Here is a 72,089-nt window from a genome sequence, read left to right as displayed (position 1 = left end):
AGTAGAAGAAATCTTATTACTCTGCATATGGCCGCTGATTCTCATATTTTACTTGTAGGTCATGGATATCTTTTCAGTATGTTTTCAACCTCACCATGCATCTTGAGACTGTAAACCCAAATAGAGATGAGCGAACACTATTTGAAACTCCCATTTCGAATAGCACGCACCCATAGGAAATAAATGGATGCAGCCGTCACGCAGGGGGTTAAGCGGCCAGCCGTTGGCAAAGTCTGTGTGCTGGCTGCTTCCATTCATTCCTATGGGTGCGTGCTATTCTAAACGGCCGTTTAGAATAGTGTTTGCTCATCTCTAAACCCTAACATATGAGATATTTCCTATACTGTATTTGGCATGTGGGGTTCATTATAATGTAACTTTTATTGATAACTACCGGTATATTAAAATCGTGAACTCTGATAGAAATAAAGACATTATAATAAGCCTGGTAGTTGTTCAGAAGTAGCCAGGTAGCCTATAAATAATGTCCGATTTATTGATTCTATGCCTCTGCAGATTTAGGACTAGTTTTGGTTGGAGCCAGGGAAAAAGGTTGCGTCTCTGGATTTGAAATAAAATAATTAATTATATTAATCAGTTATTAAAATAATTTATATGTATTGCTAGTTACATTTTTTTTTTCATAGGAATTCAATTGGTAGTGTTTTAAGGAATTAGAAGAGCTTTACTGCTAACATGGTAGTCAGAAATTGATGGAGTTGGAATAGGAGTCTGAATCAGGCTGTGGGAAAATAGAGTAGTTGGAGTAGATGGTTTGGCCTACCAACCCCACAGCCCTGGAAGCAATACTGTTCTCTGTTACAAATTAGCAACACAGGCCTTTTGGTTGTCTATGGGTGGTAGCTGAACCCTGACCTTACCCACATGCAGTGGTCAATAGCAGCATGATATTACCTTCAAAATCATCAGCTATTGTCCACCCTGTGTGAAATTACTGCTATATCCTACTGCTGTGCAATGGTCTCTAAGTGCACGGAACTGTATGGAAGATAGACCTGGGGCCCTTCATTAGGCCCATGGTCATCATGTTCCAGAGCATACAAACTTTATACAGACATTGCCCTTTGTTGGATTCGAACGGAACACCTCAGTACCTCAAAGCAACAGTGAACACCAATGAGCCACTGTGCTTTGGGGAAAAGGGGCAATTATTTTTGATTGGGCCCCAGGCTATCACCTATTTTGCCTTTATTGTAATCTGCCCTAGGATAAGGCTTTTAAACAGATGGTGATTTATATAATATTGTAATCCAGGTACAATGGCCAATTTATTGTGAGTTTGATTTAGGTCATAATTGCTCAGCCCTTTTGGGAAATCCATAATAATAAAAGACCCCAGATTATACTAACAGTTTCAGTTCGGATGTGTTTGTTCTAAATGAAATTTCAAGTGTTGTAATAACTGAACCGAAATAATTGATTTGAACAAAATCATGCCAGCTATCCCGGTTGATGTTCAGTGTCAGTTTTCGATGAATCGCCCAGCCCTAGTTTATACCTAGGATATATCTCATTTGGGAAGGGGTAAGTATGTGGCACAAAATAGCTTGTAATCGTGTAGCCAATATTTTGGGTAGTAATTTATAACTATGGTTCAAAAGGAAGATGGGGTGATAAGAGTTAGGATGGGTAGAGTTCTTATTGGGTTTGAGTAACAAAATTGTTAGGGATTCTGTAAGTCTGGGGTATTATGCAGGAACACTGCATTAAAGAGTCTAGGAGGTGTCAGGGCTAGGTCCTGACTTAGTAACTTAAAATATTTCATTTTGATGCTGTCTGGCCTTGGTGTCTTACCCTTTGGAGCTTTTTTTTTAATGGCTGCCAATACCTCTTCCTCACTTATCTCAGAGTTCAGAGTGAGTCTTTGTCCTTCTGAAAGATGAGATTTGGATTGAGTCCAGAAAGTTTTGTATAGCTCTCCAAATCCATATTTTATATTTAATTAATCCATTTTATAATTATCCATTCTTCTTTTATAGAGAGCTGGTTCATAGACTGCAACAGCGAAATGTACAAGTTTTTCTGATATCTGGAGGATTTCGTAGCATTGTGGAACATGTAGCCACAGAGTTGGATATACCACTCACTAATGTATATGCAAACCGGCTCAAGTTTTATTTCAATGGTAAGTCATGCATGTTACATTGAAAGAAAACAGCTTTAGGCTGAGCTCCACATTACAGATACGCAGTTTTTTTTATTTTTTGCTTGTCACATTGGAACCTTCCTTGCAGATTCTATCATATGTAATCGGGAACAATAGCAATCTTATGTGCCAAAACATGGGAACCTCAGCGGAACATGATAAACCCCATTACAATTAAATAGGGTCTATGGGGCATAATGTCTGTCATGTGATGGACTGGCATTGAGTATAATGGAAGTCACAATGTAGATGTGAGCAGAGCCTTAGTAACAGGTCTGACCATTGGAAAGCCAAACTGGGTGGTAGTTCTTAAAGGGGTATTCCCATGAACATAATCATATCTATATTTGTAGATAATTAAAAGTTAAACATTTTTGCAAATATAAGTAATTAAAAATTCTGAAGAGTTTTAAAGATTTTCTCTAACTTTCTTAGTGGTGACAGTCTGTTACCTTGATCAGTTTCCAATGGATACGGCCACTAATGCAGAAACTTTCTATGATCTGGGACTTCCCAGGAACCCTGCCGTGATTTCTTACTGTAGCCGGGTTATCAGGCAGGGACACTACATGTATCAGAAGATCTCTCGGCCACAATAAAGAAATCGTGGTTGATTTTCTGACCTTAGAAAGGTCCTGCATTCATGGTCGTATCCAATGGCAACCGATCAAGACAACAAGACTGTGACCACAAGATATTTAGAGAAAATCTTTAAAACTCTGCAAAATGATTAATTACAAAATTGTTTGACTTTTAATTATCTACAAATTAAAAAATAATTGTGTACATGGGAATACCCCTTTAAGTTCTCGCGTTCACTGTGGACCCCACCATCTGGATCAGAAAGGGAAATTACAATACAATTTAGGGCTCTACAACCATTATGAACTTCCATTCTCTTCAAATTGTATTTACAAGGATTGATTTAATAAAATATATATACTGTAAAGGGAATCTGACACCAGGATGGAGCATATTAGACCAGGAACTCAGGTAAATAGGTCAGATTCCCCTCAATGTAACACCTCTTACCCCTTGCCAAAATATTTAATAATTTCACAATATGCAAATGAGAAAGCTGGAGCATGGTTACATTGCTCCACAGTGCTCTAATAGACCCTCTTTCCTGCTCACTTCTTTGACAGGGCCATGGAATTATGCTGAAATCTCACCTGGCTCTGTGTTGTTGTGTTTGGAGCAATAGAACTGCTGAATATTGAATGTTGTATTAGATATTGAAGTTTTGTGCTGCACACTGTGTGAGCAAGGCCAACCTTTTCACAATTCCTGCATAATTTTCCTAATTCCTTTAACTCATGATCATTTCTGTACAGTTCATATTAGTCAATATGGACATCTAAGCATTTTTTTTATCTGCCTTTTAACTATAAACCTTCTCATTGTTATATTTTAAGGCGAGTATGCTGGATTTGATGAGGCACAACTCACTGCAGAATCTGGTGGAAAAGGAAAGGTAATCGGCTTATTAAAGGAGAAATATGGCTTCCAAAAAGTAGTAATGATTGGTGATGGAGCTACTGATATGGAAGCCTCTCCCCCTGCTGTAAGTATTGAGGCATTCAGTAGGAGGGTTCAGTGCTGGGTCCACTGTTAGTTAACTTATTTATTAATGATATAGAAAATGGGATTAAACAGCATTGTTTCCAGTTTTGCAGATGACATCAAGCGATGTAGTACAGTCTATAGAGGATGTACGTAGGGTACAAGCAGACTTGCTGCTCACAGCTTCAAAAAAGGATTCCTACTCTTGACCCATTTTACACATGCACATACCAAAGTAGGAAGTGAAACATCTCCTGCTGCTCCCCAATGTCAAACAGGTGCTGCAACTCTGGATTCTGCACCCATAATGTTGAGCTGTCTGCTGTCATTAAAATAATACCAAGATAAAACCAGTATCCTTAGAGGACCTTTCATGTCCACACAGGGCCGCCGATAGGCCAGTACTACTGCTACTGGCGTCAGGGGCCCGGCCAAATTTTAAAATGGGGGGGGGGCCCGGGCCCCCTGGCGCCGGCAGCAGTCATTGTATGTCCTGTTTCAACTCAGATCTGCGTCCAGAGGTCGCAGATCTGAGTTGAGCACATACACGGCTGAAGCGAGGAGCTGACACAGGTCAGCTCCTCGCTTCGCTGCTGCCGCCTGTCTCGCTGACACATATGCGGCTGAAGCGAGGAGCTGACCTGTGTCAGCTCCTCACTTCGCCGCTGCCGCCTCTCTCGGTGACACATATGCGGCTGAGCCGGAACCCGGCTCAGACGCATATGTGTCAGCGAGAGAGCCGGCAGCGGCGAATTGAGGAGCTGACACAGGTCAGCTCCTCGCTTCAGCCGCATACATGTCAGCGTCAGCGAGAGAGGCGGCAGCGGCGAAGCGAGGAGCTGACACAGGTCAGCTCCTCGCTTCAGCCGCATATGTGTCAGCGAGAGAGACACCCAGCGGCGAAGCGTGGAGCTGACCTGTGTCAGCTCCTTCCTTCAGCCGCATGTGTCAGCAGAGAGACGCGCAGAGAGCGGCGAGGGAGCGGAGGAGAAGGTAAGTTTAATGTGGAGGTGGAACGTGAATCTGGGGGCAGATGAAAGAGAGGACGGAATGACACTGGGGCAGATGAAGGAGGGGACGGCATGACACTGTGGGGACATGAATCTGGGGGCAGAGATGGAGGGACATGAATCTGGGGGCAGAGATGGGGGACATGAATCTGGGGGGACATGAATCTGGGGGCAGAGATGGAGGGGACATGAAACGGGGCAGAGATGTGGGGACATGAATCTAGGGGCAGAGATGGAAGGGGGACATGAAACTGGGGGCAGATGAAGGGTGTATATGAAACTGGGGGAGAGATAGAGGGGGGACATATAATTTACGGGTGACTGTAGGAGGATTATACTGTGTGCGGGCACATGGAAAATTAACAAGTGGGCGGAGTCAACACAAAAGTGGGCGGGGCTAAATTTGCTGCGGCGCGCTAAGCGCGCCACACATTTTGTCCCTCTTTTAGTTCTTCAAAAGTTGGGAGGTATGGAGATGGGGGGACATGAATCTGTGGGCAGAAATGTGGGGACATGAATCTGGGGGCAGAGATGGAGGTGACTTGAATCTGGGGGCAGATGAAGGGTGTATATGAAGCTAGGGGAGAGACGGAGGGGGACATATAATTTACGGGTGACTGTAGGAGGATTATACAGTGTGCGGGCAAATGGAAAATTAATGAGTGAGCGGAGTCAACATAACAGTGGGTGGGGCTAAAATTCCCACGGCGCGCAAAGCAAAAATGGCAGGGGGGGGGGGGGGCCCAGACACTTAGGCTGTATGGCGCCCCAAAATTCCTGATGGCGGCCCTGTGTCCACAGGGCACTTGCGGTGTAATACACCACTAGAAAGCCGTCAGTGCACTGAATTCAGCGCACTATTGGCTTTCACGTTCTGTGCCCCCAGTGAAGAGCTATGGATACCGTTACTGTAGCTCTTCAGTGTTAGAAGGGCGTTTTTGACATTCAGTCAGGAACGCCTTCCTCACAGTGGCATCTACTGCACTGTACTGTGAGGGGGGGGTCCTTACCGCCCAGCAATGAAGCTGAGCGGTGAGGAACGCCTCCCCTACTCCTGATAGTACTCGTCCATAGACAAGGTCTGGAGAAAGAGTTCCTTACCGCTCTGTGTCGTAGCTGGGTGGTAAGGAAAGCCCCCTCTCACAGTACAGCGCAATAGACCTTACCGTGAGGAGTGATGTTCCTGACTGACTGTACCTACCCTACATAGACTTATCCCTCGCAGGCAGCATCTTCATTGAAGAAAAATGACCACAGATGCATACTGCCATGAGTGCTGCCCCAAGTCTTACATTAGGCATGACAGTGTGTACGTTTTGCCGTATGTATTTATGAGGGGTGAAACTCTAATACAACAAGGCATGCAGACCTGCATTATATTATCACTATTTATTGAGTCACAAGAAAATTGATCTTGATCCGTTTTTCCTCTCCTGGGACTGCAATAAAACAGCTAATAAAAGGATTAATTTCTATAATGGAAAGTGACCATCAGACTCCCACTAGAGATGATCGAGTAGGTATTCGATAGAATACTACAGTATTCGATATACTCTTACTCGTTCGAATACTACTCGCTATTCGCAGTAAAGATTCGATTCAGAACCAGTGTTGATTGGCCCAATGCTATAAAGTGTATAACATTCGCCAAATCAATGTTGGTTCTGCAGCAGGCTCGTCCTTGCTAGTCGGGAGAGCTGGCAGCTTGCAGTTATGCGGGAGCTGACTTTTTCTCATAGGAATGCATTGATCAGCGTTGATTGGCCGAATGCTATACAGTGTACAGCATTTGGCAAATCAATGCTGGTTCTGCCGGAGGATCGTCTGTGAGGAGGCGGAGTCTAAGATCGGACCACAGCAGTCTCCATTGTGGTCCTATCTTAGACTCCGCCTTGTCACAGACAGTGTATAGCATTCGGCCAATCAATGCTGGTTCTGCAGGACGAGTAAAGGCCGGTTCACATTAGCACTTGCCTCCCATCCGGAAGGAGTCCGCAGGAGGACCCACCCCCCGAACGGAATATCAGCTCAACTGCAATCGCTGTGCAGTAAAAGCGCACGGACCCCATAGACTATAATGGGATTCAATATTCGATCGAGTAGTCGAATATTGAGGCTCTTCTCAAAACGAATATCGAATCTAGAATATTTCACTACTCGCTCATCTCTAATTCCCACTTACCATATATATGCAGTGACCATATAATATTTTCTCACAGATGGTTTAGTAATCTGTACTTCATAATCATGTCATTGCTTTGATGGAAACCATCTCTTCATGAACTGACTTCCAAGTGAGTCTGGAAGATACTGTACTTAAGGTGACATATACACAAATTGGGTGCATGTCACTGGGTTGTGAAGTGATGGCACACAGATGACAGCCACGTGCTATCCGTGCCTCCACCTTCATGGAGGTCAGTAAGCACGGTTCAATAAAGGGGCAGAAATGGAACCTGTCATGAGTTTTGCTCACAGCCCAATACACAGAGCTGTGAAAATACACTTTTATGTGTATTGGGACATAGAAATGAGTGGGTCAGTGGCCTAGCTGTGAAACACTGTCAAGTGCATGAGGCCTTACATGTAGTCACATATCACTGCTCTGCCATGATTAGATAAAAAGTCATCAAGCTGGAAGATCTGAGGAAAATACATAGCAGGTAATGACCCTATGTAAGTCAGTACTTACACAACACTTTGAGATAGTGCTGTGTGTGCAGGTTATTCAATATATGTTCACCCTTGAACTTTGCAGGGTCACTGAGTAGGTCATTGGGTAAAAGATCTTCCAGGAACTTGTTGTTTGCTCTAACTGCTTTGCATGTGTTTATTAAAGTTTGGGTGTTTTACATTCAGGATGGTTTCATTGGATTTGGAGGAAATGTCATCAGACAGCAAGTAAAGGAAAAAGCCAAGTGGTACATTACAGACTTTGAGGAGCTCCTCAGGGAACTGGACAATGAGAGCATCAAAATGAACCACAATGAAATAATTTACTAACATAGTGCTCGCACTTTATATTTTGTAGAAATAACCTTGTTTGTTAAATAGCTTTTTTTCATTGCACAATCCTTTATATGAATGAATAGTTAGTAAACATTTTATTGTACTGTAATGTATCTTTGTTCTACATTTCAGGAGAAATAGTGGTTATTTAACTTGTAGAATTTTTATAAATTGCTAGTCTCTGACATAGACTAACCGGTATATTTTTCAAGATTCTTTTCTAGATCTAGGTTATTTTACAATGTTGCAGAGCTGCAGTACTGTATACATAGCAAATCCTACCTTTCCATTTGGCCGAAATCTACTTCTGCATTAGTTAGTTATCTTTGAAGAATGATTGTTGCGAATAATCCTTCTATAAAATTTAGCTAACTTTAGGCATTTTTTTTTCTGCCAAGAAGGCTACAATCAGATGTTATATAGCAAATTATTGAGCATTCTTCAGTGTTGTTGTTTTTTGTTTGTAGCGTTTTTCTGGCCCACGTCACGAAAAAGCTGCTGCAGTTTTTTTAGTCAAATCCAGGAGGAAAGGAAAATAATAAATAAATAAATAACTTAATTTTATCCATTATGCTCAATCCATTCCTGGCTTTGGCTCAAAAAACTAAAGCAAAATCTTCAACAAAAAAAAGCAGTTTTTCTGCAATTTAGGGCCTTTGCTTTTTCAGCCTTTTTTTTTTCTTTATGGCTGAAAAAGTAGAGTATGTGAAGTTGCCTTGAGCGTGCTTCTGAACATAGAAACAATTTAATTTATGTAATGAAAAAAAAAATTTGCAGCTTTTCTTTTTTTTTTCTGCTGCGTTTCCACAATGCGTTTCTAAAATCTGAAAAATGCACAAAGATCCGACACTATTTTATGTTTAAGAAATATTTATTGAATTTGTATATCTGTTATCATAGAAGTGCAATGTAAAACGTTTTTCATAAGCCATGGATTTCAAAATGAGCCGCACTACAAAAATAAAAGTCAGTGAATGCAAATGGTTTCTATTATGGCAGAATATATTGGTGCACTTGGATGTTAGCAGACATACATTCAGATATTGTGTATCAAATTATTCTGATCTATTATGGAAAATCTTTCTCTTTCGACCTTTTACTCTTCCACCTGTTAAAGAGGTCCTTTCAACACCTCCATCAAATCCAGTTCTTTCCATTCTTCATTAGGTGCCACTCCACTGATATTATCACAGTTGGATTTATTTCTCTAGCTTCCCACTATTCCCTGTTAATTTCATTACAATTGTGGGTGGTCCCAGCCTGTCTGAGATAGCCAAGTCCCACCCAAATGACAGTAGAATTTGCATATTGGGAGCTTTTTGCTCAGGAATGGTAGGGACTAGAGAAAAAAAATCATACTGATCCAGAGTTGGTAGAGGTGGTGAAAGGTCCTCTCAAACTCCTACCTGCTCAACACTGTACTATAACTTTGTGCTGAATGTATAGTTAATACTTAATGTCATAATAGTACAGCACTGTAATGCCACGTGTGGCATTACTCCCCAGTCCCAATATTACTGAGGCTGGGGACTAGCTGCCGGAGTCTGAAGATACTCTGGCAGATAATATATAGAATAATGTATTTTGATCATCTCGCTTCCTCCATAAAAATAACAATAAAAAAAAAATAAAAAAAAAGTCTTAGATACCATACATTGGTAACAATAAAAAGTACAACTTGCCCCGCAAATAAAGAGTATTTACATATTACCGTCAATAAAACAGTAAAAAAGTTATAGGTGTCAGATAACTGTGACCGCAAGAGATCATTAGTTTTCAAAAAGTGAAATTTAATTTGTAAAAACAGTAAAACTTCATAAAACCAATATAAATATAGTATTGTCATAATGTTAATGGTCCACCGGACAAAGTTGCCATGCCATTTTTCATGCAAAGTTTATAACCTAAAAACAAAATGCAAAAAATTATACAATTGTGGATTTTTCACATTCCTAAAAAAAATTCATAAAAACTAATCAAAACACATACGTACCCCAAAATAGTGCCAAATTAAAGTACAACTCCTCACACAAAGAATAACCCCTTAGGCTAAGGCCCCATGGGCTGTAATCGCAGCGCTAAAGCGCTGCAGAAAGAATCGCGGCGTCTCCGCTGCGGGCAAATCTCGGCGTTTACATCCCGTGGCCCGACAGAAAAATAAATTGATGAATATTGGAAGGCAGGGAAGGAAAATATGAAAGGTGCCCAGCATTAATGTACAAACTACCTTGTGACCTTAAGGGGTTAATAGTGTCCTGTTTCTTATGTTAGATTAAGTTATGATCCATTCCAGTTTTAAATGTTTTGAAGCAGCTGTGCTGTTATGCCTATGGGTTTCTGTTTGTCTACTTTATTAAACATTGTTTATTAACATAAAATCTAGAGTTGTTGTTATTGTGCTATGCATTCTACAACAGGATTACTATGTCAGTGGAGAAGACAGGCTGACCCTAGGTTCACATGGAGGAATTTGCTGCTAATTTGGGAGTGGATTTCGTCCTGGAATCCGCCTCTCATTGTTTTCAATGGAAGGCAGAGACTGCAGCAGGAAAAAAGAAGCGTCCGGCTTGATCTTGCCACAGATTCCGTGGCTGGAGACTCTCTGCTGATTTAGGCCCATTCCTCTGGGTCTAATCAGTAGTGGGATGCTGCGACAGAATATCTAGTACCGTTGGGACTAGACTATGATGAAAATGCTGGCAGTGGAAACTGAGGAGGAATTCTTCATTTTCTGCCATCTGAACATACCCTTAGAGTAACAGCATAAAAAGGGTGATTTCACACCACAGCTTTTTTTGCAATTTTTTAGCCTCCTGAAACCTCGCATACACTGTACGCGAGGTCTCAGGACTTTAAATGATATAATCTGTGGATAATTTTATCCAAGTAAAACCCACTGTGCACTTTGGTGCACAGTCAAGGTCATGTGAACATTTTTTTATTTCAAGACTGTAGATACTGTTACTTGGCCTTGTTCTATAATATTTTTACATTGAACATAAAATAACTATTATAAGACTTCTGGGTCTGAGGAGGATAAGCCAAAACCAGAAGTGTATCCAGTAGGTTGAAGTATTGGTCTTTTTACTTTTTATATTTCATATTTCTTTTGAATCCACAACTGCCTTTGGCTCAAATAATTAACAAAGAATCAGCACTATTTTTCCAAAAATGTGGTGTATGAGCAAAATTTGCAACAATTCTGGGCAAAAAATTTCAAAAGTGCACATTTCTGGTAATATTGTAAATGTGTGAATTTGGATGAGAAATCATAAATGCCAGAAGCCTAGCAGGCAAACTGAAGGAGTTTGAGGCCCTAATCCAGGAGAAAAACATTGATCTAGTTGGTGTGACTGAGACGGGTAGATTTCTCACATGACTGGCTTGTTAACATTCAGGGTTTTGCACTCATTCACAGACAGAGCTAAAAGTAAGGGAGGTGGAGTGTGTATGTATGTGAGAAGAGGAATGAAAGTGAGTGTGAAAGGCAAATGCAGGTGAAGATTGTGGGGATGTGGAATCCTTGTGGGTGGAATTACATAAGCATGTGACCACTGATAAAATACCCATACTTTTTGGTATACTATATAGACTCCACCCACCCCACCCATCCACCCACAACATAATCACATAACCAAGGAACTAGAGGATCAGTACATAGGCGGGTACAGTGGTCTTCATGGGAGATTTTAATTACCCAGATATTGATCGGGGTCATGCTTCTGCATCGTCTACAAACAGGAGGTAATTCATCAGCTTGTTACAGGACAAATTCATGGTCCAGCTTGTAGAAGATCGAACTAGAGGGATGCTCTGCTGGATCTAATTATTTCCAATTATGTATGACTTGTTGCAAATGTCAGAGTTGGTGAAAACCTTGGCAAGGTATGAGATGGTGACGGGCGGAGTGCAGGAATCGCGCTATATCTCCACTGTGTGATCCAGTGCGGATCTTGAGTAGGCCTCAGCTCAAGGTGTGATTCCTTGGCTCATTACTGGGCCTGAAAAGGCTGCAGCGCCTGCATTCCAGTGCAGATCCATGGAGTGAAGGGAGGCGTCTGGGTCTGTCCTGTAACCCTGAGTCTGTTGAGACAAAGTTGTGCTTGTTTTGTTCATGTGTCTGGAAGTAAGCCACATGTATAGTTAGGTAACATTACTATTTAATTAGTTGCTCAGACAAGCAGGATTTTATTTTTGGCTGAAGTTAAGGTTGTTTTATTTTCTTGGTTTTTTTTCTAAATAAACTGGTTTGCTGCATTTTTGTGTCCCTGTCTTGACTGTTTGGCTGAGTTCAGACAGAGTGTTTTGGTCCACAATTTGAGAAGGTGGCAGCCTCAGATTCCAGACCAAAAAGACGTTAGCTGCAACTGGATGCCGGTCCAGTGCAGTCACGGCACTCCGCTCTGGATTAGGCCCAAATGAATGGGCTTAGTTGGGAGGGAGGCGTCTTCAGGCGGACGTCCGGCCGCGGCATCCACCTGAAGAATGAGCATGTCGCTTCTTTTTTCCCGGGAGCATGAACAAACCGCTCGCGGGAAAAAAAAAGAACTGACCGGCTTCCATTGATTTCAATGGGGGCCTTTTTTTGGTCAGGATTTTGAGGTGGATTCTGCCTCAAAATCCTGACCAAAAAAAACTGAGTTCACACGGGGACATGGAGGCTGATTTTGACAGCTGATTTCGCTTCAAAATCAGCCTCCATAAAATGTAGCCCTATGTGAATTGCTCGCTTTTTTTTTTTCTGCTAGCTTGCTAGCAGAAGGAGACATCACCTTTCTTCAAGCTTAAAAAAAAACAGCGACCGAAAAAGCGTCAAAAACAGCGTCCAATGCAAAAAAAAGCGACGCTGAAAAATCAGTGCCAAAATCAGCTAGGCTTTTTTCACGTGTGAACTAGGGCTAGTTCACACGTGGGAAAAGGGGCGGATTTTGACAGCGGAATTCGCTTCAAAATCCGCCCCTTTACAATGGTGGTCTATGCAGACCGCCAGGCTTTTTTTTTCCGCTAGTGGCCGGCTGCCGCTAGCGGAGAAAAGAAGCGACCTGCCCTATCTTCAGGTGGAAGCCGCGTGGGCTCAGCCGCGCGGCTTCCGCCCCCGGCAGCTCCCTCCTATGTCGGCTCATTCATTTGAGCCGACAGCGGAGGGGAAAGCCGGGACTGCGATGGTTGCGGCAGGCGGGTTTTGACAAGAGAGAGACGCGGCTCGCCGCGTCTCTCTCGGTGTCAAAACCTGCGTGGGCAGTTCACATGTAAACTGACCCTAATAAGGGTCCATTCACACGGAGGAAAATGGTGAGGAATTTGGTGTGGAATTTCAGCGCTTAAAAAAAAAAAAAGTCTCCTATTGACTAGGTTCCTTGCAGAAAAAGGAACACTTTGAAGTCAATGGGAGGCTGACACCATTCAAATGGCATCACGGGAAAGGGACTGGTAATGCCAATCACACACATCACTAGTTCTTTACCAGCGACTGCTGAGGTCTACCACAGATACCCGTATTTTAGCATGTGCCTGCTGTCCCCATGATAGAACACACATTCATTGGAAGTCCTTTAGCTATTTAATCTACTATTTGTGAGGGTGAGGGGTGAATATTTTTGTGGTCTGTTCATATTTTGCTCTTCGATTATATAATATATATATATATATATATATATATATATATATAACAATGCACTAAAATGTGGCAGCCATGCATCCATAACACTGGATGGCACTGACAGGAGTAGCAGCATCTCCTGGACGACATAAGAACTCCGGCAGTCCGCTCATTCAGCCAATGTAACAACGATTAAAGAAAGTGCATGCATGTGTTCTCACTGCTAGAGATTGACAGACTCCAACAAAATGGCGCTTCCCAAAGACATTACGGCCGTAAGGTTTTAGTTTCCGGTTGTAGAGCGCTTGTAATGAGCGGACGATACAGGGACGGAGATGATGACCAGGAGAGCCGGCAACCCCGTCCGCAGCTTGTTTCTGCTCTGGGCAGTGGGGCTTTGGGGGTCCCAGGGTGAGTGTTGGAGGAGACAGCCCCCACCTTATAGCTGTGCAATCCAGAAGGACGGAGAGAGTGTTCACAGAGCTCCGCACTGAGCTGGGACTTGTAGTACTACTGTTTATACAGTGTATACATATCACCACTGGGTGCTCTGCATTTTACGGACTTCCTGTTCATTACACTTTACCTCTTCTTTATGTCACTTTTCTATTATTACATTATAATGCTAGGTTCACACTAGTGTTTGAGCCTTAGTATGAGACTGTCTCTCATTCCACTTAACCAATAAGTACTATCATGCTGTCTGTCATACATCACTACCATAGACATATCATTATGATGCGATGGGGGCATCCCCATTGCTGCTCGAAAACCGACTCCAGCGCCGCCTCTGTCTTCTTCTGCATCCTCCCCTTCCTTCTTCGGCTTGACGTCGGATGCCTGCGCAGTACGCTCTGTTCAACGAACTTCGCCGAATGTACTGCGCATGCCTGCGGCCATAGTGCCGACACCGCAAGTTCCCCAAACAGAGCTAAAGGCTATTCCGACGTGTTACCTAGAAAAAAAAGTTTTTTAATGGTAGAATCCCTTTAAAGGGATTCTATCATTAAAATCACATTTATTTCTCGATCACACATAGGAATAGCCTTAAGAAAGGTTATTCTTCTCCTACCCTTAGGTGTCTTCTCTGAGTCGCCGTTCGGTAGAAATCCCGGTTTTCGTCTGTATGCAAATGAGTTCTCTTCCAGTTCTGGGGGCATCCCTATGCTGCAAGAGAAATCTCCAGTGCTGCCTCCATCTTTTTCAGGAACGGCCTCTCTGCGTGTTTTCTTCCAGAGCTGGGTTCAAACTTCTATGCATGCGCAGTCAGCTCAGCCATCTGGACTCGGGCAGAGCCGACTGCGCATGCGCGCGGCCATTTTTTTGTGGCTGCTTACCCTACTGTCCTTTAAGAAGACTTATTATTGATGGCGCAGTATTCCTGTTATCGTTACAGGTCATGAATCAAATGATTTAATGGTGCAAATCAATGGTGGAAAGTTCACTATGGGAACAAATGCTGCCGACAGTAAAGATGGGGAAGGACCAACCAAACAAGTTACTGTAAAGCCATTTGCAATCGACAAGTATCCTGTCACCAACAAGGATTTCAGGTCAGATTAATGGGGTGTTTTGATTAAAAGTAATTGCCACCTATGAAAGTGATAAATACTAGATTGGTGGGGTCTAAACACTTGCCCACTTTATTGTTCACCAACGCAGGGCACCCAGGTCCATGTCCTTGACTGCATCTTGGAGGAGTTTTAGGGCTTGTTCACGCAGGGCCAGTGGGGTGGAATTTGGACGCAGAACCTGCCTCCAAATCCGCCTCCATACAGTAGTGGTCTAGTAAACCACTAGCGTTAGTTTTTCCGCTAGCGTTTTTTTTCCACTGGTGGAAAAAAGAAGCAACATCATCTCTCTCGAGGCGGATTCCGCCTCAGGAAATTAATACAAGTGAATGGGAGGCGTAAACTGTGCTGGAGGGAAAAACCACCTGCCGTTTTTTGAGGTGGTTTTTACCCCCAAAAAACGCCTCAGTGTCCAAAAACCGCTTCCTAATTCCTGAATGTTTTTTTCAGTACCTAATTCCACCACCCCCTATTCAGGTGTGAACTAAGCCTAAAGGCTAGTTCACACGGGGGCAGGTGGGGCGTATTTTGGCAACGAGAGTGACGCGGGGAGCCACGTCACTCTCGGGTCAGAACCCGCCTGCCACGACTGTCCCGGTCGCGGCTTCCCCCTACGGAGTCGGCTCAAATGAATGGGACGACACCGGAGGTTGCTGCCGCCAGAAAGGGCAGTTCGCTTCTTTTTTACGCTATCGGCAACATGCCGATAGCAGGAAAAGGAACGCTAGTGGTTTCCATAGACCACCATTGTATGGAGGCAGATTTTGAGGCGAAATCCGCTGTCAAAATCCGCCTCCTTGCCCCCGTGTGAACTTCTCTATTTATCAACTATGGCAGTGACAGAAACAGAGTAGTGTGCTTGGCTATTTTCATCTGTTCCATAGAATTTTAATAGTGTAGCAGTGCCCCTCTTCTGAACTGTTACGGATTAGTGACTGGGGGACCTAAGTCCTTTGTTTTGGCGATCACTTATACTGATAGCAGGATGTTACAGCTGCAGCATTACAACTATGGCCATCTCTTCCGCTTTTATTGCAGGAACCAGTTGCTGTGTAGGAGACCACTATAAATCTACATGCTTTCAAATTATTATACAGCATTTATGCATGTAGCGCTGCCAACAGGTAGAACAGAGGAAATTCTGCATACGTTTGTATGTAGGAATAAATTGTAATGTGTATAGAACCTGTGTGAAAATGCTTGCCTCACTGCTTGTAGTCTATAGCAAGCGCTTTTTTCCTTAAACTACCAATTTGTTAAAAGATGGAAGGGAAATGTTAATTATTTATTTTACATGTAGGGAATTTGTAAGAGCAACAAAGTACAAGTCTGAGGCAGAAATGTTTGGCTGGAGTTTTGTGTTCGAGGATTTTGTATCAGATGAGCTTAAAAAGAAAGTATCACAGAAGCTGGAGGTAAGTGTGATAATGTATAGGACCATGAAAAATTATAATTTCATATAGGAATGTTGGGGGAGATTTACTAATGCTGTCTAAAAATAAAACCATGCAATTTTAAACTAGATTAAGGGTTGATCCATATATTATACAGCCATAGTTGCTCCACTGCAAGGGAACATGGGAAGAATATGCAAATCTGTCTCCCAAGATGTAAACAGGGAGACAGTGCCTCTGTTATGCTGCCCTCTATGGGAAGCACCCTGAACAACATGCCCGACTTTCCCAGAAGTCTTTACTGCATAATGCGGGGTTATAACCAAATCAATTTCTCAGCTACGGACGGCACCGTTTCTGTCTCTTTGGACTTCATCAGCACAGCCTAGAGAGAACTGATTTGGTAGAAGTGAGAAGCCTCTCAGAAACGGTGCCGTCCGTAGCTGAGAAATTGATTTGGTTATAACCCCGCATTATGCAGTAAAGACTCCTGGGGAAAGTCGGGCATGATGTTCAGAGTGCTTCCCAATAGAGGGCAGCATAACAGAGGCACTGTCTCCCTGTTTACATCTTGGGAGACAGATTTGTATATTCTTCCCAAGGTCTATGGGTAGGGAATAGAGATGAGTGAGTACTATTCAAAACAGCCGTTTCGAATAGCACGCACCCATAGGAATGAATGGAAGCGGCAGACTTTGCCAGCGGCTAGCCATTCACACTGGGTTCACACCAGCATTTGGCACTCCATTCTCAGGTTTCCGTCTTCTGCATGCAGAAGATGGAAACTTGTCATGCCGGGTCCGGCCGTGACCGCTGGTGAGCGTTTTATGCGCTCCGTGGCGAAACCGTTTTTTTTAAAACCGGACACAGAGTACTGCATGTGTTTAAAAAAAACAGTTTCGCCGCGGAGAGCATAAAATGCTCACTGGCGCTCACGGCCAGACACTTTTCAAACCCATTCAAATGAATGGGTTTGAAAAGATGCTGGCAGGTTTCCGTCTCTTGCCCTGTTTTGTGCAGGAAACGGAAACCTGCATAACGGACTCCCGGGCGCAGATGTGAACGAGCCCTCAACCCCCTTCGTGCCGGCTGCGTTCATTCATTCCTATGGGTGCGTGCTATTCGAAACGGGAGTTTTGAATAGTACTTGCTCATCTCTAGTAGGGAACAATTTTGGGTGGAGCGGGACTCAGTAAATAAATACTGGCTCTGGCTTCAAAATAAAATGATTCACTATTTTCAATTATACTAAACAATTTTCAATATTGCATAGTTAATTGGGTGAATAGTCTGAATATTTTATTCCATAAGCATTATTTCACTAGCTTTATAATGAATTAGAGGGTCTTTACTGTTATTGACTGACCATGACTGTCAGGCTGGAGTAAAATAGGAGTTGGAGCCAGTGGATTGGCCTACCGACTCCACAGTCTTGTTGGACATACTTGGATGGGATGTATGTTCTTATAATTCCTTATTAGCATATAATACCTATCCTGTGGGTGGGGGAACATTAAAACTTGGATCAATCCCATTAATTTGCACCTTTAAATTGTCTAGTCTAATTTTACACCACCTTTTATTTGGTTTGTGTCAAACAAAAAGTGAAGCATAACTGGTATATTTTCTTATGTACCATGTCAGGTGCCACATCCCATTGTCAGTTAAGGCACACCTTTCTTCTGGTAATCCTCATCCGTTTGTTGAGCGCCTTCCTCAATAAGGGACAGATTTACTATTGAAAATGTCCCAAAAACTGTATTACATACTTCACACCGCATGTCTTAACTGTTTAAGGCCAAGTCCCCACGTTGCGGAAATGCAGCTTTTTCTTGTTGCAGATTTTGTTGCGTTTTTTTTTTTATGAGCCAAAGTCAAGGGCGAATTGAGCAGAAAGTAGAAGTATAAGTACTTCCAATATATTTTCCATTACTTTTGTAGCCATTCAAGGCTTTGGCTCAAAAAAAAATCTGTGTTTCCGCAACATGGGGCCTTAGCCTTAGACAGATTCTGACTTTGTTTGGTAGTCAGGTGGATGGGACTTCAGAAATGTAAAAAAAAATGTGATGAGGTTTTTTGTTCATTACTCCACATAGATATTTCCTGAACAATGGGAATGCAAGAATATGCACTGAGTTGTATGCAACCTAGTGGGATGCAGTAGTTGCAGTATAACCGTCCTCAAATATAAAACAGTCCTGATTCTTTAATAAGGATATTCCCCACTTCTTTTTCGCTATGCAAGAAAATACTGTTTGTAATGTAATGCTCTTATTGTGTTAATATTTATCTATTTCAGTCCGCACCATGGTGGCTTCCTATAGAAAGAGCCTTTTGGCGTCAGGTAACAACTTGTCATATTATTTGTTATAAATGGATGCACAATTTCCACAGTGCTGTTGAATAATGTGTATTTTAGTATCTACACCCAGTGATAATCTAATTTTCCACATCAAACAAGCACAGACAGGGGTGAGGTCTATGACTAGTCACTCTAAACCATGTGATTGTCAAATAACTAATTTTATTATATACATAGTATATGGCACTTTTTGTATAACCATATACACTCATTGTTAGAATAAAATGAAACTTTCTATGTGTTAAAATAATGATGATAAATATAAAAATAAGTTTATCAAGGAAAACTGTACGGTTGAGAAGAGGCTCTAGTACCCTGTTGGGCTACCTGGATAACAGAGGAGGTATGGTTTGGCATGGAGGCATACATGTTCCTTATGGTATCCTGAGGCACATTTGTCCAATGATGGGCCTGTAGATCTTGCACACACATAGCATGGCTGGTTATGAATGTCAGGACAGGTTGTGGGTGCCATGACACCAAATTAACCTAGCTAACTGATCCAGAGGAAGGCAAAAACCCCATGAGACTGGCCCCAATTGTCCCATCAGAGAAATAGAATTCTTCCCGACTCCAAATATGGCAACTGGACTACACTGGATCAGCATCCTAGCCCAAAAATTTCTAGCTCTCATAACCTGTAATACTCTTATTTTCAAGAGAAGCATTTAGGCCTCTTTTGAACTTAAGGGGGGGTTTCCCTTCTCACTGTTTCAGCAGTTTCCCTATTATCTCTTCTTCTCACTTCCTATATTTCTCCACCCCCCTCCTTTTTCCTAAAGTATGACAATATTTATGCAAATCAGATAATATGCAGATTCTTGTATAGAACAGACTCAGTGTTATCTGTGTGTTTACATAGAGAGATAACAGACTTAGCTTTATCAGCAAAACTGCAAGTAGCTGAACTGATTGTCCTGCCAGCACTGAGTGACCTCACTTGTCCTGTTTCACAGGTCTGTGGTTATGGTAGCACGGTGTAAACAATGGGAGTAGGGATGAGCGAATACTATTCGAAACGGCCATTTTGAATAGCACGTTCCCATAGGAAAGAATGGATGCAGCCGACACGCGTCCAGCCGCTTAACCCCCTGCGCACCGGCTGCGTCCATTCTTTCCTATGGGAGCGTGCTATTCGAAACAGCCATTTCGAATAGTATTCGCTCATCTCTAAATGGGAGGAATAAGTTCACATAGCAGGAAAACAAAGCAGCATTTCTAAAGCAATATATTTAGGAAAAGTCTTCACTTTATATATGCTACCAGTATAGATAGGATCCCTGAGATGGGACAACTCATTAAAATTACCTATCGTCACCACATCATGTGACAGTGAGTGTTAATGTCTTTTAATGTAAAGAGCCCCATCTGTGACTATGGTAAAATCTTTTTTCCTCTAGATTTAGAGGATGCCTCCTTGTCACAGTTACAGATCTTCGTCTAAAAAGATCATTAGAAAGACCTCTGTGCTGTCCATTTATATATTTGTCCTTGTACATAGGTTGCACCTAAGTTTGATAACCTGACTTTATAATCCATTTATACTGTAATCCATACATTCCGCAAAGTTCCTGGAAATTGTCCAGGCAAAAACAGGGGTGTGTAATGAAAGTGCCAAATATTCTTGGATGGTGGAAATTGTGGTAGCTGTTTGTGCTTGGTCTGTCTGGGTTGCCCGGAGCCTGTATACCGTGTTTGTATAATTTCAGGTAACACTGCTCTTCACATCTCCAAACAGCTTGGTCAGAACGCCTTAGATGGCGGATATTTCGTCAGATGCAGGGATGCATCTCTTACCAAAGTCGCAAACTTGGCAAAATATCTTTGAGCGTGCCATAGAGGCATGTCTAACAGTCAGTGATCTCTCAACAAGATATACCCTTCCCAAAAGTAGCTTCTGAGAACCATTTTATAGGGCAGCGGGGGAAGCAATTTTATGTCCACTTGTGGAAGGCCCCAATCAGTTACTTACCTGCTTGAGGCTAGGATGTCATCTGCGCTGTACTCTCTAAGGGTCGGGTCTGCCAGGGGACCCGAACGACAGAGAGCCTGACTGCCAAACAGTGGTTAACTACTGACGCCGGCAAATCCCATAGCCTATAATAGAATCCACCAAGTGTCTGCCATTTTTATATTGAAACTGGCAGAGAAAAGGTCTTCTGTATAGGACTTTTCTCCCTGCCAATTTCTGTCAGTTTCTGTGTCAGAGACACCAGCATAGATGTAAACTTGACCTGACGCATAATTGCATATTGAGTTTTGCAGCAACCCAACATTTCTCTCTGGGTGCATTATTTTTTGGTTCTCCTATGCATAGTGTATATTATGCCTCTTATAAAAATTATAAAAGCATGTTTATGGCAGTTAGGTATATGGTATCAACTCTTCCTATTTCAATTTTTTTTAGCCAACTGGACCAGGGTCAGGTATCAAGGAGAAGCTGGATTTTCCTGTGCTGCAGGTTAGCTGGAATGATGCACAGGCATATTGTAAGTGGCTTGGGAAAAGGTTGCCAACAGAAGAAGAATGGGAATTTGCAGCTAGAGGAGGACTTAAAGGTATGTTAGGATTTGCTTTGGTTTATTTCATTTTGATTTGGTCATAACAAATTTTATATAATACACATTTGCAAAAGCATGTTTTTCTAACAAAGAGCTAAAGAGACAATACTTCACATACTTTCACATGATTTCTTAAATAAAAAAAAATGGAAAGTGTAATATCATGCTATACTCACAGGGAACACCTATCCATGGGGGAACACGTTTCTGAAAAATAGAAGCAATCTTTGGCAGGTAATGCATTACTCTCACAGTTGTCTTGTAAAATTCCCACCTTTATAAGTTTGATAGTGTTTATTAAAGAGAAACTTTCAACACCTCTGCTAACTCCAGTTCTGTCACAGTTGGAATTTTTTCTTTAGCTCCCATCGTTCCTGAGCTGTCAATGCTGTTATTTTTGGTCCTTAGCAAAGAGCCTAAATACCATCAGAAGGGCGGTGTCAGGTAAGAGCAGGCAAGGGTTGTGATTCTGACTTCTGACACTGCCCTTTTGACATTACAGAGCTTAGGGTCCATTCACATGGAGGAAAATGGTGAGGAATTTGGTGTGCAATTTTCCACGCTGAAAAAAAAGGCTCCCATTGATTTCAATGGATTCTGATAGCTTTTTTTTTTCACTAGCGGAATTTTCTGCTAGTGGAAAAAAAACAATGGGAGGCTTTTTTTTCAGCGTAGAAAATTCCACACCAAATTCCTCACCATATTCCTCCGTGTGAATGGACCTTAAAGGGGCTCTATTATTGGGAAAAGTCATTTTTAACTAAGAACCATACATGCATAGCCTTAGGCTACTTCACACTTTATCTTTTGTATGTAAATTTCCTCAGTGGTTTTTGAATGAGCCCATTTTTATTCATATGCTAATTAGCTTCCAGCCAGCACAGGAAGTTCCCAGCAGCACTACTCTCTGCTATTCTTTCCTATCTGTGTATGCAAACAGGAAGCCATCCGCAGCAGCCTGTGCTGTACACATATGTAGGAAAGAATAACAGAGGGTGCATGATGAGACTTCCGGGGTGTACCAAGAGGCTAATTAGCATAAAAATGGGCTCATTTAAAAACTACTGAGGTGATTTACATACAAAATGTACGTGTGGAATAGCCTTGACTACATTGGATAGAAGAAGAGAATTAAACATCCCTCTCTTTTCACTTGCACACTCTCTCTTTCCATCCAATATGGAGCAGGATTGTGTTAGATCTGTCCTGGAAGATGATCCAATGATTCATGTGCAGTTACCATTGCGGTATTGGAAATTGCAGCTTGTTAGTTATACCTACAGAAATACCGGCGGTTTCCCTATAAGTATAATGAAAGGAAAAAGTCCTCGGAGGAAATCCTCTGCGGACCTTCTGTAAAAAGCCCTGCAGAGAAAACCGCAATGTTATCACTACAGTTTTTCCTGCAGCGCTTTTTTTCTGCGCCCACTCTGTGGGGCCTTAATCTTAATGAAACCCAAGTACTGCTTTAATTAAATTAATTCACCCCTCATATTATGCTCCTGATTCCTCCTGACATAAATACTGCACCCCTAAAGACCCTTTATATAAATGGCCACCCCCTTTTGTTCATAATACCTCCTAATATAAATGATGCCCCCTAATGGCCTTTTATATAAATAACCTCCCCCCGTTGTATTCATAAAGCCCCTTATATAAATGACCCTCTATTGTCATAATGCCCCCTAATGAATCCTCCCTTACAGTTATAATTCCCCCTCCTAACCACCCCTTATACTATTAATATACCTACAACTGCACAAAAAAAAAAAAAAAAGTTCTACTCCACCTGTGATCCTGATGAACGGAGCTGCTGTCCATGCGCAGGAAATCAGTGTCTTTCAGCAGGATGCACGATGTTGTGATGTCATTGCACCTGCCTTTGCTGAGAAGTAGACATTTGTCTGCGGTCTCGGGGTCTTATAAACCACAGACTTGTATTGTTTACAAGACTGTTAAGTTACAGCATACGTTTTAACTAGATTGGTAATAATAATTATAATATAATAAATGCACTTTATACAGCGCCAACCTATTCCGTAGCACTTTACAAATCAGAGGACACATGGACGATATGAGACTTTACAATGTGACAAAGAAAAAACATATCAAACAAGAGCTTACATTCTATGAGGAGGTAGGAGGACACAAGAGGTCAGAGGGCTACAATTTTGCTACAATGGTCCAGCCATCTTTTATTAGAAAAGGTCATGTAACTGAAGCTGTATGAACCAGTCACCAGCCGGTCTCTGTGAATAAACAGATACTGAGTGCAAGGAGTGCAGAGTAACTTCTAGATGGAGAGGTCAGGATCTGAGGAACAGAGGATCTTTTTATAGATATGCAAATCATTCTCAGACCTTGTCCTCGGGTACATTGAGGACAGGGCCTGACTTAACAGATTTACCTATAGACAGCTGGGACACAGGAAGAGGTTGAAAATGCCATTCACTGCTAGTAATGCTTTGGCAGTAAGTTTAGAGGACTATTAGAGCACTTCTGTATGCAAATCTGGCAAATAAGTCCTAGTCCCCAATGCCCTTGAGACTGATTTGCATAACCATAAAATGATGATGACCTCTGCGTTGCTACAGTGCTTTACAGTCATGAAGGTATATTTCTACTCCAATTAAATGACCCTGTATAGCACTATTTTAGTTTGGGAGGCTCTTTAGAGTTGGCAGCCCTAGAAAATAACTTGAAGTGTACAAATACACGTTATTGTTTAAAACGATTTTCTTAACAACATTCTCAATCACATACAGGGTAAATTCCCGACTCAGGATACTGCCAGTGATGGTTACCATGGTGTATCACCAGTAGATGCATATCCTGCGCAAAATGCTTATGGTAAGTAGTCCTTTATGAATCTGGTAGCCACATTCCTACAGCCTTCCCTTGTCATTCTAATTCTGACCTTGAATGCCTATAAACCTCTAGTATACACATGTAGTGATTATGCCCATGTAAAGAAAAATATGCAATTGAGTTACATGGCTATTACCCATTTTTATCTGCTAGTAATATGGTTTTGGCTCAACTACCAGGTTTCAGTAATAAAGGAATTCTTCAGTTGCACAATAAAAAAAATTACATTAAATGCATAATTCATAGTTGAAATACTCTGTAATGTCCTTTTTTTATATATTTAATGAAGTTCCCCACCATGTAGTTTGAAGTCTAAGGGTAGGTTCACACAGCGATTTTTGTACAGGAACCTGAGGAGGAGGCCTCAAAACCCTGACAAAAACACCCCGTGTGAACTTACCCTTAGACTTTAAGATAGGACTGGTAGTTAGAGGAACCACACTAGAACAATTGAAAAGGAGGGTTCTAGAGGGTCAATTTAAAGCATTGTTTCTTTATGTGTGGGTCATGACTTACTGCTCTGCGATCCCCATATAGCTACTATGGACAAGATAGGTCACATCTCCTGCCAATTGCTGTCATATCGGGACCATGGAAGTGCACAGTACAAACCCTCCAGGTATAAATTATAGACAGTTCAGCCCACCACTCTGTTCACAGTCTCTGAACAGAGTGGCGCAAACAGAGCAGTAAACGCTTTTTCAAACCAGGAAATATGGCTGTGATTGGTCCGATCAGTCACAGCCATGGAGGGAGTCAGATCATATCTGACATAGTGCACAGATTGAAGATACTAGTAAGGCGTAAACATGTCGCTGGCCTTAACTCTAACCTACAGTTGAGACCGGGCAGCAGTCCCCCTTGATTAAAGGTAATCCTATGGACGAATGTATGATAGATACTGTAGTCAAAAACAACTGTGGCATCTAAAGGGTTGTTTAGTTCTACAGTGCATTCTATCAGGAATCAAAAGATCCCTAATGAAACTGAAAAAAGAAGTTTTCAAATATTTTAAAAATAAAGTTACAAAATATAGTTAAACATGTTCTTTACTATGTAAAAAAAAGTGTAGAATTACCGTATATAGATCTAACACATTATATATCCATCACAGTGAATGTAATCTAAAAAACATTCCAGAAATACTGTTCTGTTTTTGTATTTTGTTACCTTGATAGACCTAAAATGAAGTAAAAAGTGATCAGAAAATCATATTTAATCCCAAATTTTATTGATCTACATCTTGTCCCACAAGACAAACATAGCAATGCAAAATAAAATATATAAAAAAGTTCAGAATATCACAAACAGAAAAGTGAATACTAATTTTAAACTGGGAAACATCATGTAAATGTGGAATGGTACTGTTGCCTCTAGCAATCATCAGGGGGACTCTGTATAACCTGTACTGAAATGCAGTGCTTTGCAGTACACACCATTAAAATTATCAAAATATGTCAGGTGCTCTTGAAGCCTATGTAAGGATACGGCCCCACGTTGCAAAAATGTAACATTTTTTTGTTGCAGTTTTTTGAGCCAAAGCCAAGAATGGCTACAAGAGGAATGAGAAATATCTAGGAAGCTCTTATACTTATACTTCTGGCTCAATCCACTCCTGGCTTTGGCTCAAAAAAAAAAAAACGCAACAAAATCTGCAACCAGAAAAGCCGTGTTTCTTCAACATGGGGCCTTAACCTAAAAGAGTACTTGATAGACAGACAGCATAAGTTACTGAGGACAGAAGTTACTAAAGGAACTTGATTTGTTTTTATGAAGAGATGAGTAGAGGGCTGGACAAGAGAGGAGACTATGAGTATAGTAATTGTGAAATCTGAAAATATAATAGAAATAAAGTTCATAAAACGATTGTGGAAAACTGGATGATGACTTTAAGGGGTTGTCCAGGCAAAAATGGATAACCCCTTTAACTTTTAAATCAGCCAGGGGCATAGAAAAAAAAATGTTAAAAATTCCCTGATATTCCAGTGTTCTCCCAGCGTCTTCCAGGCCTTCTACTGAATGGGTCACTTCTGGAGTTCTGCTGATTGGCCTCAGCAGTCACGTGACCACTGAGGCCAATCAGCGAATGGCATGCGATGTCACTACCTGTGATATCAGGGGTCTCTTCCTGAGCGCTGCTGATACCGCTGATCAGCCAGTTACGAGAAAAAGCCTGTTTATAATTGGTTTTCTTTACTTATTAGTGAAAGCATTGTTAGCCCCAGTGCTGAATGCAATTACAGTCTCCGGAACACTGCTTGGCAGCACCCACATAAAGACCATTTAACTATATATCCTAGGACTATTTGACATGCTGGGAAACACCTGGGAATGGACATCTACAGAATATCTTTCACTTGGGCAGACCCACAGACAAGGTAGACAGAAGATGTATGTCCTGCGTGGGGCTTCTTGGATTGATACAGAGGATGGTACAGCTAATCACAAAGCTCGAGTGACTACCAGGTATGAATATATTTGCTTCCTAGATGTTTCTGTATTTACTATTGGAATCTAGCCTTTTGACAGTTTTGTACAGTAAACATAGTAGCAGCAAAGTTCAAAGTATTATATATTGGCACTTGCTGAGTGCCGCTGCATCTTTTACATTGCTGTCACAACACAATTGTATATACTTATTTCTCTATTTACTATACTTTGTCAGAAGGTGCTGGTTAACTCGGTCCTCTGCTAATCTATAGGATATGTCTTATGTACCCAATAGAAAATGTGATTCAAGGGTTTTGCAACTGATTCAAAGTAGTCACTTTTACTATTGAAATCAAATGGCAATAATTAAACTGAATGTGCGTTTTAGACTAACGCTATAAAGTATTGTTTTGTTTTATTTTTTTTACGTTTTTCTTGCAGAAATGACATTCATAGACCTATATATTTTAAACACCAGTGGGTGGATACTTTACAAAGTTGCTCTAAAAGGCATATTCAGTTTGTATTTACATTGATGGTGCAGCCCCTTTAAGGAAAGAGCAACAGGTGCTCTGCTTTTTCCTTGAGGGTCCATTCACACGGAGGAAAATGGTGAGGAATTTGGTGTGGAATTTTCCACGCTGAAAAAAAAGCCTCCCATTGACTTCACCAAATTACTCACCATTTTCCTCCGTGTGAATGGACCCTTACATGGAAATAACCATGCTCGTGATAGGGACTTCTCTACTGATTTCAGTGGTGTAAGCCACTGTCTGCCATTTTGTACTGGCAATTAAAGTCTAGGGACCAAGACCTGTCAAACATTTATGGCATATCTCATGCTTATGCCATAAATACTGACAATGGGGAAACCCTTTTAACTTGTAAGCTACGTCCACACTTTCCTTACTAATTTTAGACATCCCAGAATTATTTTGTCTTTGGCACTGTTGTATTTTTTATTAAGTAACCTGCTGTATATTTTTATGTGCTCATAGTCATAGATATGATGCCATTGCAATTAATATTTGCATCATATACAGTATAATGTCTAAATTTCTCTTCTTATATTTTTGTTTATTATAGAATGGGCAACACCGCAGACTCTGCATCAGATAACCTAAGCTTTCGCTGTGCCATTTCCCAGCCTGCAAAACATAGAAAAGATGACCTATGAAACAAGTGTTTAAGTGGCTCAGGAACTGAACATCTGCCATAGCCTCTGGGTCTCTGCTGTATTATACCGCAGAGAACCGGCGATAATGCCCGCAATCAAGGCATGCTGAAAGCTGACCGAGGCACCATTTATGGTAGGATTGCCGACACCTACAATGAGATGTGGAGCCAACGTTCCATTGGCATGACTGTCAGGAGGCTTCTAGACTTGTCTAGCCAATACTTCTATTACAGGCTGCCCTATGCATCTTGAAATAGAAGTACTGGTATTTTGCAATGCATTAGCATTGTAATGCGTTTCATTAGTGATCACACCCCCTGAGGTTTAAGATCTCGAGGGGTTCTAATAAATAAAGTATTTAAAAAAATTTATATATATGAAAGAATAAAAAGTTCACCCCCTTTCCCTAGAATATATATAAAAGTAAGAAATTACTGTGAAACACAAACACATTAGGCATCCCTGTGTCCAAAAACACCCGCTCTACAAACTTTTACAAAAAATATTTTTCCTGTAAAGTGAACACCATATTGGAAAAAAAAAAAATCTAAAGTGTAAAACATCCATTTTTTCACCTGGCTCCATCCCCCTCCCCCCCACAGAAATATAAAAGAGTTATTTGTGTCAGAATGGTGACTTTAAGAAAAAAAAGGTGGGTTTTTTGTAAAGTTTTGGACTTTTGTTAAATGTAAATAAAAAATGAAGACTAATAAAGTCACACAAATCCCATTTTCTCCCGTTCCATCCCATTCTGAATTTTTTTTCAGTACATTGAACACTGTATGAAGGACCAACAACTTTTTTTTTTTTTTAATCTATTTAACAGATACAGAATTTTGAAAACTTCTCAGCATACCAAACTGTAATATACTGGGGATAGTATATACAATATATTCATGTGGAATTTTAGATTTTCAAATGAAATACAACCTTTTTTGGATAATGTGTTTTAGATCAAATCTCTTCTCTTTTGCATTGGTTAAATAAGGAGACTCTAAACAGACGTTATGCTTATCAGTTTAGATATTGTGGAAGAATACATACCAAGTGATTCCTCGCGTTATTTATTTTGTTGATGTTCCAGCCTTGGCTTCTGGTATTCTGTTTCAGCTTGAGCTGCTCTTTTAGGCCACATACAAATTGCCATACTTCCAAAGGACAAACGTGGAGGAACAATATAGCTACACCACATAGGAGGAACAATGAACAGAATTCTGCTGTCAGTATCTGAAACTGACACAGTATGCCGGCAATAGTATATCACTAATTAAGAAGATGGATATAGTTCAATGTTTCATCTACATGTCATAGTGTGTTTTCAGGTAGAAAGGCTCAAAATAGCTAAGCCTCCAGATAAAATATATGTATGTACCCTATTATTCCTAAATAACTGCTTGGCCATAATGACCATTGTTACGTGTGGAGGACAAAGGGAAAAGCTTACAAGTCTGAGAACACCATTGCAGTTGTGAAACATGAGGATGGCAGCATCATGTTTTGGGGTTGTTTTGCTGTAGGAGGGACTGGTGCATTTCACAAAACAGATGGCTTCATAAGTAGAGATGAAAATATAAAAAACAAGAAAACTTGATAATCTTCAGTAGTTGATACCTTTTTAATGGCTAACTCATAATGATGACAAATGGCTGACGTTTCGGCACCTCTTAGGGTCCTTTATCAAAGTAAAATTAAAAACATTTCTGAAGGAGCATATTTATATACAGAGCAGGCACAAAGGGTGTTAGATTTCAGGACGAAAGGGGGGGGGGGTTGTTAGTAATTGGTGGAGACAATTTGTTAGTAATTGGTAGAGACAATGTAAACACTTACAGGTCCTTATCAGTTCACACGTAGAGATAGAGATGAGCGAGTAGTATTCAATCGAGTAGGTATTCGATCGAATAGTTGAATATTGAGGTCTACGTGAATTGAATTTTCGAATATTTCACTAATCGCTCATCTCTACTGTATACGTTTTTTATAATGCCTACGTTGTCCTAGTTTCTGTCCCACCTCCCCTGCATAGTTATTGGTGTAAAAAAAAAAAGCACCAGGGCAGGTGGGAGGGGAATCGAATTTTTACTGTGTGGTATTCAACAGAGTACGAGTATTTCGAATACCGTAGTATTCGATCAAATACCTACTCGATCGAATACTATTCGCTCATCTCTAATCATGAGGAATGAACATTATGTGGCAATACTGAAGCAACATCTCAAGACATCATCCAGGAAGTTAAAGCTTGGAAGCAAATGGGTCTTCCAAATGGACAATGACCCAAAGCATACTGCCAAACTGGGTACAAAGTGGCTTATGGATAAAAAGTCAATGTTTTTGAGTGGCTATCATTAAGCTGATCTCAATCCTATTGAAAAGTTTTGGGCAAAGCTGAAAAGGCAGGTGCGAGCAAAGAAGCCTACAAACGTGGCTCATTTACAGGTGGAATGGGCTCAAATTTCTACCAACTATTGTGAGAAACTTGTGGAAAGATATCCAAAATGTTTGACCTAAGTCAAATACTAATGAAATGTATGTAAATTTTTGACTCCGCAGAAAGAGAAAAACTTTATGAATTATTATCTTTTTGGTTCTAAAGGGTTTCGAATGAAGATAGCCAGCACATACCCTTGCTGACTCCAACTGCGTGACAAAATTTTTATTGTTCTTGGCCATGTCCCTTGCCAGGGTGCAAACCTCTTCCCCCTTTCCACATCTTAGAAAATAGGGTAGTGACTGGTTTCATCCATGCCTTGCAAAGACTGGGTTTATTATAAACAACTAGTCTTAAAGCAATAAAACCTGCCTTATGGACATCTGGTATTCTGCTGCAGGAAATTAATAGTCTCACGTCTAACATTACTTGTATATACACATACCAATGTAATATACTGATGACATAAACAATGTATCACTAATGATATATACATGAACAATATAATCCAGCAATTATACATCCATCGCATGCAACTGGTTCTGTGTTTCTGTTTACTTGTTTATACCTATTTAGTATTTTCTGAACCTTAGGCCGGGGCCCCATGTGGTTTAAACCGCAGCGTTTTAAACAGTCTCTGTGAATCCCATCCACACATTGCAGAAAAATACACGTATCGGAAATGCTGTGATTTCCAAAAACGTTGTGATTTTGGAAATAAGGGGATCCACGTGGCATAAATGCTGTGGTTTATAAATCGCACCATGTCAATTATACCTATGGAAACGCTGGCGGTTTCCCTATAGGTATAATTAAGGCAGAAAGTCTGCAGAAGGAAAATCTGAGGACTTTCTGTGAAAAGCAATGTGGGAAAAAACGCAATACGTTGCCGCCATGGTTTGTCCCGCAGGACTTTTTTTTTGTTTGTGTATTGCATTGTCCATCAAAAGTACCATATATACTCGAATATAAGCTGAGTTTTTCAGCACAGTTTTTGTGCTAAAAAAGTGCTCCTCGGCTTATACTAGAGTAATTTTCTGCTAGCAGGCCAGGAATGCAGACCCCACCCCCCACCACTCTATCACACGCCGAGTGACGTGGTCACGTAAGCTCAGGCCCCCACCAGCGTGTATGCTTCCTAGCCTGCTAGCAGAAGTACCATAAGTACTTCAGTTTAAGATGTTCAGCATTGCCACGCTCCTGCGGGCCCCGGCACCCTCCCCGGGGTCTGTATACCAGGTCCGGATGCCAGGTCTGTAAGTGTAATGGCGACGCTCTGCAGAGTGGTCGCCATATCAACCGGCATCTCTGCTGTAACTCTTACAGCGGTATTGCCAGAGTTAATGTCTACAATCAGAGTTCGCAGGCACGAACTCCAGCAACTCCGCTGTAAGAGTTACAGTGGAGATGTCATCCGGAGATGTCCCCCCCTCCAATTTTAAAATTAGTCCCAGGGCCAGTCACCACCGGTCCCATACCTTTAAAGTTGCAGGCCGGTTCCTGTGTGGCGAGCTCGCAGGATTCGACCTGTTCCGATGACAGCCGGGAGCCTAATGAAGGCTCCCAGGCCTGTCATTGCTATATTAGGGCCCCTTCACATGGAGGATACGCTGGCTGATTCTGAACGTATAAACGTTCCGAATCATCAGCGTTTAAAACAGGTCCCATTGCTTTCTATGGGAGCCAGCATACGCGCTCTCCCCATAGAAATGAATGGGCTGCTTTACACGTTCAGAATCAGCCAGCGTATCCTCCGTGTGAATGGGCCCTTACTATTGCGGCTGGTCTATGACCATCCGTAATAATAATGTATAGAATTTCCCATAGACGGCAATACACTTGTATTACCGTCTATGGGACTTGCAATCAAATGATTGCAGGTTCAAGTCCCCTAGGGGGGCTAATAAAATAGTGAAAAAAAAAAAAATAAAAGTTGTAAATCACTCCTTTCCCTAGAATACATATAAGGGCGGGTTCACAGCACCTGATCTCCGTTATGCAGGTTTCCGTTTTCTATTGCTCTCAATGTGATACGCGCTTATCACATTGAGAGCAATAGGTAAAAAAGCCTCCCATTGAGTTCAATGGGTAGCGCACGTAAGACCAAACCCATTGAAGTCAATGGGATTCTGTTTTACACCGCTCACTGTGAACGTGTTTACGTGGCAGAATGAACGGAGTGTTTGCTCTGTGTGAAAGCGGCCTCAGGGTAAGTTCACACTGAGTTTTTTGGTCAGGGTCTTGAGGCCGTATCCGCCTCAAAATCTTGACCAAAAAGATGGCTCCCATTGAAATCAATGGGAGCCGCTCAGGTCTTTTTCGTTTCTTCTGGCTCCCGGAAAAAAGAAGTGAGATGCTCATTCTTCAGGCCGAGTCGCCTCACGATTTGGCCTGAAGACACACCCTCCTCTGGACTGGGCCCATTCATTGGGCCTAATCCGGAGCGGAGTGCGCAGCTGGATGCCGGTGCAGTACACCGGCTTTCAGTCGCAGCTACCCGGCTTTTGGTCCGGAACCTGAGGTGGCCTGTGCCTCAGGTTCCGGACCAAAAAAACACGTCTGAACTTACCCATATAGTTAGTGTGACTGAGACATGGTTAGATTTCTCACATGACTTGTTAACATTCAGGGCTTTGCATTCTTTCACAAAGACAGAGTGTGAACTTACTCTTATAGCTACTCCACTGCCTGTGAACATACCTGTAGCAGGAATTAGTGTAATGAATGGAAAGACTCCTATTTACAAATATGTAATATACACATAATATTTCTCTGCAGTCAGCACACAGAAGTCCTGTCCATTATAGTTCTGAGCCTAAAGGGGTTGTCCAGGTAAACCATTTTTTTGCAAGGAGGTCGGGGAAGGTGCAAGAAAACAACAACAACCCATACTCACCTTTCCCTGATGCTCGTTTGTCTGCCACTGCGGTCCAGTCCTGCCACTCTGGGGTCTTGTTTTGACAGAAGTCTGTGCCGCACATGACTGCTGACGCCTCAGTGGCCTAAGGAAATGACACTGGTTGTTACAGGTAACGTATGTGAGTGACTTTACTTAGGTTACTTATAGCAACAAGTTTCTGCTTCACATGCTATTTAAATAGTAGTTATAAAATTATATATAATTGAAATAAAGTTGTTATTTTAATGTAAAAACTTTCCAGTTTTCTTGATGGACAGATTCTGATAGTTGACACGGTTCAACATTCTGTAGACATAGATGGCTCCTGGTTAATATTTTGCTGTCACTATTAGTAGTAGTTCATGCCCTGTAGTTTAGTTATGTTATACGTATTAGGGTGGTAAGCTGACACTTATTTTGATAAGGAATGGTAAATTAGAGAGCGCTGTAATTTTTGGAACCATATGAATGAGTTGCTACAATAGTACATTACATGTCTGGGCCCACTTTACAATCCATATAATAGTTTTCATTTTATACACCTTCTGAATTCTCTATGAAGGTTGTAAGTATTCCAGCTTCGATCTGCCACTGTATCCCTAGAAAAATGTTTTCCACCAATTGATGTTCAGCAATTGTGATTTGTTATTCTAACGATTCCCCAATCTCTGTAACCCAGGATATACAAAAACTACTGAGGCTAATAACTTAGAATGCCAGATGGGCATTGGGTTCTACTTCTGAGTTGCACAATTTATGGCTCATCAAGTGCCACAGCTTGGCTGGCATATAAGAAACCAAGATTTACTGTGGTGCTGTGTCAGGGCTTGGCTGAAAAATGAAATATTCCCAGGACACTGCGTCCAAGTCTTGAGTGATACAGCTTAGCTGTGATACCAGATACCAGTACTTTTCCCTGTTGTCACTGCAAGAGAAAAAAATAATTTACCAGGAAGTTGTTCCTAACACCCACACCTGTAGCTGGGAAAGCAGTAAACTTTTTTGCGCAAGTGAAAGCCTAACAATGAAACCTGTATTTAAAACCCTAAACAAAAGGTCACAGTATGTTGATGCTCACACAAGGCAATATAATGAATGGAAAAGTTTTTTTACATAACTGACAATATACTTCTTATGTTCTCTAATATAATCATTCAGTTTTGCTGACATTGTTATTTATCTCCATATGTAATGTGGGAAACAAATTTTGGAAATAAGCATTTGGAGACAGTAGACAGAACGGTTTATTGTCTAGCAAATAAATTTACAGTGAATGATTTAGAATTTCGATACAATTAATAGTAACCATCAAGAAACAGTTCATTGACATGGAACTACAGGCAGGGCCTATCCACACAGTCAATTTTTTTTTGTATGTGGTGTTTCTGCATGCCATGGAGGAGTTAAAAAAAAATTGGGTGCAAGTCCATGTGTTGTCAGTGAGAACTGAATATTGAGACCAGAAAAATAGTACTGCAAAAATAGACCAGAGCAGTGCATGCTGTGTATATGAATGTAATAACTGGCAATAGGTCTGTGTGCTGTTATATTACAATTCCAACAAACTCTGCAAGTAGACCTTAAATATGGTCATGGGAGTAAGGCCCCGTTCACATCTGCGTTGGTATTCCGTTCAGGGGGTCCCCATGCAGACTCCCCGTACATATTACCAAATGCAGATGTGAACGAAGGGTCATCCTGCATGGCTTGTTCAGACAACAGGAATTGAAGAGGAATTTGAGATGGTCATCTGCTTCAGATTCCCCTTCATTTTCCTCCCTGCGGCAGACTGCTTTCCACTGCTGATTAAACCCAGATGAATAAACCACATTAGCGTAGCCGTCGACTCCATGGGAAGATTGAGCAGATTTTTTTCAATGTCTTGCTCCGATCTCTGCCTCCCATTGAAAAATCAGCAGCAGATTCTGCAGTGTGAATGGAGCCTTGGGGAATTCTTAGTACACCTATTTATTAAATCAACTATGTATTTCAACTAAGACCAGTTTATGCCTGATTCTGTATTTATTCAGATGAGCAAATGATATCACCAGTTACTAGAATATAGTGAACAAGCTGCAATATCTATACGTTGCCTTTTCATTTTCAGGATTGGTGGGGGTCCCAAAAGTGATGGCATAACTTAGCTATATGTAAACACTTTATCTGATTGAAAATATAGTTTACAAAAAATAAGGTAATAACTTTATACTTATTTTTTACATTGTATGAATATTGAATAAATATATTTACATACACACATATATTTGTATTGAAGTTGCTATCACTCTGTGCATGCTTTAAGTGAGCAAGCATACTTGTTTTGTCCTGATGAAGATCTTAAGATATACTGGACTCTGCAGCCAGGGACAGTAGAATGGCCTTTGCCGTGTTTTCAAAGAGGGCAGCTCTGTTCTGCTGCTCTCCCTTCTTTACCCAGTGTCCATAGATCTTAAATGCACAAGCATCGATCATCTTCCTAATGGGCCTGATTGCATATGGGTCCCGTGCTACAATCTCCTTGGTAACTGGCTTCACTTTACGGTAGTAGTGGTAAATACGGACAGAGGCCAGAACTGTTAGGCAGACCACCTGCAAATAGAGAATTTTTATTCAATAAATTATTTTATCTTTTTAATACCCACAAAGAATAAATCTACCTAGAATTGCTCCATAATTGGTGTAAAGCAGTTGTACCCCAGGTCTGGTTATTGGCGACTTTTAACCAGGCAGAATTTTCATCGTGGCTCTTTTTTATTACCTATATATATATTCATGGATGCCTATTGTACCTAGAGATTACTTTGTAAGTGTGCTTACTTGGCCTATGAGCAGGGAAAACTGAAAAGCATCTGGCTCCTCAGATAATAATTTTAATTTAATAGAATATTTTGGGACTTGCCTTGCTTTTGAGAATATTCCCTCTTCTTGAATAGCAGTAGGATAAAAAGTCTTCCGACAGACCATAGTAATGCTGAATATATATTAACATCACACCACTATAGATTTGTGTGCCATAAGCTCCCCATAGTGTCAAATTCAAAGAAGGAAGAGGGAAATTCAAAGCACTGTATGTAGAAAATACAGCACTGCCCATTTATGGAAAAGTTTGGCCGATGACCCAGGCAATACCCGTTATCCATAAACTCAGTCTGCTCAAGTTTACTAGGAAAAACAATATGATTTTAGGTGGTTTAAACCTGTTTAAATGTATATGAAGTTGGATTGCAGATTTACCTTAAACTTCCTGTATGGACTGAAATGGCGCACTTCTTCCACTATGTATTGTTGGAAAAAGGGATGTGCTAGTGCCTCCTCAGCTGTTAGACGCCTTTCTGGGTTCACTACTAGGAGTCGTGCAATCTGAAATAAAAAAAATTATAATATTTTTTACTTCCATCTTATGGTAACAATATAACTTCATTGTTATTTTATATATGCCAGCTTTCTTGGCATATCTGGGAAGCTACAGAATTCCTGGAAGAGCTGGCAAATCTCTTATGCCGCTCTTTTAATCCATATGTATTCCACAAATGATAAAAACAAGATGCCGAGTGGCACATAGCGTAATACTGTTTTCAATATAAAGAAAAAAAATGCTGAAACAGCTGAGATCCCTATGTGATATGAATACAGAATGTGTTGGTTATGTCACAAAAAAAAGAGTCATGACCAGCACATTTTTGTGCTTGGGATGTGCCCTCCCAATGAGCATGGCACTGTTCAATGGAGGCATAACTGCCCTAGCTATTTTTTTTTCTCCCAGATGACTGCCAGCAATCTGGCCCATAACCAAGGAAACCCACAAATTACCCTTACCACATGAAGATTGGTTAAACTCCTTAGCTCCTGTAACCATCACTATCAAAAATTTGCTGTAGGGATGAGGTAGGGGGCCCTAGACAAAAGATTGCACAGGGACCAACAAGACTTTAGTTACGCCATTGCTGTAAGGCCCCAAATTGTAGCAAGACCCACCCCGTGACCCACCGAACCCCAGGACACAGGTCTGCATATGGCCATCAGCACAATCAGCGCTTCCATTGGTACTGAGGAGGCGCTCAGTGCAGTTCCTGGTGCCCTGAAAGTGAGTGATAAGCTGCATTTGTCATTCATTACCATGCTCCATGATTCTGTTCTCCAACTTCCGCTCACCATTAGACAGCCCTAGCCATGCGTGAGCATCCATCCAGGGCAGGGAGGGGGGGGACCTGCCTACAGTGAAGCATGTAACATAGACCAGTGGTTTTTAGCCAAGGTGCGTACCCCCAGGGACTGTGGGGCATACTGCCGGTTGAGAATCACTGCCCTATAAAACCCTGAGTATAACATCCTGCCTACAGTTAGCACTAAGGAGAACTCCATATACAGCGATGAATACAAATACTATTGAACTCAATTTAAGTTGTAAAGATCCTTTTACCCTATTGCAGCTGCAGAAAAATGCAGTAGATCAATGTCAGGAAGCAGCAGAAGTTAATCGTGCCCTCCACCCACTAACTCTATAACTGCGTAGTTTTCCTACATTATAAGCATGCCACTGGAGCAGGAGCACTCCTGGCAATGACCACTAGTCGCCAGGCATCTCTAAACCTCGACCTATAGCGAACTGCTAATCATCAACCCAATTTTAATATAGAAATTGATTGACTTTTTTAATATGTCTATTATAGTAAATACTTGTATTCCTTGTAAGTTAAAGGGGTTGTCCCATCACAAGGATCCTATCTATACTGCTTGTTAATGTGGATTTAAGACTTTTCCTAAATACACTGCTTCAGCAAAACTGCTTTGTTTGTCCACTATCTTACTTTATTCAATTCATTGTGGCCACAGCCCTGACTTAGCTGCTCATGAGTCAAGTGATGTATCTGCTGCTCTCAGGGGGGAGGGAGGAGGGGCTAAGTGCAGGAAGCGAGCCTGTGTTTCTAGCTATTCCTGTGTCTGCACCACGTGACCTAGCTTCCTGTTAGCAGATAGAGGAGAGGAGCTGCTTTCATTTCTTCTGTTCTCCCAGTTATCAGGCTAGCTAATTCAGTTGTGTTCATTATGGCAGAGACAGGCAGTGTCTGTATGTAACACAGAATGGAGTTGCTGCTGCCTGTACTTCATAGTCCATTATGGGTGGGTGGAGCTACACATGAATTTGGGGGCGGAGCTAAACGGCAGGTTGCATGTGAAACCCCGCCCACCAAATGATGCAAGAAACCAGGAAGAAAGAAGATTTTACAGCAGTAAAGACTGATGAGTATGTGAGGTGGGAATACCCCTTTAATGCTAGATCACATTTTCTAAAAAACAAAACAAAAAACAAAAGCAAAAAACCCCAAAGCTCTGCTTTGTCATTCTTCATGAAAATGTATGAATGCTGTGTATGTCCCCACACAGTCTGATAATGTTCCTTCAGTACTGACATATTTGCTATATAACTATTGTATAGGAGACACACAACTCCAACCTATATACAATTATGGTGGTAATCTGATATATTTATAAAACTAATATAGGCTTGGTTCACATCTGCATTCGGTAGTCTGTTCAGGGAGTCCACATGAGACCCCCCCGAATGGAATACCGAACGCACTGGCAAGCAGTGAGCTTATGAAAGCACATGGACCCATAGACTATAATGGGGTCCGTATGCTTTCCGCGCGGTGTCCACACAGAACATGCGGACAGAAAAGTACTTCATGAACTACTTTCCTCTCCACATGACTCGTGCAGACACCACGTGGAAAGTACACGGACCCCGTTATAGTCTATGGGATCGGTATTTCATTCGGGGTGACCCATGTGGACTCCCCGAACAGATTACCGAACGCAGATGTGAACCGGGCCTTAGATTACATTTAGAATGAAAGTGATTTAAAACATAAGGATTATGCTATACCAGGTCTTTAACAGTGTCTGATCGATCGTCCCACTCTGGTGAACCAAACTGATAGTCTCCAGTCATAATCATTCGTAACATCAGCATCTGTTTCCTGTGCCAAAATGGGGGTGAGCCTGCTAATAGGGTGTACATGATCACTCCACTGCTCCACCTGCAGATAAAAAAGTCAAAGACAATTTCATGTTTCATAGTACAGTTGTCAAATAATGCATAGTAAAACACATTTATAGTACAGTATATCTGCATAAGGTCTATAAAGCTCACTTACATTTGTCACTGCAATAGAGACATTCTGTATCTTACAGTTTAATAAGTATACAACATTTTACCTTTTTTCAGCCCACTAGCTTTGTTACCTTGTACAATTAAATTTAATTTAAATTAAATGTATTAACTTACATGTCCACTTCTTTACCATAACCTGGATGGTACTCATCCATGGAGCATTGAAGAATTTCAGGGGCCAAGTATCCTGGAGTGCCACATATTTCTTTGTGGAATAAAAAATAAAGTACAAATTTATAAACAGGGTAGATTCTATATATAGTTTTGGTCCTAAATTAACTTTTTTCAGCAATTTTTTAGGGTTATTGGCCCTAACATTTTTATTTCCTGGGTTAACAAAATAATGCAGCATTTTTTTAATGACAAATAAGACTATCTTTTTATAAATTAATTTTATAGAATTTTTTAATATTTTTTTTCCATATTTTTTAATTTATAGTTCTTCAGTCTATAAAGCGCACAGACCCCATAGACTATAATAGGATCCGTGTGCTTTAACTGCACACCGCTCTTCCTAAACACTCTCCTCCTGCTACTCGTGGACTTGGCAACTCTCCTTTAGTCGAATAGTGGTTTCCCCTGAAACGAGCATTTTTTTCCCATAGACGATAATGGGATTCGATATTCGATCGAGTAGTCGTATATTGAGGCTCTACTCGAAACGAATATCAAATCTCGAATATTTCACTGTTCGCTCATCTCTAGTCCTGACTTATGGGTAAAGTAGTGGGTTGTAGTTTGCCATTTCAAAACCACTCAATTGGGAACTAATGGCTATATCTAAATAAGAAAGTTTTAAGGGAATGTAGTCAGTACAAGGTTGTCAAGCTATCCTTATAACCAGATTATCCCATCCAAGCACCCAATATGTTGGGGTTGCTTCTTATTAGTACTACTAGGAGTTTCATACAAGCATAAAAAGTGTGGGGTATAGGGGACAACCCTGCCATGTTCCTCGATGAATTCTAATTGGGAGCCGAGATGAGGAAGGTAATATGAGGTAGTCTGTGTGCTAGAATAAATATCCTACACTTTTTGCAAGTTACTTGAGTGCCATGTACTCTGTACTACTATGCTCACAACATAGTTCACTAAAACGTGAAGTGTCCTAGAATCAGGTGCTGATGGAGGCTGCAGGTCTCTGCCTCAGGTGTTCCTGGAGGAAAGAGAATCTTGGTCGATCACATTAGTGAGATAGCAGAGCATAATGGGTAAAGTTTGTGGAAAAGATGGGGTTGCTCAGGTGCTTCAAGATTTTTTTTGTTCTGGTCATGGACATGAGCAGGAGGAACTGGCCACACATCCTCATTAGCACATACCCCAGTGCCTTACAAGCAACGTCTGGTGGATACAACTATACTCCACATTACATGCTTACAGATTTTTTTTGTCCTGGTCACGTTCCAAGCAGGTTCAGATGTGTAGCTACTTATGGAACCAGAACCAGCACTAATGCAAAATCTTCATTAAAAAAGCAACAAAAACTACATATGCATCCAACCTCAATATCTGACTTATTTAAGTATATATGCTGACACCTTGTAAATGTGCAAGTTAAACATAAGCCTATACATATGAACAGAGCCTAACAGAGTGAAAAGAATTACAGCAGGATGTCAGTAATGATTAGTGCATTGTAGGTTCACACTAAGCAGCAGACATATCATTCACTACCTGTCGAAGCTTGTTCAGCTTTATTACAGCTGCCATGAGAGTTGTGTTGCATCATTAAAGGACCCATTGTCTTACCTTTTAGTGTCTCTCCTTCAGCAATCTGACAAGAGAATCCAAAATCTGTCAGCTTGATGTTCATGTCATCATCCAGTAGAATGTTTTCTGGTTTCAGATCTCGGTGAACGATATTCAGGGAATGCAGGTAAGCAACAACTTCAAGCAGGGCTCGCATTATCTTTCTGCCAGGTGCAGTATTAAATGATTATACCTTCTTATCACTTTCTGTAACTTAAGATTTCATTTACATGTATCCTTCTTAAAATGGGCCGATGATATTAGACATTAAAGAGGAACTTTCATGTCCTTGGGCACCTGCGGATTTATATATCGCTAGAATTGCCAACAGTGCACTGAAATCGACTTTCCCGTTATGTGCCCCAGGTGAAGAGCTATCAGTGCCATTACAAAGAGCTCTTCACGGTTAGAAGTGCATTCCAGACAGTCTAGCTGGGAACGCCCCTCCTCACAGTACTGTGTAGCGTGTAGCGCTATACTGTCAGAGGGGGCGTTCCTTACCGCCCAGCGATGACGCTGAGCGGTGAGGAACGGCCCCCCAGTACTCGTCTATGGATGAGTACAGTCAAGAGGAGAAGGGCGTTTCTCATCGCTCAGTGTCATCGCCGGGCGGTAAGGAACACCCCCTCATCAGCTGTATGGAGCCACTTCCAGTGCCTGTCCTACAAAAGTTACTTATATACAGTATATAGAATCTGGGCACTGTCACTGTATCTCAGCTCCCACTGTCTTGAAATAGCTCTGAGCTGCAGTGATGTTGCCTGGCTGCTATACAGTAAGCAGAGCATTCTTGATTACGTGTACAATATTCTTTATTTTTATGACAATAAATAATATTTCCATGCATAAACAGATGCACATTATACTTACATTCATATGCAAGTTAGGTAATGTGCTTTTGGGAGTTTATCTTCCCCAGGCTTCACTCTGTGCTATAGCTCCACTCACCATGATTTGATTGACAGTCCCCCCTCCCCCCATGAGCGTCAGTTAGTGGAGGTAATCTATAGAGCAGAACAAAGCCCAGGGAGGACAAAAGAAATGCTCTAAAAGCCCTTTTCACCTAATTTGCATATAAATAAAACATGGAGCTGCAATGCTGAATAACAAAGGCATGTTCAGAGTGTGTACAAGGAGCACTACAGGGTGCTGTGATATGTTTTTCTTACTGACAGACTCCATTTAATTTCACCTTCAATTTCCCTTTCAAGCCAAGAGGTTAGGACATTACCTTGTTTCCTTCTCACTAAGGGTGACTTGTTCTGTAAGGTAGTCAAACAGTTCCCCTCTCTTCATCCTATAAAAAAAATTATACACGTATTTTTCGGACTATAAGACGCACCTAGGTTTTAGAGGAGGAAAATAGGGAAAAAAAAATTTTGAAGCAAAAACTGGTAAAATATTTAATATATGGGAGTTGTAGTTTTGCAACAGCTGCAAGGCCACATTGACAGGTGACCCTGCAGCTGTACGGGGACGCATAGAGCGTTTTTTTTGCGGGGCCAGCTGTACTTTTTAGTTATACCATTTTGGGGGATATCTATTGCTTAGATCACCTTGTATTGAAAAAAAAACAGGAGGTGATTTAGAACTTTTATTTATTTCATATTTTTAAAGCTTTTTTTTTTTTTTTTAACTATTTTATTCCCCCCCCCCCCCCCCCGGGGGCTTGAACCTGCGGTCACTTGATCGCAAGTCCCATAGACGGCAATACAACTGTATTGCCGTCTATGGGACATTCTGTATATTAGTATTACGGCGGCTGGTCATAGAGACCAACCGCAATACTAATATATAGCAGTGACAGACCGGGGAGCCTCATTAGGCTCCCGGCTGTCACCCGGACAGGTCGGCTCCTGCGATATCGCCGCGCAGGAGCCGGCCTGCAACTTCAGAGGTACGGGGCCGGTGGGGACCGGCCCCGGGGGAGAAGGGGCCACGGATACTGACCCGGCATCCGCTGTACTAGAGAGGCGGATGCCGGGGAGGGATAGACGCCGGGGCCTGAGACATCGCTACGATCCTCTGCCCTTCATGAAGCCAGCGGCGGGGGGAAGGAGGAGCCCCTGCCGCTGCTGGCTTCATGCAAGGCAGAGGAGCGCAGCGATGTCGCAGGCCCCGGCACCTGTAATGGCGTCTATCACTTGCCGGCTTCCGCCTCTCTATTACAGCGGATGCCAGGCGCCACCTTCAGACTATAAGACGCACCCTTCTTTTCCCCAAAAATTATAGTCTTATAGTCCGAAAAATACGGTAATTTACCATGTTTATTTTTATACTTTGTATATTTTAATGGAAAAATGTATCAATTAAATGACTATTCTGCATTTAAATTCATTTGCTGCCATGTTTCCTTGTGTGGAAGAGTCCAGCAGAGACAAGAGTTGAGAGTGAGAAGAGGTACCAACATGTAATTTAAGTCACTGCAAAATCCCCTAAAACACAAAATCAATTGATGCATTTATGTGAGCCTTGACAAGAAAGTGAAAGTTTTTAGTTTTTGATATGATTCTTCTGGGGATGTGAGCAGAAGAAAGTGGATGCACATAATCATTAACACCTCACAGCTTTGCAAGGAATGTCTAGTTGGCAGGAGTATAGCTATAGAGGGTGCAAAGGGTCACTTCCGGGCCCTAGACCCTAAGGGGGGCAATGTGAAGGCTGGAGAATTAGCATTTTAATAGTTTGCTTGGCATGTTCTTAAATGGTCAGTAACTGTTCAGACAACACGATCTCATTAACTAGAAGCATGTAATTCTGGCCAAAAATGTAATGCACTTTAATAAAAAAAAAAAAATAAAAAATGCTGCATTCTGTCTGAAAAGTCTCTCTACAGTTACTTCTACTAGGTGTGTCCCATCTAGTTATAGGTGCTAGGGACGTCCCTTCCAGAGACACATTAGATAAGCAAGATGTCCTTAGAGTGCCAATACAATGAAACCCCCCAAAAGTGACCCCATTTTGGTAACTACACCCCTCATAGAATATATTAAGAGATAAAATGAGCATTTTGACCCAAGAGATATTTGTTTGTTTTTTAATAATAAATGTGCAATGGATAATGCAAAATGAAAGTTGATATTTTCCTAGATATCTGCTATTTCAGTGCCCATGCCACATGTGGGTATAAATACCTTTTTGGGCACAGAAGGGAAGAAAGGCTATTTGGTTTTTGGAGCACAGATTTAGATGGCGTGGTTTTTGGACACCATCACATTATTGCAAAGACCCCGAAATGCCAGTAAAGTGGAATCCGCAAACATGTGACCCGATTTTGGAATCTGCACCCCTGAAAGGATTTAGGGAACATTTTCTGTTTCCAGAAATGTATGCAGAGCTGACAGTCAAAAGAGAAAATTGCAATTAGATACGCCATTTCAGTGCCCAATGTTATACCCAGCTTGTGTCAGCTGAGACACACTCTTCAGGAACTGTTAGGGTCCATTCACACAGAGGAAAATGTTTTTTTTAAATGTGAACATGCCGTTATCCAACAAAATTACAGTTTACTGCTATCATTCGAGTAAGATTGTAGTAAAAAGTATTGGGTTCTTTGCAAAAGGCAGCAAAATCAGAGCTTTATGGAGAAATTCTGCAGTCATCAGGCAGGAAACCTTAATATAACAGCACCATGTGACTAGACCCTAAGGAGTGGTGGCATACAGGATTCTGTGTCAAAACATCTGTGTGAACATACCTCTAATTGTAACAGAAAGTCCGTAGAGGAAAACTCTGCAAACTTTCGGTTTAAAGCGGTACAGGAGAAGCCACAATGCATTGACACTGCGGTTTTTCCCGCAGCACTTTTTTGCTGGGGGACATCCCATGGGGCCTTAGCCTCAGGATAAATCATCAATTTTTTAAAAAGTTAGAAAATCCAAAAAGTCTAGCTGCACCAGCCACCACTAAAGGGGTAGCTCGCATTATTTGCAGTTATGCAGATTGATGGGTACTTTAAGTGTAAATCAAATAATGTAGTAGTAACAAGGATTAATTATGTTACTTCTTTATCATCTCAATGGATTATGCTTTCAGATGAAACTGAGCATTTGATGACATTTTTAAACCCATTTGAAGGAGCATTAGATATATAATGGACTGATTTGTGTCTGGTCAGTTTGGTATTAAACAGACTCATCTAAAGTGTCAGGATCAAAATGTGCCTGGAGGAGGACTTATTGCAAAGGTCTCCCTTGCAGGCAGACAGGACACAGGGTATAAATAGCATGTTGGGTAATTATAACGGGTCACTGTAAAGGGTACAGGGACATCTGAGCTTGTAGCTGACCATCAGAGGTTTCCGGGTGCAGCTGTTATACGGACAACATGGCAGGTATCAGACCCAACAATGTACAGAATGCATTAGAGAGAATCACACAGAACCATTTGGCATTGGAGAGATATTTTAAGCTCATTAGAATGACATTCATAAACCCCATTCAACAGCTAAAGTGTGACATCCAAGAGATTCCCTGTGTTCCTAGAGGGAGATGTACATGAACGGTCTAGACCTCCCACAATGCTAATGCAAGGAAAGAACGCCACTGTAATAGCCAAAATATCCGGAAGATATGTACTTGTTGAAGCCAAGCTTAAATACACATAGTAAATCCATAGCTTTTGCAAGTAGAGTCACTGATTCTAGGCATCAGATGTGTTTTCTGTTTATTTTGCAGGACAATGACTATAACCACCTGACAACAATGTTCATGGATTCATCACAAATTACCAGTTTACATTCTTCAGTGTCACATTTCCTAGAAGTTAAATTAGGTCTTGTACACATTAGTGCCAGGCGTCGTATGCTATTTTAGTGCAATAGAATTGTATAACCGATGCATACAAAACAGTTATACAATCCAGTTCCTTTATAGTAAAATGCATAAGATACTGTAATGATAAAAACTAAGTATCTATAGGTTTGACAGTGGGTGTAAATGGTGCACAAATACATGCAGCACCCAAGTAAATCTGGAACAAATATAACCAGTGCAAAATGACCAAATAAACATCATCAATTGTAGCAAGCTCCTGCACAGATATATTACTAAGTAACATTATAGAAGAGTAAAGGTGATCATATAAAAATATTAATACATTTTATTGACATAGCGTCAATATATTCCACAGCACTTTACAACTTATGAGTTAAAATACCGACAAAATGACACATTACAAAGTAATCATATACCTGACACTAGGTTCATACCTGTGTTTGGGTTTCCGTTCAGGGGTTTGCTTGGGGACCTCTTAAACGGAAACCTAATCTGCTTAAAAAAAAATACTATAATGACTTTTATAGGGTCTGCCAGGTTTCCGCCTGAAAACCAGTTCTTTTCTCTCTGCATTTTTCAAGCGGAATGGGGAACAGAATCTCCCAGGTGTGAACTTAGACTTAGATGGTTACAAATCCAGTGTCTCAGTGGTTAGCACTATTGCCTTGTAGAATTGTAATCCTGGGATCAAATCTGACTAAGGGTAACAAGGAGTTAGTATGTTCTTCATTGTGTGGGTTTTCTCCCACATGCGAAAAGTATACTGACCCTTGTGGGTGTTAGGGATCAGCACCTGTATAGCAGCCACTAACTTCTCTACTCCACAATAGCGAATTACAAATGGTTGTCATAGCTAGTTCCCCTGGGTTTGTTCTCAACAGCCAGCACTTATGTGACACAGAGTTATCTCCCATGAGTAAAATCCGCATTCTCAGCCAATGGTAATTTAATGTTTTTGACAACTTTCTTTCCAAGGGTAACCCTACACTAGATGAATGTAACTTATTTGGTCACTTTGTGTTTTGCAGTTTTCATGGCTTTTATTGTTTTCTGTTCTGTTTTCTGCAATTCTTTAACACATTTCGCAGCTACAACTATCTTCCTCTATTCTTATAGAAATTCTTCCTAAGTTTGACAGTCATCATCTAGTTCCAGCACATTCATTCCCTGCTCTGATATCCACACCAAATTGCTCACCATTTTCCTCTTTGTGAATGGACCCCTATATCTATGGGGAAGCCGTCTGCGTTTCCATAGATATAATTGACATGCTGCGATTTTCAAAAGCGCAACGGTTTTGGAAATCGCAGCATGTCCGCGCTGCGATTTTTTCCGCAAAGTGGGGATTCGCTGAATCCCATCCACTTTGCAAGTACTGTAAAACGCCGCAATATTTCCAAAATCGCAACGTTTCCGGTCCGTGGGGCCTGGGCATTAAAGAGAGTTGGTCAGCTACATAATGCATGTTAATCTTATATCAACGGAACATAAGAACATAGGGAACATAAAAAGAGAACATAAAAAGCATCAAACATCTACCTTTACTTTCAGAAATTGCTATAGTATCCATAGCTCATTAAAGTACAACAGGGCACACCAGAGCCTGCTTGAGTCACTTGCCAGCACCTCTTCTTATACTTCATTGACATCTCCTGCTTATAGACTTGTCCTGGCTGTAAATATATCATTCAGAGATAATAGATGATGCTGGGCAGTGATTTAGGTGGGCTTCAGTGCACCTGGTGACAATTTCCATAGTGATAAAAAACATCTTTTATTTCTGGGTTACTACAAAAATTTCTAGTAGTAAAGGTATGTTTGTGATATTTTTAATGTCTCCTACTTAATACTGTTAGCAGTTTAGCATGCATTAGGTAGTTTCCAGTGATTTACATCAGCGACGGCCACATGACCCCATTAGAATGGCATACAAGTGACAAGCACTGCACTACATGAACCAGCTTCAGTGCCTACTCAGATATATCAGCATCTATAGCCCACAGTGCTCCAAGAATAAATCCACAGTGGTAAATATCATGTCACCCAATAACTGTTATGCGGTACCAGACAAGGTGCCCCCGGCAAGTATGCTGCTTCCCTACTGATTCTAGGAAAGTTTCATGTGAGCAGTGTTACAGAGAGAACAGCTGTCATGCCAGCACTCCTTAGGGACTAGTCACATGGTGCTGTTATACACTATCAAGGTTTCCTGCCTGATACCTGCAGAATTGCTCCATAAAGCCATGGTTTTGCTGCTTTTTGCAAAGAACCCAATACTTTTTACTACAATGATGGCAGTAAACTAATTTTGTTGGATAAGGGCATGTTAACATTAAAAAAAACAAAGGATGCACTTGTCTTTCCACGGCCTCAAAAGTAGGGACCTATTTTCTACATTACTGACTCTCCGGTCCAACCTTTGACCTAACTGATGTCCTTTAACTAAATCTGGCAAAATGTATAGGTTATGAAACAGTCTCCTCTACTGCAAATATCCTAAAGTTTATTAATGTTTGATAATGATTGTGAATGAAATGCAAATAAATAACGTAACAGATAAACCTTACTTACAGGTCAAAGACAAGAAAGAAGAATGTGTGGGACTCATAACTGTCTTTCAGTTGGACTGTAAGAGATAAACAAAGAATAAGGTGTTAAGAAGTGGTTATTCCTAGTGTACCATTGTTTAGAACATGTATTTTAGGTTTCAGATTTTTTAGCATAAATTAGTCCAAATATATAATTTGAATATTACAAGATTATTTGTTAAAAGGAAAATGTTTGTTTTGGTACCGTGTTAGCCAGTGGTTATAAAATATAAAAAACAAAAAAACTTTGCAAGTCTTCAGTAGGTGATACCTTTTTTAATGGCTAACTCATAATGATGACAGAATATGACGTTTCGAAGCTTCCTCTGAGCTTCTTCTTCGGTTATATCTGAAGAAGAAGCTCAGAGGAAGCTTCGAAACGTCATATTCTGTCATCATTATGAGTTAGCCATTAAAAAAGGTATCACCTACTGAAGACTTGCAAAGTTTTTTTGTTTTTTAAAGATTATTTGTATCAAGTTTTTATTATACACAGTTTATTTTTTCTATAACCATACATCAATGTATACATTGACCACCAGAAAAAACACAACAGTCTTGACACTTCCAGTTTTTTAAGTTCAGACATATAAGTGGGAATTAAGTGACAGCAGTTTATCCACAGATAGGACTCTATGTGCACCTCTTCTGTCATTCTTTGGGTTACAGGCTGCACTTCATCACTTCCAGGAGACTACTAGGCAATAGCATTTCTGTGTCAATTGCTATCCACTGTAGCTGTCATAAAGTGCCACATTTAAACAAAGAAAGAAATGATATATATAATTTAAATATTCACAGTCTGTCTAAATAAGAAATAAAATTAAGTACATGAGAGGTTACTCAATATAACTCCTGCCCAAATGCTTTATTAGGGCATAGAGGACTATTCTTCAGATTCCCTTCTCCAAGAACCAGAAAAGACAGTGCCTGAGTAAGATCTGTGAACTGAGCCTGGCTATGTATTTATTATTTATTTTATATATTTATTTTGCCTACCGTATTTTGCGGACTATAAGGCACACCAGACTATAAGGCGCATTACCCATGAGCACCTTATAGTCCTGCCTAGGTCCATATATAAGGCGCACCGGACTATAAGGCGCACCGAACTATAAGGCGCAGCGCTGTCCGGTGCGTCTTATATGTGATTGAATGCGGTGGCCGGCAGACTTTGCCGGCGGCCGCTTAACCCCCCGCGTGCCAGTCGCTTCTATTCATTTCAATGGCACGCTTCCATTGAAATGAATGGAAGCGCTCGGAACGCGAGGAGTTAAAGGGATTCAACCATTAAAAGAACTTCTTCCTTCTTGATCACCTACCTTTTTACCATAGCCAGCGCCGCCTTCTTCCGCAGCTCTGTCTCTGTCTTCTTTGGGCCTCATGGATGACACATGCGCAGTCGGCTCTAACAGGCTCTCGCAGCCAGAGCCGACTGCGCATGCGTCATCCATGAGGCCCAAAGAAGACAACAGATGGGGACACGAAAGGCGCGAACACAGCTCAGGGAGAAGGCGGCGCTGGCTATGGAAGAGGTAAGAGACGAATAGCCTTTTTAAGGCTATTCCGACGTAGTCATGGGGAAGTTCTTTTAATGGTAGAATCTAGAGTTGAGCGAGTACTGTTCGGCTGATCCGAACAGTACTCGCTCATCTCTAGTAGAATCCCTTTAAGCAGCGGCCGCCGGCAAAGTCTGCATGCCGCTTCCATACATTACAATGAGAGCGCGCTATTCAAATAGTTAGAGATGAACGAATACTATTTGAATAGCGCGCTCCCATTGCAATGTATGGAAGCGGCATGGAGACTTTGCCGGCGGCCGCCGCTTAACTCCTCGCGTGCCGCCGCTTCAAGCCTTATATAAGGCGCACCGGACTATAAGGCGCACTTTCGATTTCTGAGGAAATCGAAGTATTTTATGTGCGCCTTATTGTACGGAAAATACGGTACTTATATTTCACTGTGAGGGGCCTTAGCATAAAGGGACCTACCCCAAAAATTGGTCCCTACCCGGATATTAGGGATTCCCTAATATCAGACTTCTGGTGGAACAATACCTGATACACCTATTGAGCACTTGTTCTCAGCAGCTGATACACAGAAAATTGAACAAGAAACATACAACTCTGTTCTACATGCAATATCTGAAGTGAGTCATTGCAATTTAGGTTCATTCAAGTATACTTGGGTCTGCTTTCTGCTCATTCTCTGGGTATTAGATGCTGATAACAACTGGTCAATGTTGGACCTCAATCTAATACTGATGACCTGTTTTTTTGGAAGAGTCATCAACATTTTTAGCCCGGAAAACATCTTTTGCTTCTTGATCACTGAGACCAAGAATTAGAAACCTAGAACTAATTTATTGTATATCAGATTTACAGGTTATACAACATAGAGGTTACACAGTATGAAATGTGAATGGTATAAAAATAAGCAAAAACAATGCCAAAGTTGCTGATCAGTATGGGTCAGATTACTGGAATCCCTAGCCTAGAGATGTGTATGGAGCAGTAGTATGAGCAGGTGCGACCACCCTTCTGTGGAACTGATATTGATCACCAAGTAAACAAATCAGTGGTCATATATATGTACCACCACTCTATCTATGTGAACTCCGGGACCCCTGTTCTTGTGATTCCTTAATTGTTGTTAATGGGACATCTCCTATAGGCTAAGGCTCCATTCCCATGGAGTAACATGCCGCTCATTTAGACATGTAAACATGTGTCGGAGCGAGGCACTTCAAAACAGATCCCATTGACTTCAATGAGTGCCGACTTACGCGCGCTACACATTGAAATCAATGGGTTATAAAGCCTCCCAGTCCGTTTTGAAGCGCCTCACTCTGACACGTGTTTACGTGTCTAAATGAGCGGCGCATTACTCCATTGGAATGGGGACTTATGACTGCAATTTGCAAAAAACGCTTCTTCAAATATTCAGCATGTGAATTATACCTAAGGAAACACTGCCGCTACGTGTGGCATTAGCTTTAAAGGGATTTTCCATCTCTAGACTGTTGACTTCTGCATGCTGCTGCAAATTTTACAAAAATAAATGTAGTCTAGATACTTACAGCAAAAACTTAAAAACGTATTGCAGTGTCATATTTGTCTTGTTTTTTTTATCTAGCCCATTGACTTCCAGTTTGTGTGGCAAGTTGTGGCCATAATATTACACATATTTAGTTACAAAGCTTATAACATACAGAGAGTGATTCTACATTTTTAAAGTAAAATTTCCTACTCACTGACATTCGGGTGATCTGAGACCTTCCGTAATATGTCAATCTCTTTGATAGTTGCATCTCGAAGCTCCGTAATTTCCTCTGGTGTTAAATGATCACCAGTGATATCAATGATCTTGACAGCAAAGTCTTCCCTGGTGGGCTTGTAAATACATCGACGTACCACACTACTAACTCCTCTACAGGAAGCACAGAAAGTGTCAATGAGAAATGTAACAATACAGAACACATAACAGATGTAAAATAAATTCTACTGAAAATTGTAAGTTTGAACCAGAAATATTGCTAAACCATTGGAGACTGTAGACTTAGCTCTGTAAACCCATCTATAAAAAAATACATATCTGACTATACAGCAGCTTCAAAGAAATGTGTGGATGGCTGGTGGGTGTCTTATATACTAGAAAGAGTGGAATGCAGCAGAAAAAAGTGTCTCTTGCTCTGGAGAGCCCAACATGCGTGGACAGCCCATTGATTTCAATGAACTCCATATCTCTGGTAGGGGTACCACAGGAAAACTAAACATTTGCAACATTTACAACTGATCACTGGGAGACCAACAACCTCTAATAAGCTTATTGTCTGGGGACCCTCCCAATCAAAATGAATTATCCACATAGCATAAGCCATGGCTATATAATCTTCTGGAGTAATGGTACAATGTAAGTATACTGGCCAATACAATCTATGAATTACATAACGTTATGGCATGGCAATGGGGTAACACTTAATGGGGTTGTCCGGGCAAAAACATTATATTTTAAATATGTATAGGGAGTCTTTGTATGCAGGGCCAGATGTACTTTCTAGTTATACCATTATGGAAAATATCTATTGCTTTAATCACTTTTTATTAGAATTTTGATCAAAAATAGAAAAAAAACCCCGACAGTTTGGCACTTTTGATTTTTTATTCCCACTATGGCATTCACTGTAGAGGAAAAATACTTTTAGAAATTTGTAGACCAGGCATATATTTCCATGAATGGAGCTGTGCAAAGTGTCTCTTCTACATGACAAGTTATTGTTTTTATCTACACCATTCTTGGGGCATGTTTGATCATTTGATAGCCTTTCATTTGATTTTTTGGGGAGGTGAAAAGACAAAATAACAGCGACCATTTTTTTTCCCCATGTTCACTGCATATGATACATTTTAAAAATTTTCATAGTTGAGGCATTTTTGGACTTAGGGATACCTAATGTGTTTATGTTTGTTTTTGTCTATTAATTTTTAAGTCATCTAGGTAAAGCAGTATCATTTAATTATTTTTTTTTCTTTTAACATTTACTACTAGACCCCCTAAGGCAGTGGGCCCCAAGTGTTCATATGGGGGCGGGGTTATAGACGGGCTCCACCATGTGGCCAGGAAGGCTCTCTGCCAGGATGCTGTGCAGGGCAAGTGGGCGTGACATGAGCATCTGAGCGGACATGGGAAATCGCTAGATAACGATCCTGGATACTTTGCGCTAGGCCACATTGCTATGGTAACGTGTAAACTATCAGGTAGCATGGTGTACTGAGCAGCTACACTGTAGCGGGGCAGCAGGCTGGCCTCAGTCTTACACTGGGTTCACACCAGCATTCGGTCTCCATTCTAAGGTTTCTGTCTTCCGCATGCAGAAGACGGAAACGTGTCAGACGGGGTCTGGCAGTGAGCGTTTTAAGCTCTCCGTGGCAAAACTGTTTATTTTTTAAACCAGACACAAAGTCCTACATGTCCGACTTTGTGTCCGGTAAAAAAAAAACGGTTTTGACGCGGAGAGCATAAAACGCTCACTGGCGCTCACGGCCGGACACTTTTCAAACCCATTCATTTGAATGGGTTTGAAAAATGCCGGCAGGTTTCTGTCTCCTGCCCAGTTTCTGGCAGGAAACGGAAACCTGTATGAACGGAGACCGGGCACAGATGTGAACGAGCCCTTAGCAGGATACTTTGTGCTAGGCCACATTGCTATGGTAACGTGTAAACTATCGGGCTGGTGGAAAACCTCCAATGGTCCAGTCCGGGTCCGAGGACCAATGGCTGGGGACCCCTGCCCTAAGGATTTGAACTTTAGAGGGTTTGATACAATAAACTGCGATGTTTTGCAGTATATTGTAAAATCCATTAACTTATACTACATGTAATAGAAGGGCACTTGATCACAATTGACTGAGGGATCTGAAGAGTAAACTTCCTGCAATCCGATCTCTGATTGTGGACATTTCCACCGGTTCTCCACCATGTAAAACTGTGGAGAATTATTGACTATGGCACCAGCTCAGCTCCTAGTAAATTGTACATGCCCAATGGATAAAATAAAATGGGTGAACATTCTTTAAGGTTGAGGCCCCACATTATGGAAACACTGCTTTTTTTTTTTTGTTACAGATTTTGCTGTGTTTTATGAGTGACACCCAAGAGTGAATTGAGCTGAAGGTAGAAGTACAAGAGCTTCCTATAGGTTTCCCATTCCTTTTGTAGCTATTCTCGGCTTTGTTTAAAAAAAACGCAGCAAAATCTGCAACAAAAGAAAACTGCGTTTCCGCAATGTGGAGTCGCAGCCTAAATGCGGTAATTGCTGAGATGGGACCTGTATCTATCAGACATTTATGGCATACTCTGTGGATACAGATTTAAAAGGTATTAATAGAATAGATAATAAGCTATTATTGTCCTTCAAGTAAGTCTTTACCTTCCTAGGATCTCTTTGGGCTCATATTTCTCATAAAACTCTTGAGACGTCTGCCAATCAGGTAGTTCCTCTTCACGAGTCATTGTTCTTTTGTATTTCCCTTAGGATTCTGTAATTCAGTAGGGCACATTATTGAAAGACCAACAAGTAACAGTGGATGAAGAAGACTTATATAATGACATTTTTAAATGGCACTTTAGTTGGTGTCAGACTGGGGTGCCCAGGGCCCCCCAATAAAATTCTCTCTGAGGCCAACTATACACTAACATTTAAATACTGACTGACATGCTTCCACAAATTACTAAAATGTCACCAACATACTGTAAATGTATTTTCAGTAATAGCTTGTTGCCTAGCACTTGATGCAGTTTGCATGCTGATGTCACTTCCCGAGGCAGTGTGGTCCTCTGTAGTGAATGATGCAACAGATAATAGGTAACTGTAGTACATCACACGCAGCAACATCATGGCTGGACTGTTTTTACTCCTGGATGCTTCCAGTTTACAATAGCAGCTCTAAGGCCTGGTTCACATCTGTGTTCGGTATTCCATTTGGGGAGTCTGCTTGGGGACCCCCAAACGAAATACCGAATGCATTAAAAAGCAGTGAGCAATGAAACCACACAGACCCCATCAACTATAATGGGGTCTGTGTGTTTTCCGCGCTGTGTCCACACGAATCATGCAAAGAGAAAAGTAGTTTTTGAAGTACTTTTTTCTCCACATGATTCGTGTGGACACCGCATGGAAAATACTGAGACCCCAATATAGTCTATATGGTCCGTGTTCTTTTACTGCTCACCGCTTTTTAATGCATTCAGTATTCCATTCATGGGGTTTCCAAGCGGACTCCCCAAATAGAATACCGGACACAGATGTGAACCAGGCCTAACTTAATATTTGGGAGGAGAGTGGTTTTAACATACTGTTCACCGTACAGTGTCATACACATAGCTGTTATTGATCATTGGGATCTACAAAATATCTCTGTGACAACAATGAAGTGGAGGAAAGTCAGATATTATTGCGAGTTCTCAGCAGGGCAGCCTCAGTTGTAAGGTGGCCTGTTATTCCTACCCATTTTAGCTTTCTATAAGAGGAATAGTCGTGAGAGGCCACATGTCTGGCATATTGGGCATTGTGGCTACGATAGCAATCTTTGTGGGGTATGTGCTGTAAAAGTAAGGAATGTAGGTGTCTATGTGGTAAACTTTCTAGGCCATATTATGGCGGTATTATTCAGTCACTATGTTGTGGTAATATTTGAACATAATAAGGATATATTATAGACCATTACAGCAGTATTTAGACCTGCCAGTTTGGTGTTACTTGGAATCTATATCACTATGAACTAGGGGTAAGCTACATCTATTTATGATCAGGCTAAAAGGTCCACTTGCTTATTGGGAATCAATTTTATGAGGGAAAAAATTCTTCTGACTTTACTAAAGTTATGGCCATGCTCTACTAATAAATGCATGCACAGGCCTGAAGCACCTGGGTCTCAATGTAAAAAATGTAACGGGGCAATAAACTGTAAAACTGGTATCTTATGTTGCAGAGAGGCCTTTGGACTTCTGAGGCTCCTGGGCCTGGTAACAATTGCTACCTCTGCAGCTCATATAATGTGGGGCTTTGTGGCTGTAATAGCTTTAGGGGGATGTGGAGTAAAAGTAAAGGACATAGATGTTTGTGGGAGCCACATGCCTATGGGGGAAACATATTTATAGGACCAAACAATAAAAGCGCAAAACAAATTTTAGAGTCTTTACATGGCAAAGATAATACTTACAGAAAATAATATTTTCTGTAGGTTATGGTACCAGCAGACAGTTACTCTTTAAATTACTGCAAGCATGACATTGTTAGGCATGTCTGCAGAAAGTCTACGCAAAATGGTGTGTAATAGAAGGACTGGCAAAATAAGATATCTGTATACTATGCCTTTGATCTATTCTGATGTCTTTGATCAATGTTCCAGTCAATATTTTAGAATGTTCTCTTACCTTTTCTTCACAACAGCATTGTTCCCCTGGTAAACAAACCCTTGTTAAAAGGCAAACTGCCTTGTATGGTTGTCACTTGTGAACGGAAACTGTAAAATCCCTTAGAGTCTCTTTTCCATATTCAGCTCTTGATGCATGACTGAGCTAGATGTTTCTGCGGCTTGGTTTTATATGTTACATAAGTATTTTCTTAGAAGAATGTTACATCATTTATGTTCTAAGGAGCAGAAAATGCTAAGGAGGAGCTCAGGCAGCAAGAGACTTACAGCTTCTTCTCATACATTTCATTATGACTATACAACCAAATTGTACTGTTACGCTATTACTGAACCCAAAGGATGGCACTTTGGAGCATACATTTTCTTTCTTAGGTTTAAAGCATTTTAGTAATTCATTTGCATGTTTCTCATTATCCATTCAGGATCAAAAAATTTATATAGAAAACCAATATCCAGTACAGATAGACATTGTCCCAATCTCTCTTATCATTTGCACCCAATCTTCTTTTCACATGAATCTTTAGCATGTCTACAGTTACATCATGTCTGTTGCTTTCTCTGGATTTGATATTGGTACGGACAACATTTCACAACCTATACAGTAGCTACTATTACCTCCAGGACTCACATGACATTATGTAACTGCGACATAACAATGTTAAGCAGGATCACCCAACAGTTTCTGTTTCAGTTGCAGTCTCCACGAGACAACAATTCAGCAGCATCTTTTCTCATAACTCTGAGTTGGGCTGTTCCTTGTAAACATTGAGAAATAAATTGATATTTGAGTTCTAGCATCGCTTTCCCTATACAAGTTAATACCGTCAACACTGATAGGACAATTCTAGGAACAATAACATATACAGTTTTAAGAAACAATGCTCCAGAATTGTTTCTCACTAATGCAAATTTTTACTAAAACAGACAAGTTAAGAGAACTGGTCCTCTTTTATAGCTGTAATATAGCACGACCTAATGTCTGAAAAACAGCCGTGTGTCCATGCAACCGTGCAGACAACCATCATTCACATGGCAGTTAATAATTGCCATGCGATGACCATTATAGAAATTATATAACTCATAATTTTCAATAGGTACATACAGATGCTACTATCTATGTCTATCTTCCTGGACAAAGCTAGTGCAAGTCAGTTTTTTTGAAGACCGTGGAAAATGGACCATCAAAAGAAATGGACATGTGAAAAGACACAATGTAGCACATTTATCAATACTGTCGAACTTTGCACTTTAAGCTTTACACCATTTTAAATTTGATATACAATGCACAAGAAAATCTACACCACATTCATTCTATTCTGTTTTATAAATATGTTGTAAATTAAGACAATTCATCCTGGTCCACACTTTTCAAAAGTGTTTAGCCTGTCATACTTTTCTGTTCTTTCTGCTGTTGACTAAAGATGAGCGAGTACTATTCGAAACTGCCATTTAAAATAGCACGCTCCCATAGGAATGAATGGATGCAGCGTTCGGCCACTTAACCCCCTGCACGCCGGCTATGGGAGCGTGCTATTCGAAACGGCAGTTTCGAATAGTACTCGCTCATCTCTAGTGTTGACTGTTCAAAAATAGGTTATAAATGCTGTGTACCATAACTATTAGCACAAATGTAGACATAATAGTGTCTGACTTCTATTGATAAATATTGAATTCAATGTTTTCTCAAAACGGGTGTGTGAGTAAACCCTAATGGTCCCACCCTGCTTGCAATGGCATCTCTCCAGACCAGATGTCAGATTAGGACTATAACTGCACCAAACTCAGTGGGGTAGATTTATTAAATGGTCTGAGAGCAAAATTATTTTAGTTGCCCAAAGCAACCAAAGCACAGTTTTTATTCTTAATTCTGATTTTTTAAAAATGACAGCTATATTGTGATTGGTTGCTATGAGCAGCTAAGACAGTTTTACTTTTAGAAAATTATAATAAATATGCCTCAATATGCAATAAGTGTGCAATAACATACATAGAACTTCTATGGCTCGGTAATGCAAAGCTCAGGGGAAAGCTCCATTATCTGGTAGTTTATACTTATGTGTATGTACTTGGGAGGCTTATGTAGGTACAGTATGTGACGCAGCACTTTTTGGCTGCGGATGGTTACGTGAGGCCTTAGCCTAAGGCCGAGACCCCATGTGGCATAAACACACATTTCTAGATTCTAGTGAATTCCATCCACACATTGCTGAAAAATGCCTGCAGTGCAAGTACTGCGATTTTAAAAGCTGTTTTTGGAAACGCTCATGTCAATTATACCTACGTAAACACCGGTGGTTTCCCCACTGGTTTAATTGAAGCAGAAAGTCCACAGAGGAAAACTCTGCGAACCTACTGTGAAAAGTGCTGCAGGAAAAACTGCAATTTGTTTCTGCTGTCGATTTTCCCTGCAGCGCTTTTTTGCTGTGGCCCGCTACGTGCGCCAATAGCCTAAAGGTCAGTGCACACAGAGTTTTTTAGCGCTGATTTTTACGCTGTAGCCACTTCCAAATCAGCCTTTAAAAAAAGCTTCCCAATAGGACTCTATTGGGAGGCTTTTTTTGGAGGCTGATTTTGAGGCGGATTTAGCGTCAAAATCAGCGCCAAAAAACTCTGTGTGCACTGACCCTTATACTGTTAGATGAAATGCTATTTACTATATCAAATATTTAGAACTATCATAAACAATGAATACATAAACAAAACTAGCAAATTAATAATACAGGAGTACATTGAATGCTAATATTTTGTTGGAGATGAAACATGAGACAAGGTTATTTACCCATGGAGCCTTATAAACTTAATAAAATGACAAGCGATGAGAACAGAATGACAGGTTCATAGGCACATAGATCACAGGCTCTAAATCCTTGTCTTGTATCCAGAGCGGTGCAGCAGCTTTCTCTATATTTTCCTATAAATCCTCTCTTACCGTTATGTAAGTCAGGCCCTCCAGTGAATGTTCCTATGCACATTAGTAGCAAACAGCCAGGCTCCTTCATGCATATACGCTGTCAGAGCTGATAGTCTGAGCTTGTGCTCTGCACACTGCAGATCTAAGCAAGTGGCTTGCCAAAAATACATTGCTATTCATCCTGGAATAAGCCCAGCACTCCCAAGCCCCAGCATGTGCTGCTGCTGCTGCTGAACAGCCTATTTGCCTGTCATGTAGTCAGAGCAACATGTGTGACCTAGGCTAAGGTGAGTAGCAATCCACACTAGAAAACAATTTAAGATACATACTGTACCCTTCAGTTTTTATGGAGTCTCTCTTAGCTCCTGCATTGCAGAATTTGCCAGGCTGCTGTCAATGAAGGGAATCTCTGCTACTTATCAAGGAAATGCACATAAAGCCTTAGGAAGAGTGTATTGCCAGCAATGAAACATAAAAGATGGCCTTAATGCCCAGAGAAAAGTAAATACATAGGGAGTGCCACTAGAAAACTCTTAGCACACAAAAATAATCCTTGTATTGTGTGCTAACCCTAACATGGAGGCTGCACAGAGGGTAAAATGTACGTTATAATGTGAGACAAATAAAGGAACACCCATAAGAGGAGTGTGCTGTAGTATACAAGCCAAGCTAAATAAAAAAAGGAACCCTGGAATTATTAACAGAAATAAATGTAGGAAATAGAACTTACAGAACAACCCTCTGATAGGATACATCTCTATGGATATATGCAGTGGCGTAACTTACAATGTCTGGGCCCCAGGGTGAATATTTGACTTCTTTTCAGACCCCAGAGTATAATGATTGGAGACCCAGGGGAGGATACATACATAAAAAAAAAAAAAAAAAAAAACGCTTTTACTTACCTCTCCCTGGCTCGGCGCACTCCCCACTACTTTCAGCCATCTTCAATGTTGGACCAGACGTCAAATGAGCCAGGCTGGTGTTGCAATGCATAATGACGGCGGCCAGGCTCACATGACGTCTGGGACATTTCCAAACAGGCCTGCTGATGGCTGAAGTGAAGGAGAGGTAAGTAACCATGTTTTTTCATGTTCCCTCACCTTCCTTGGCTCTCCAATCATTATATTTTGGGGTCTGAAAAAACTCGATAGCAGTGTTTCTGGGGTTCGCGAGCCTGCAGCCGTACTCCTGCTGACAGCTGCCATCGCTTCCACAGAAGGGGAACCGCAGGAGGCCGTGAACAGGACCAGTGATCGGTAAATAAATAGGGCCCGTTACCTGCTGGGGTTACTTCAGCAGGTAATGGCCTATTAAAAAAAACACATCAGGGGCTTGCCAGGCCACCTAATATCCCAGGCCCTGTGGCAGCTGCTACTGCTGCTACTCCAGTATTTACACTACTGCATATATGTGTTGGAAATAAAACATACTGATAGGATATATCAAGAAACACAAACTATTCATTCAAGAACAATGTACTAAATCATAATACGTTGCAGACTTGTAGCTGAAGCTAACTGAAATGTTTTACCTAATTGTTTTATTTGTCTTGCTCTGTTTGCCAGGATGGTGACATAAGCTACAGGCTGGAAGAAGCAAGAGGAGGAAGGGGACTGCCAAATCCCTGTTTTCCCAGTTAGCCCATTGATTGGCTAGGGAATGGGCGGTGGGTGTGATGAGTTGCAGCTGACATCAGGCATCCTGGGATTTCCACTGAGGCCTGTGATTTTGCCTCAGTTGTCATATGGAGTGTGATGGTGTCATGAAGTCTATAGGGAGCATATTTTACTGTGGGGGCACTGTGGAGCATTTTATGCTGTGTTGGGCCAATGGATAGTATATTATACTGTGCGGGGTCACTGTGGAGCATTGTACTGTGGGGGAACTGGGGAGCATATTATGCTGTGTTGGGCCACTGGGTAGTATATTATACTGTTTGGGAGCATCTTGGGGATCTTGGGAGCATTTTATACTGTATGGGGCTAATTTCGCCTCAAAATCTGCCTCCATACAATGGTGGTCTATGGGTACTGCTAGTTTTTTTTTTTTTTTTTTTTTTTTTTCTGCTAGCAGTTTTTTGTTGCTAGCAGAAAAAAAAAGCAACATGACCTTTCTTCAGGCGGATTCCGCCTGAGGAAAGCAATAGGAGTGAATGGGAGGCGAAAGTTGCCTAGCATTTTTTTTTTTTTGCAAAAAAACGCAACCGAAAATGCCTAGTGTTTTTTGTTACAGTCTATTCACTTTAAGGAAGGGGAAAATCTCCTGGCGTTTTCTGAATCAGTTTTTACCAAAAACTGCTCCAGAAAGAAAACGCTCCAAAAAAACGGTCCTAATTAGGAAGCGTTTTTTTTTCAGGACCAAAATAAGCCAGGCGGTTTTTATGTGTGAACTAGCCCTTATACTGTAGAGGTAATGCCTGTGACCTGTTCTTATGATAGCCAGGACTCTTATGAAGGCTTCCAGGCCTGCCATAGAAATATTACTATTAGGGCTGGTCTATGACCAGTTGTATTACAGTCTATGGACTTGTAATGAAATTTCTGCAGATTAACCTTTCCCTTTCAAAGTCGCAGAAATGCATTTTTTCTTCAAATCCACCCCATTCTGAATTTTTTTCCTGCTTCCCAGTACATTATATAGAATAATTAATGGTGGCATCATGAGAAAAATTTGTCCCGCAAAAATTAAGACCTCATATGGCTCTGGGAGCGGAGAAATAAAAAAGTTATGGGGTTTAGAAGGAAAAACGAAAATCAAAAAATGCAAAAGAAAGGCTCTTGCAGACAAGCCTGGGAGCCTTGTAAAGGCTCCCGGCTGTCATGCCAACGTGACGTCGGCCCTGGAGCATGCTTAAAGCAGTAGACACCCGGCGGCTATGGCGGCCGCCCGACTCCCAGGTGGTTGCCATAGTTACACACCCGACATGCGCCGTACTATTACGGCGCATGTCGGGAAGGGGTTAAGGCCCCCTAGTGGAAATGTGGAGGGTTTGTATTTCCTTTAGCTAATTCACAATTTTCATCCAGGAATAATCAGTGTAATAATCTAACAATTGGTTAGAAGGTTAAAGATTATTCCTATATCTATGGCAATGGGGATGAATCTACCAAATTATGAAGCTCTTGACTCCTTCTGGGAACTACACAAGATAGTCTTATATGTCCCATCACACTTGTCTTGTATGTTAATTACACTAATCAACTCAAGAGATAACAATGGGCAAATAAAATATTTTAAAAAGGGCCAACGCTACAGCAATAGCTGCCTGATACACCATATACAACCATAACCACAAAGTTCCAAAATGCTAGACACCTGTGCCCCAAATTCATCCCTATATCTAAGTGTTGATTTCTGTCCTCTCCTGATGCTGTCATAATAGGAGCAGAAGAAAGTGTCACTGTGTGAAGCTGCCACCTGCTGGCCAAATTAGTTATGTCTCCTGGAAAACATAGCCCAGCTTTAACCCTTTAATAACACAACCTAAAAGTACCTTAAGGACCAGGCCTCAGTCTTCAAAACTGACGTGTCATCTCATATGGCAATTACTTGGAGACGCTTTAACTTACACAAGTGATTTTGAGATTGTTTATTCTTCACACTTTGTACTTCATGTTAGTGGTAAACATTGATCAATATTTTTGTATTCATTTATAAAAAAAAAAAATAGCAACGTTGATGGAAATTTGGAAAAAAAAAGTGAAATGCTGTGCTTTTCAGATAGATAGTCATACTACCCAAATAGATTAATAAATTGTTATGGATTAGATACGAGGCCTCACAAAAGCAACAGCACGAGTTTGGCTGATAACTGAGCGCAGTAGCGACAGGTATCTAAAACTAGCACACTTCTGCTACTTCTACTGCCAAGATAGTCCCTCAGATGCCTTCACCAGAACCCACAGTGAGGCGGGTTGGACTTGCACTGAATTTGGGAATCTGAGTAGTCACTAAACATATAGATATTACAGATGAGCGAGTAGTATTCGACTGAATAGTAGTATTCGATCAAATACCTCCCATGCATAGTTATTGGTGTACTCGGTCGAATACCAGGCGGTAAATGTGGGAAATATTCGATTCCCCTCCAACCTTCCCTGGCGCCGCCTTTTTTTTTTTTTTTTTAACAGTAATATCTATGGAGGGGAGGTATTCGATCAAATATAGTCGCTCATCTCTAATAGATATGTTTGACAGACGTATATAGTACCAATGATAGACTGCTGTAGAAATCAAAACAAAACCCAATATAACTTTCACAGCAGAGTGAAAAAAAGAGTAGTCATACGAGCACAGGTCAAAATTAGGAGATAGAAGTGAAATTAAAAAAAGGTCAATAGTCAAACTCCACGGTTTCCAGGGCACAAGCCAAAAGTCAATAAGAAAACAGGTACCGGCACAATGTGAAAAGCCAAATTAGGAAATACAACCAAATTAGTCAGCGCCTGTGTCAGAAGGGCATTTTCTTATATATACCTCCTCAGCTGCTAATTGGACCAACCCAGGAAACTTTTGAAACTGCAAAAGCTCCACTGGTCGACATGGTATCATTAAGGCTAAGGCCCCACGGGATGTCCCGCAGCAAAAAAAAAGCTGCGGCAATGTATCGTGGTTCTTCCTGCAGGGCTTTAGACAGAAAGTTCGCAGAGGTTTCCACTTTAACCTGACTGTAAAACACCATGATTTTTCCCATGTTTATGCCCCAGCCTAAAAGTGAAGTAGCCAGATTGAGACTCATGACATATATACTGTATTATCTACCATATGTCTGATTTATATTGGCATCATCTTTTAATTATCCTTTAATTTATTTTGGACCTTACAAGGCTTACAAGTGTAACAGCGATTTTTCAGATTTACAAGAAAATTTCCTAAACTAATTTTTTTAGGGACCATTTCAGTTCTGAAGGGGATTATAAAGGCGTATATATTAGAACCCCCCCCCCATAAATCATCCCACTTCAAAACTGCACCCCTCAAATATTTCAAGACAGCATTTGGGATGTTTGTTAACCCTTTAAGCATTTCACAGTAATTAAAACAATATGGAGGTGAAATTTAGACATTTAATTTTTTTTTTTAATAATACATTCATTTATCCCTAAAAGTAAAATATTCACAAGGGGTTAAAGGAGAAAATGTATCTGACAGTTTGTTATGCAATTTCTCCTGAGCACATAAATATTCCACATATGGGTTTAAACTGATGTTTGGGCACACGGCAACCCATGGAAGGGAAGGAGCGACACTTGACGTTTGATAAGCAGATTTTGCAGGAATAGTTTTCAAGTGCCATCTCTCATTTGCAGAGCTCCTTGAGTACCAGTACAATGGAAACCACCAAAAACTGACCCCATTTTAGAAACTACACATCTCAAGGAGTTTATCAAGGGGCATAGGGAGCATTTTGACCACACAGCTGTTTCACAGATTCTAAGAAATTTTTTTTTTTTCAATAAAAGTTTGTTACACAAGTTTTCCTGAAAATGGGAATACTGTATATGTGGTTGTAAGCCACAGTAACTACATTCTATGAAAATATTTTTAACTGTCTCTGAGTTACAGTTGAAATGCTTGTTTGAGGGTTGAAATTCTTTGAGGGGTGTAGTTTCTAAAATGGAGTCATGGAGTGAGTTTCCATTATACTGTTGTTTTAGGGGCTCTGCACTTGGAAACTATTCCAGCAAAATCTGCCAAAAAGCCAGAGTGTTTTTTTCCATTCTGAGTCCTACCATGTACCCATACAGCTGTTTATGACCACAAATTGGGTAAAAGAAAAAAAAAAAAAGTGTTGTGTTTTTTCTTCTTTAACCCTTTGGAAAAAAATTAAATTTGGGGCTAAACGGAGGATTTATTGGAAAAAAAAAATTCCTGGTCGCCCGTCAGCAGCACACACATATGGGAGTTAATAGTTCCCTGGATACAATCAGGTTAAGAGACAGGTCAATAAGCAGTAATTAAACTCAACTAATCATGGACCACCTATATACTATAAGTCTGGGGAAACCACACTACACTCGTATTTTGTTTTCTCTTCAGGTACATAAGAAGAGTACAGGTTTGACTCTTCTGAGTCCTTTTGCTTTTGTATAAAACCTATGTCTGTATCTTAGGCTATATACCATTAAGTATCTGGGCCTTTGTCCTGAAGAGCCTACACACTCCTATATGGAGTTTATAGGTTAGTGTATGGCTATGTACTATTATGTGGAGCTTCCTATACTGGATGATATCACGTGGATCATCATGGCATCTACTGCAAGCTTCTACTTGGTTTGTTCCAGGCTAGATACAGTGCTGGGTTCCTGTCCCTCTGCTTGACTGTGCACAAAGATGGCGCTGAGCCTTGTTGCAGGATATATACAAGGGTGGCTCATTGTCCCTGTGCCTGAAGATGTACCAAAAAGGCACTGGGCCTTGTTCCAAGTTGCATAAAGAGTGGGTCCCTGTCCCTCTGTCTGAAGGTGTACCAAGATGACCCCAGCACTCAACATCCACTTGGAACACAATTCAGTCTGCTGTCACACCAACTGGCCTGAATAACAGCCCAAAGAAATTCTATCTTAGTCCTGGGTCTGGGGAAAGGTGTGCACTTTATAGCAGGATTCATGGACACCTCTTCCAGTTAAAGGGGTATTCCCACGTCGCATACTCAGCAGTTTTCACTCCTGTAAAGTCTTCTTTCTTCCTGGTTTCTTGCATCATTTGGTGGGCGGGGTTTCACATGCAGCCTGTCGTTTAGCTCCGCCCACCTATATTGGACTATGAAGTACAGGCAGCAGCAACTCCATTCTGTGTTACATACAGAGACTGCCTGTCTCTGCCATAATGATCACAATTGAATTAGCTAGCCTGATAACTGGGAGAACAGAAGAAATGAAAGCAGCTCCTCTCCCCTATCTGCTAACAGGAAGCTAGGTCACGTGGTGTAGACACAGGAATAGCTAGAAACACAGGCTGGCTCCAGTGCACTTAGCCCCTCCTCCTCTCCCCTGAGAGCAGGCAGATACATCACTTGACTTTTGAGCAGATAAGTCAAGAGCTGTGTCAACAATGACTTGAATAAAGTAAGATAGTGGACAAACAAAGCAGTTTTACTGAAGCAGTGTATTTAGGAAAAGTCTTACATCCACATTAACAAGCAGTATAGATAGGATCCTTGTGATGGGACAACCCCTTTAAGGTAAAGAGTCTTACATCCAGACTTACCTGCTGCATATACCACTGATACTAACTCCTGTTACTCCTCAGCTGAGCAGGATTACTTTCTGACTCTGCTCCAAATCTTGCACCAGATAGTGCATGCAAAGCAGAGAAGTCATGGTCACTTTACATGTAGTAGATCATCTGCCAGACATGGTACGATCCAAACTTGCTTTTTGAAGGCCTTAAAACCTCTGCTGAGATTAATCCTCTTTTGGCCAAGCTGTATTGCTGTTGTTTGCTTCAGCCCTTTTTGGGTTAATGAGCGTATAACTCATGTTATCAGGCAACATGACCTCCGCTCTGCTAGTGTTAGCTGCTTATACTCTGGTGTCCTCTATTATAGCACATAACCTGTTTATTCATATGTATGTCATATATTTTGCAGGTGATATAATCTGTGCTGGTCTGAGGTATTGTATAAAATATTACCAGTGCTATCGTGCTGGTCCCAGTTATTATATAACATATTACTGGTAGGATCGTGCTGGTCTCAGATATTATATGGCATGTTGCTGGGTTTATAATACTTGTCTCTGATATTAAACAGCATAAAACCGTTGCTGTCATACTTGTCTCTGATATTATAGAGCGTATTACCAGGTCTATCATGCTTGTCTCTGATATTATAGAGCATATTACTGACACTATCATGCTGTTCTCTGGCATTATATAAACTATTACAGGTGCTATGATACAGGATGTCTTATACTTTTGTATACTCAGGAATTGATACATATAACCTGTATGTACATATCTGTCCTGTATTTTACAGATACTTCAGATAGAGATCTCAGGTGATACCTTCTTTGTCTGTATCATCTCTGTTCATGCATATTGCCCTATATATTTGCAGGCTATATTGGCTGTGATCCGCCTTTGGTATCGGATATTATAGAGTATAACCTGTGTTAACATGGATTGGAGACGCAGTGGAGAGTGATCTGCTGCCTGCAACATCCTTCAGCATGACCGGTTTGGCAGTGGGTCAGTAGAGTTAGGCTACCTCTGGCGAGCACAGGGAGAGCTAACTGCCATTAAGTACCAAGATGATATCCACTGACCCCCTTGTGAGACTATATGCTGGTGCGGTTGGCCTTGGGTTCCTCCTAATGCAGGACAATGCCAGACCTCATGTGGCTGGAGTGTGTCAGCAGTTCCTGCAACATGAAGGCATTGAAGCTATGGACTGACCTACCTATTCCCCAGACCTGAATCCGATTGAGCACATCTGGGACATCATGTCTCACTCCATCCACGTCACATTGCACCACAGACTGTCCAGGAGATGGCAGATGCTTTAGTCTAGGTCTGTGAGGAAATCCCTCAGGAAACCATCCACAACCTCATCAGGAGCATGCCCAGGTATTGCAGGGAGGTCATATAGGCACGTGGAGGCCACACACACTACTGAGCCTCATTTTGACATGTTTTAACTAATTACATCAAAGTTGGATCAGCCTGTAGTATGTTTTTCCACTTTAATTTTGGGGTGACTCCAAATCCAGGCCTCCATTGGTTAATTCATTTGATTTCCATTGATAATTTTGTTGTCATCACATTCAACTTTGTACAGAACAAAGTATTCAATGAGAATATTTAATTCACTCATTCAGATCTAGGATGTGTTATTTGTAGAGATGAGTAATATTCGATTGAATACCTCCCCGCCGTAGGTATCCATGTAAGCGACCAAACACAAAGGGGTTAAGTGCATCGAATATTCGATGCGTTTAACCCCTTGCTGTCCAGCCGCTTACACAGATACCTATGGTGGGGAGGTATTCAATCGAATACTACTCACTCATCTCTAGTTATTTCAGTGTTCCCTTTATTTTTTTGAGCAGTGTATATTCTTACCTGACATATGCCTGTATTGTTAGTTCTAATGCCTTGTGTTCTGCATCACTTCCACCCCAAGTGTTGTTCTGATAACTGGACTTCATCTTCACCGACTCTCCTCACTTCTGAGTTTCATTCGTCTTGATTAAGGAAAAAGTCTGAACTCTTTCAGGCTCAAAGCATAGAATTCCCAGATGCAGAATCCATTCTCAACTCTCGTAGATGTCTATCAAGTTATCCACAGAACACGTGGATGAAATATTTGAGATAGTGCCTCAGTTAATCTCAAACTAACAGCTCATCTATAGCGATGTTGGACAACCATTGTTTCCATCCCTTGGACCAAAAATCACTATCATTCCCATCAAGCCAACATCTTTCCTAGTTGGAGTAGACATCAAAACTTTCTAAATAGTGTTTTGTTTTTTCCCAACACGTGGAGAGTTAATGGTGACAACAAAGCAGGACCCCATAAGAAATTATTTTCTGATCTGAGAGCCATCAAGTTGATCCTTGTTCACTTTCATCCCATCCAGGGGACTTATTTCTTTTATGTGTCAACTGCCTTTCACAGCCCATAGCACCAAATTATCTCTACAAGGCAGGCAAAAATGGGAAACTGATGTTGGGCCTCTGACAGTCAATGGAAGGATACACTTGCTTTGACCCCAATGTTATTTCTTAGCAAAGATCACAGGTGTTCACTTTTTAATACATAAAGTCTACAAGACTCCTGCCATGCTATGTAAATGGGGTGTTCGTGCAACTCTACTTGTCCCAAGTGTGGCATAGAGGACGCTCATTTAATGCATATGATGTGCAAATGCATAAACTTAGGATTCAACTAGCTGGCAGTCATGTGTATGATCAAGGTTTATAGCCATGTTGGTGAACCTATAGCACGCGTGCCAGAGGGGGCACTCAGAGCCCACTCTGTTGACATGCATGCCATCGTCCAATCCAGGATCCCTGATCGCTCACTAACAGAGGATCTTTTACATGATTCCTCATTAGTGAGCGAGCGTTTCTTTCAAATGCCCATACAGCTGAAAACTTTGTGTAGGCCATGGGTTCGTAGCTTGCCATAAATCAGATACCAATATTTAACAAACAGGATAGTCACTGTACACAACCAATATGCTTCAGATGTTAAGAGGAATAGTAGACAGTGAGCAGAGAATCTGGGCACCCAAAAAGAACAGGGCCGAAAACCTATGAAGGAGGATCAGGCAAAATATATAATAATCTGACTTAAAACTTAGGACTAGGAATTCTCTCAGAGCTGTCCACTGTAAAGAGGAGAAAAACACTGGTGATGGTGAAAGCGGCAAAGGTTTTTAAATATATAACAAAATAAAACCAAATACAAACAAAACAGATTCCCTGTCCGAAAGAAGAAATGTAGTGTGAATGTAGCCCGATTTAAAATAATGTGCAGAGCCAGTCGGTTATTTTAATTGGGAAAAATTTAACTTTGACCAGAAGAAGAGCTTGTGAGTTTTTCAGTGTACAGTGAGGTCTCCATTAGGTCAGTTCCAGGAACTGCTTTTGTGCAAGGCTGAAACATGTCGAATACCTTTATGCAGAAGGTTGGAGTTTAAAGATCTTCAAAGCATTGCTCACCAGTTTATCACTCAAATCTACCACAAAAATCACAGAAGTCCTATTGATCCCAATTTGGAAAGGGTTTAATTAAATAGAAAAAAAACACTACATCACAATATGTATATTGTATATCGCAATCTATCTATATTCCATTAGAGATCTTTCAATGTTGTTTCAAAGATTCCCATTCATAATAGAAACATTCACATAGAATAATTGCAGCAAGTGTTGAGTCTTGTTCGTATTTCTAAATCTTGAGGCCCAGCATATTCCATTCAAGAATAAGCAATCTTCTGTTGTAGCAAATGTTCACTATAAACCTACAATAAAGAAAACAACATTAAATATGGAGAATTAAAGGGGAATTCTGGTCAAATTGATTTTTCATACTGATAATCTATTCACAGGATGTGTCATCAGTATGTAAGCTGGAAGGGTCCAGCACCTGATACACACATAGTCCAGCTTTTGGAGCAGCCTCCGGGTGCTGGGACTGCAAATTCAATTAAAAGAAGCAGAGCAGCAGCTACGTCCACTATATAAGACATTTGGCCATCAGCATGAAAAATCAATTTGGGGATGGAAAAATCCGTTTAACTATATTCTATTTGTGTTGTTAACTGCATGTACCCACAAAAAGCTTATCCTCTATTCACAAAATAGATTATAGAAAAGGTTCATCACAGACTGCTGGCACCCTCAGGGTAATAAAAGCAGGATTGATCCTTTTCACCCCTCATTTCTATCCATCTTAGTGGGTTGTTTCAGTAGCAAGCATATTCATTCCTAGCGGTCCTATTCAGGCAGTCACAAACATTTTAGCAAGAAATCTGCCATATGTGACTATCCTGTAATGAAGGAATCAGCTCCTACAATAAATGCTCCAGCATCAAAGAGATTACTATAATGAAAGCCTGGTCTATCAGATTTTCACATCCAACATGCTTTGCTGATAAAACTACCAGTGAAAAATAACTCCCAACAGGTCACAGTTTTGGCTGAACTACACCATGCAAATGGATTCTAGACATCATATAGGACCCCTAAATTATGGTTCTCGAAGGTCCACAGTTAGCTCACATGGCTGCACAGGATTTAGTTACACAGTAGATGAGGCTGGATGAAGATGGAGGTCTATCAAGTCCAACCTATAACCCTACAGTGTTGATCCAGAAGGCAAAAAAACCCAAAAACCCATGAGCCTTGCCCAACCCATGAGCCTTGCCTTGTCAAGTGAAAAAAATTCCTTCCTCAACTCCAACCTGGCAATCCGTAAAAAACCCTAGTTCAATCTGTCCTTAAATCTTGAATCCATACCCAATAATTTTTTTTACATTCAATAAAGGCACACAATGAATTCACCATCACTATTTCCTGTGGCAGTAAGTTCCATAGCCTCACTGCTCTTATTATAAAGAATCTCAGTCTATGATGCTGGTGATATCTTCTCTTCTAGACGTTAGAGGATGTCCCCTTGTCACTGTCACAAAATCATTACAAAAGTTCTTTGCGTTGTCCCTTCATGTATTTGTACATTATTATTAGATCTCCCCGCAGAAGTCTTTTCTAAACTGAATAATCCCAGATCTGTAAATCTGACATTGTACTCCAATCCACCCATTCCCCTATGTCTTTGTATACTGGGGTCAAAAATTGCATTCAATAGTTAGTGTTTGTCCGTGCCAGTGATTTGTATAGAGGTAGAACTATGTTCTAGTCTTCAGTATCTACGCCTCTCAATGCATCACAATTTTTCCTGGTACTGGTGACTAAAGGTAAGCTTACAGTCCACAAAAATCCCCAAGTCTCTCAGTGGCAGTCTTACCTATTGGTTTACTATTAAGTACATTATCATACATTTTATTTCTGCAACCAAAATACATAACTATACATATGTCTACATTAAACAATTTGCCAATTTTCCACCCATGCTTCCAGCTTTCCTAGAGCCCATGTAATGCTGTTGCTCAATTCAATTGTATAGAAGGGCCAAAGATAGCAAAGCTATGTACCTGACTACTCCTCTTCAGCCACATAGAGGTGTGTAGAAATGCAGTGCGAGTGTAAATTCTTCCATTCTAGTGTTATATAGGACCACATAACTGTAAGCAGTAGGGGCCCCAGCAAATACTTATCCCCTATCCGGATATAAAGAATGTTTGTTTTTATGAGAAAACCCCTTTAAACTAATATGTGCTATGGAGTGCCTCTTCAGCAAAATCACACATGGTAGATTTGAAAAATTTCCGCAACAGCGTAACCT

At 41.0% G+C, this 72,089-nt stretch overlaps 4 protein-coding genes across 5 annotated transcripts in view; 2 read left to right on the top strand and 2 right to left on the bottom strand.

Annotated features, from left to right (window-relative positions):
* PSPH (phosphoserine phosphatase) overlaps nucleotides 1-10,127 on the top strand; it is an 18,521-nt gene extending 8,394 nt beyond the window's left edge. The window contains exons 5-7 of the mRNA XM_075264935.1: nucleotides 2,001-2,146; nucleotides 3,583-3,731; nucleotides 7,600-10,127. Of these exons, the coding sequence (XP_075121036.1) occupies nucleotides 2,001-2,146; nucleotides 3,583-3,731; nucleotides 7,600-7,743 (439 nt within the window). The 3' untranslated portion in view covers nucleotides 7,744-10,127. The remainder of the gene's footprint in view (nucleotides 1-2,000; nucleotides 2,147-3,582; nucleotides 3,732-7,599) is intronic.
* Nucleotides 10,128-13,655: 3,528 nt separating this feature from the next.
* SUMF2 (sulfatase modifying factor 2) lies at nucleotides 13,656-28,406 on the top strand. Of its 2 annotated transcripts, XM_075264928.1 has the most exons (9): nucleotides 13,656-13,759; nucleotides 14,745-14,901; nucleotides 16,220-16,334; nucleotides 18,613-18,657; nucleotides 21,083-21,233; nucleotides 21,415-21,470; nucleotides 24,002-24,086; nucleotides 26,405-26,570; nucleotides 27,621-28,403. In XM_075264928.1, exons 1-9 carry the CDS (start codon nucleotides 13,684-13,686, stop codon nucleotides 27,709-27,711), a joined length of 942 nt encoding a protein of 313 aa, XP_075121029.1. In that variant the 5' UTR covers nucleotides 13,656-13,683; the 3' UTR covers nucleotides 27,712-28,403. The 2 variants fall into 2 exon arrangements, with proteins under 2 accessions (XP_075121029.1, XP_075121030.1); XM_075264929.1 differs by lacking the exon at nucleotides 21,415-21,470 and having other exon boundaries at nucleotides 21,083-21,136; nucleotides 27,621-28,406.
* Nucleotides 28,407-34,267: 5,861 nt separating this feature from the next.
* Nucleotides 34,268-59,334, bottom strand: PHKG1 (phosphorylase kinase catalytic subunit gamma 1). Its single transcript, XM_075264916.1, has 10 exons — nucleotides 59,192-59,334; nucleotides 54,258-54,366; nucleotides 51,582-51,757; nucleotides 48,312-48,366; nucleotides 42,197-42,262; nucleotides 40,966-41,129; nucleotides 39,331-39,421; nucleotides 38,929-39,082; nucleotides 36,276-36,401; nucleotides 34,268-35,630 (listed from the first exon to the last, which is right to left on the bottom strand). The coding sequence occupies exons 2-10, from the start codon at nucleotides 54,338-54,340 to the stop codon at nucleotides 35,379-35,381; spliced, it is 1,167 nt and encodes a 388-aa protein (XP_075121017.1). The 5' UTR covers nucleotides 54,341-54,366; nucleotides 59,192-59,334; the 3' UTR covers nucleotides 34,268-35,378.
* Nucleotides 59,335-69,887: 10,553 nt separating this feature from the next.
* Nucleotides 69,888-72,089, bottom strand: part of CHCHD2 (coiled-coil-helix-coiled-coil-helix domain containing 2) — a 6,864-nt gene continuing 4,662 nt past the window's right edge. The window contains exon 4 of the mRNA XM_075264839.1: nucleotides 69,888-70,146. Within this exon, the coding sequence (XP_075120940.1) occupies nucleotides 70,139-70,146 (8 nt within the window). The 3' untranslated portion in view covers nucleotides 69,888-70,138. The remainder of the gene's footprint in view (nucleotides 70,147-72,089) is intronic.

Source organism: Leptodactylus fuscus, chromosome 2 (genome assembly GCF_031893055.1).
Source record: "Leptodactylus fuscus isolate aLepFus1 chromosome 2, aLepFus1.hap2, whole genome shotgun sequence".
NCBI classification, from domain to species: domain Eukaryota; kingdom Metazoa; phylum Chordata; class Amphibia; order Anura; family Leptodactylidae; genus Leptodactylus; species Leptodactylus fuscus.
Note: the sequence above shows the minus strand (reverse complement) of the source record. Positions and strands in the feature narration are given on the sequence as shown.

Bases quoted from the DNA above. Each gene is read 5' to 3' on its own strand.
- SUMF2 (XM_075264928.1), top strand. From the start codon at position 13,684: ATGATGACCAGGAGAGCCGGCAACCCCGTCCGCAGCTTGTTTCTGCTC. The intron at 18,658-21,082 runs GTAACAACTTGT...AATTTTTTTTAG, and splicing joins AAAGAGCCTTTTGGCGTCAG to CCAACTGGACCAGGGTCAGG. The intron at 21,471-24,001 runs GTAATGCATTAC...AATCACATACAG, and splicing joins ATAGAAGCAATCTTTGGCAG to GGTAAATTCCCGACTCAGGA.
- PHKG1 (XM_075264916.1), bottom strand. From the start codon at position 54,340: ATGACTCGTGAAGAGGAACTACCTGATTGGCAGACGTCTCAAGAGTTT. The intron at 39,422-40,965 runs GTAAGACAATGG...TATTCCACAAAG, and splicing joins TGAAGGAGAGACACTAAAAG to AAATATGTGGCACTCCAGGA. The intron at 35,631-36,275 runs GTAAATCTGCAA...CTCTATTTGCAG, and splicing joins GTCCATACAGGAAGTTTAAG to GTGGTCTGCCTAACAGTTCT.